Source organism: Akebia trifoliata, chromosome 3, assembly GCF_017979445.1.
Source record: "Akebia trifoliata isolate Shusen 1 chromosome 3, ASM1797944v1, whole genome shotgun sequence".
Classification (NCBI taxonomy): domain Eukaryota; kingdom Viridiplantae; phylum Streptophyta; class Magnoliopsida; order Ranunculales; family Lardizabalaceae; genus Akebia; species Akebia trifoliata.
This window is the reverse complement of record NC_141377.1, coordinates 56,354,568-56,415,515: the sequence shown is the minus strand read 5'-3', so window position 1 is coordinate 56,415,515 and position 60,948 is coordinate 56,354,568. Positions and strand designations below refer to the sequence as shown.

The 60,948-nt window shown below is 34.0% G+C and overlaps 6 protein-coding genes across 18 annotated transcripts; 3 read left to right on the top strand and 3 right to left on the bottom strand.

The window, feature by feature from the left end:
* Nucleotides 1-4,717: 4,717 nt before the first annotated feature.
* Nucleotides 4,718-7,927, top strand: LOC147408213 (Ribosomal L18p/L5e family protein). Its single transcript, XM_086437113.1, is given in 3 exon segments — nucleotides 4,718-4,943; nucleotides 4,945-5,020; nucleotides 7,141-7,927. Coding segments are annotated over 3 exon segments (558 nt in total). The 5' UTR covers nucleotides 4,718-4,857; the 3' UTR covers nucleotides 7,537-7,927.
* A 742-nt stretch (nucleotides 7,928-8,669) lies between these two features.
* LOC147408212 (UMP-CMP kinase 3-like) lies at nucleotides 8,670-16,659 on the bottom strand. Of its 3 annotated transcripts, XM_086437111.1 has the most exons (11): nucleotides 16,504-16,648; nucleotides 16,069-16,130; nucleotides 15,306-15,355; nucleotides 13,679-13,733; nucleotides 11,900-12,017; nucleotides 10,728-10,884; nucleotides 10,471-10,551; nucleotides 10,225-10,332; nucleotides 10,070-10,140; nucleotides 9,545-9,605; nucleotides 8,670-8,856 (listed from the first exon to the last, which is right to left on the bottom strand). In XM_086437111.1, the coding sequence occupies exons 3-10, from the start codon at nucleotides 15,333-15,335 to the stop codon at nucleotides 9,590-9,592; spliced, it is 636 nt and encodes a 211-aa protein (XP_086293237.1). In that variant the 5' UTR covers nucleotides 15,336-15,355; nucleotides 16,069-16,130; nucleotides 16,504-16,648; the 3' UTR covers nucleotides 8,670-8,856; nucleotides 9,545-9,589. The 3 variants fall into 3 exon arrangements, with proteins under 3 accessions (XP_086293237.1, XP_086293238.1, XP_086293236.1); XM_086437112.1 differs by lacking the exon at nucleotides 16,069-16,130 and having other exon boundaries at nucleotides 9,545-9,598; nucleotides 10,069-10,140; nucleotides 16,504-16,659; XM_086437110.1 differs by lacking the exon at nucleotides 16,069-16,130 and having other exon boundaries at nucleotides 16,504-16,659.
* A 6,196-nt stretch (nucleotides 16,660-22,855) lies between these two features.
* Nucleotides 22,856-28,235, top strand: LOC147408211 (Phosphatidylinositol N-acetylglucosaminyltransferase, GPI19/PIG-P subunit). 10 transcript variants are annotated; one of them, XM_086437100.1, is made up of 7 exons: nucleotides 22,857-23,040; nucleotides 24,210-24,239; nucleotides 24,544-24,676; nucleotides 25,391-25,642; nucleotides 26,632-26,704; nucleotides 27,298-27,416; nucleotides 27,834-28,231. In XM_086437100.1, exons 4-7 carry the CDS (start codon nucleotides 25,459-25,461, stop codon nucleotides 27,950-27,952), a joined length of 495 nt encoding a protein of 164 aa, XP_086293226.1. In that variant the 5' UTR covers nucleotides 22,857-23,040; nucleotides 24,210-24,239; nucleotides 24,544-24,676; nucleotides 25,391-25,458; the 3' UTR covers nucleotides 27,953-28,231. The 10 variants fall into 10 exon arrangements, with proteins under 10 accessions (XP_086293230.1, XP_086293226.1, XP_086293225.1 ...); XM_086437101.1 differs by lacking the exon at nucleotides 22,857-23,040 and adding an exon at nucleotides 23,047-23,210; XM_086437099.1 differs by lacking the exon at nucleotides 24,210-24,239.
* A 1,598-nt stretch (nucleotides 28,236-29,833) lies between these two features.
* Nucleotides 29,834-32,664, bottom strand: LOC147408210 (mitochondrial pyruvate carrier 1). Of its 2 annotated transcripts, XM_086437107.1 has the most exons (5): nucleotides 32,512-32,663; nucleotides 31,588-31,705; nucleotides 31,344-31,398; nucleotides 31,137-31,272; nucleotides 29,834-30,038 (listed from the first exon to the last, which is right to left on the bottom strand). In XM_086437107.1, exons 2-5 carry the CDS (start codon nucleotides 31,678-31,680, stop codon nucleotides 29,999-30,001), a joined length of 324 nt encoding a protein of 107 aa, XP_086293233.1. In that variant the 5' UTR covers nucleotides 31,681-31,705; nucleotides 32,512-32,663; the 3' UTR covers nucleotides 29,834-29,998. The 2 variants fall into 2 exon arrangements, with proteins under 2 accessions (XP_086293233.1, XP_086293235.1); XM_086437109.1 differs by lacking the exon at nucleotides 29,834-30,038 and having other exon boundaries at nucleotides 31,133-31,272; nucleotides 32,512-32,664.
* A 6,676-nt stretch (nucleotides 32,665-39,340) lies between these two features.
* On the top strand, nucleotides 39,341-42,142 carry LOC147408209 (haloacid dehalogenase-like hydrolase domain-containing protein Sgpp). Its single transcript, XM_086437095.1, has 5 exons — nucleotides 39,341-39,582; nucleotides 40,673-40,787; nucleotides 40,877-41,031; nucleotides 41,366-41,627; nucleotides 41,745-42,142. The coding sequence occupies exons 1-5, from the start codon at nucleotides 39,548-39,550 to the stop codon at nucleotides 41,916-41,918; spliced, it is 741 nt and encodes a 246-aa protein (XP_086293221.1). The 5' UTR covers nucleotides 39,341-39,547; the 3' UTR covers nucleotides 41,919-42,142.
* Nucleotides 42,143-44,708: 2,566 nt separating this feature from the next.
* On the bottom strand, nucleotides 44,709-53,998 carry LOC147408208 (phragmoplastin DRP1E-like). Its single transcript, XM_086437094.1, has 15 exons — nucleotides 53,679-53,998; nucleotides 53,507-53,570; nucleotides 53,302-53,409; nucleotides 51,512-51,613; nucleotides 50,079-50,129; nucleotides 49,893-49,954; nucleotides 48,652-48,742; nucleotides 48,459-48,523; nucleotides 47,712-47,906; nucleotides 47,491-47,610; nucleotides 47,330-47,400; nucleotides 46,182-46,407; nucleotides 45,600-45,650; nucleotides 45,160-45,528; nucleotides 44,709-45,032 (listed from the first exon to the last, which is right to left on the bottom strand). Exons 1-15 carry the CDS (start codon nucleotides 53,814-53,816, stop codon nucleotides 44,904-44,906), a joined length of 1,842 nt encoding a protein of 613 aa, XP_086293220.1. The 5' UTR covers nucleotides 53,817-53,998; the 3' UTR covers nucleotides 44,709-44,903.
* Nucleotides 53,999-60,948: the final 6,950 nt, after the last annotated feature.

The window sequence follows — 60,948 nt, the reverse complement described above, 5'->3', positions numbered from 1 at the left end:
ATGTGACCCAATGACCCTTAATAAGATTTGAAATTTTACTAAATTAACAAGGAAAATGTTTTTCTTTTCGTTTTGAGGTAGGTAGTTTGAGGCAATGTTACTTGGGTGGCTAGGAAATTACAATCCTTATTGCATTACTAACACTTTTATCTACACTCCTTTAACACTGTTGGTCCCGAGCTTTGCATGGTATCCACCATGTCAAGCGCCCCCTATTCATTGGCACTCTTGATAACTTGAGTTGTGGTTAGTGCTCGTTATTGTGGAGACCATTTTTGTCACGTAACACGATAATAACAAGTGCCATAAAAAAAATGAGAGAGGGCCTCACTTAGAGTTATGACGCAATTTTTAATCAAGTAACAAAACAAGAAGGCACTGAGCTTTACACCCTGAGTCCAGTGCATTACAGTAAGAAGAAAAGGAGTACTTTGTATCCCTACCATAAAGAGTATGAAGCTCGATATCAGCCGAGCACTAAAAGCTTAGACATCCTGTAAAAAGTATCAAAAAGCTAATGCTCTTATACCAAGGTATTGAAATTGGAGCCATTAGGCAATTACATATCGAGGTGAGAGATTGAAGGTACACGATTCAACACCTTAACAAGGCCAAGGAATAAACAAGGAAGGAATCAAACCTAAAATCGCGTAAGTAGAGTGTAAGTTCGATACAAATTGAGATCATTCAAAAACAGAACATGGTCACCCTAAGCTAATGAATGTAGGACGACAAACTATGAGTAGCTTGAAGGAAATCAATCAATTTGGTTAGACCTCAACTCGAACTTAGAATGTGTAGCCTAACAAGACTAATCTAGAGGAAATAAAAGTTCTCTCGTATGACGAGTCCCCTCATTCATAACAAGAGACATAGAATTTATCAAAATGAGAAAGTGACATATCTTGACACGTCCACCCATTCGGTGCAAAACTAATTTTACAAAAGTGCATAGCCCAAACTCTTGGACTCATTTAAAAACATATACTAACGCAATTCACATCTGAGCGATATCACATATTCGACCTAAGTTTGAGCTCGTATTTGATCCCCAACCCATTTCTGATCTAAACCTGAGATCATATTTACTTTAATTCATTCCTCATATGACCCCTTAACTCATATCCAACAAAATCCATAGCACATAAATGACCACAAGCAAGTATCTAAGTTTGAGCACGTCTTCTTACATGGATAAATATAAAATAAAATTTTGTCATATTGATAAGACACGACATGTTATAATCCTAAATTTCTCTACTTCATATTGATGACCTGCAACAATTACACATCAGATTCAAATCTTACTAATTAGTAATAAATCCATATTCCAAAACACTCAAGTGCATTCCAACTGAATAACTCATCTAACACCTAGACCAACTGTGTGATGACACCTGTTTCTGGATTTTGTTTATAAAAACCAACCTACCAAACTAAAAAAGGGGTTGGCTAGAACTTGACAAGTAAAAAAATTATTCTGTAAGTCTATTGTTTATCTTCTTCTTCATTTATTTTATTTACTTAAGTACTAACTAAATCATAGGAGGATCGAACACCTCAGTAGGGCCTCAATCTTTCTTCTTTTTGCTTCATATCGTTCAAAGCCAAAGATGAGTTGAAGTGAAGTCTTCTGGTTAAGATCTTCATTTCCATTATCAACATCAAGCTTCATTTCGAGAAGTAAAATGCCTAAAAACCCTCCATAGTTACATTGACTAGTAACTATGTAGACTTCATGGCCTTGCCACCTCGAATCCCCTTTGGACAATTCTCCTTGATCTTAACTGACAATATAACTACTACTTTTTTGTAGATATCATTTATAAAATTTTATTTTATACAAATCAATGTGACATGCTATTGGTAGTGATGACTGGTTTAGGGAAGACAAATCAAGGAATTTTAGGTTATTTTTCTTTGATCTATACAGAAGACCAAGGTCACTGTTTTGAGAATATAACGAGGTGTTGTAAATATTCACTAAATGCAAATGCCAAAACAATTATAACTATTAATTATTGTACACCATTAGAATGTTCTAAAAGTAGGGTATATTCTAAAATTTTAAATAGTTCTAAGACAATTCTAATTAGTTTTCAAGCTTTTGTGTCAAGATTTTATACACCACTATACTTATTTTAGGGTTAAACTATAATGTGAATTTTGAATTTGGATTGTTTATCACATCAAGATAGATTTCACTTGTGTGAGACAAACCACCTACGCATTAAATCCACGAAAATATAGTTACAAAAGAAAAGAGTCGCAATAAACTGACTTGAAAAAAGCTACTTGCTCGATGTGGCATGTGCACAAAATCATAGATTTTTTTGCTATGGTTTTATGCACATGCCTCATCAAGCCAACGAAAAGCGAGTGGCTCTTTTTTCAAGTCAGTTGATCATTAGTCAAAGAAAAAATGTTGAAGCTAATCTGAATTTTTATTCTCCATTTGTTCAATTGATAAATAAAGTCGAATATGGTTTTCAGAGTATTGTGGTGCATACTATTAGCTTTAAATCCGACATCTAGGGTGTGATCTATAGCAGTGAGTTGTCAAAATTCAGTGGAACTTAAGGTTGGTTACCTATTCATAGTCTTATTTTATAAAAATTAATTATAATTATAATTAGATAGAAATAATTCTTAAAGTAGGCTTATAAAAAAATTGATATGATTCGTTAAGACTTGGACCTATAGCTTAATTGGTTGACATATTGCAATGCAATTCCGAGGTTCTGTTATTTTTGTGATGTAAGATTATCGTAAAAATACTATCTTAATGTTGAAATGAACGAAGTTTGTATTGGACATAATAGCCTTAAGACAGATTTCACCTTGTGATGTGCTAACAGTTTTTGGGTGTCTGTCTCCCAAGATATAATGCTACACACGTGTACAAAGCAGTACTTCTAATGTACATGTATAAATGAACTTGTACTGTGCAAGTAATAACTCGAAAATTGAATCAATGCAAAAGAGAATTTATAGAATTAGAAGTGTCTCTCTAGACAATCACAAAGAATTAGAGTTTGGATTATGATTGTTCGAACATACACATATGTCTGAAGATTTGCACCCCTCTACGCACGCATCGTATTAAGGTTTTTCGGATCAATGGGTCCAAATCCCTTTTAGAACCCATGGGCCATCACATGCATGCAGACTTTACCCATATCTTTTTCACACTTCCTATACTATGTGAGAACTTTTATATAAGAATTACACTCTTTAGTTGTTTTTATTCGATGTGTGATTAAAGATTTACACCACAACTTACAAACAAACCACTTAACTCTTACTTTCATTTTTTTTACTTTAACTTTAACTTTTGCTTTTACTTTTACTTTTACTGTTATTCAAATATTAGGACAAATCCCACATTAATCCAACAGGTTTAAGTCTAGTTAACACAAAAATTGATTTTTATAATGTAAGTATAAACATTTATTATTTATAATTTATTCAAAGTATTTAAATGTTGAAAATAAAATAATATAGAGTCCAATATAAAAAAGAAAAATTGATATAAAAAGATTGAAGATGTAAACACAACACCAATGTTTAAACCATCAAATGTTGGGCGTAGTGGCCAGCGCCTCCTTTTAAAAAGAAAAGATCTTGAGTTCAAGTCATCTCATTGGCCACCTACAATGATTTATCCCGACTTATCTAGTATGTGTGATTTTTAGGGTATTGTATATATCGAACGAATTTGGATGAGATATGATGTTTTAAGAGGCCAGTTGTCTCACTCTTGTTAGTCAGACTTGCGGGTTTGAACACCCCATAAAAAAAGTTATAAAACTTATGAAAAAATGATCTATAACCCAATGACTATAAATCACCCTCAAGTTGACTTTGATGTGTAGCAAGGAATAGGCTAAACATTTATGCATCAAGGTACTAGGAAGAGTGTGCCATGTGATATTTTGAGCTTAAAATGAGTTGGGTTCAAGTTGGATTTGAGTATATCCATATTTAGATCTGAAATTTATACCCAGATTCGATCCTATTAGTTAAAACCATATTCGAATTATTTTGCTACACTAAACCCATATATGACTCGACCAAATTACTTGATTTGGGTGGGTCGGTCGGGGCGAATAATTCTGGACCGTTCAACATTTTTTGTTATATTTCTTTTTTAATTATTATATTATTCTACTAGAGTTCATTCATGCTTATTGTGTGAACATCCTCTTTGGGATTAAGGGGATAAAAGTAGAAAAAGAAAAAGTTAGGAGTATTATTAAATATTTTTGAGATTAAAGAGTAAAAGATGAAAAACAATAAAATGAGTTAAAAATGAAATATAATAAAATTAGAGAAGGTGCATAGGAAAGACAATAATAATTGGATTCCGCAAAAAAAAATTGTTGAATGAGATATTTATCCTAACTCGAAATGGAAGTCCCCCCCTCCCAAAAAAAAAAAAAAAAGGTGATTTTTATAATTGTACTTTATTGTTATAATTTTTAAAATTTTAAATATATTAAAGGAATAGAAAAAATATTTTAAAAATACTAAAAATATAATTTTTAAAATAATATATTTGAAATCCAGGCGGACATAAGGATGGATTTGGGTCGATGGACATCAATCCATATTTTTATTCGGGTCTACTCAGTAAGTTTAAAGTCCAAACCCGCTAAATTCAATTCGAATCACCAGAATATCAGATAAAATCCGACCCATCTCCTTTAAACATGCAGTGTTTCTGTTCCTACTTCTTAGGCTAACGTTTATCTCCTCTCTTTCCTTCAAAAACGTCTGAAAAACCCTTCTTTTTCACTTTATTAATCTGAATTTAAAGTTTATATTTCCTGATTTCTTAGGGGGAAATCGAAGAACATGACTTCTATCTCGTCATCTCCATCTCTTTTCCTTCTCTCCTCTGAGTTATGTCGAAATGTTGGAGAGAAACCCACTTCGCTTTCGTTTCGTTTCTTCATTTCCCCATATGAAGATCTCTATCAATTCAGTCAGAAACCCGTCTCCTCTTACACCTAACAAGGTTAGTAGTTCTAATCCTCAAAACCCTATTCTCAATTTGGTTTGGTTTATCAGATTTCTTTACTTGAAAAACCATAATTTCTGCTTGTTAAAAAATGTTACGAAATTATTTTTGTTTGCTTGTTGGGCACTTGAATAAACTGATTTTCAGTTAAAATTCAAGACTCAAGTTGGTAAATTTGGTAAGAATTATGAGTAAAACTTAATTCTTGGTTTGGTTTTGACCTGCATTATGGAGTGAAATCAACTTTGCATGACCTAGTTTTGATGAATTGTAGTAACCAAGATTAGCAATATGAACAAATTGACTAAACAATTGGCGTTGAAATCGTAATTCGACCATTTTTCTAAAATAAAATAAAAAATAAAGAAATGATGTGAGAGCCAACCAATACATCAAAAGCTCTTAGGTGTTAATCTTAGATATATTTGAATTTCAAATATATCTAAGAGTTAATGCTGCATAAAGTTAAGTCCTCGTCTCTTTGGGGTCGTAAGACACCACATACTACGTAGCCAGCATTCTCAACGGCCCATTTTGTGGTGACTTTCACCTTGGTAACCTTCTTGGGTCCCAAAGTTACCCCTTTGATTGACACTTTTGGTGCCCACTCTGTGACAGCTTTCACTTTTGTACCCTTCTTTTTGTACCCCTTTTTCTAGGTCTTTTCTTTCAAGATTTGAAGGAAAGATATGGTTTTGGCTCTGATACCAAATGATAGAACTCAACCAATGTACCAAATGCACCTAAGTGTTAATAGCTTGCTAAAAGTTAGACCCCTCATATCTATGGGAACATAACATAAATAGAGAAGAAAATCAATCTCTTCGGGGGATTGGGATGCCCATGAACACCTCAAAAGTGATCAATTACCTAAACCAAAACCAAAACCAAATTCTATAGTCCCTAGTAAACAATTCCTTAAAATCCATAGTTATAAAGTCCAAAATAAACCCTAAACAAACCTCAAGGACTTCTTCCAACTCCAAGAGACCCAACTCCCAAACAATTAGGGTAAATTCTCTCAATGGACACAAAAAATGCCCTGAACCCCATAAATTTCACGAATTATCCTATTTTGTAACCTACCTAATATTAATTAAATAATAGCTTTTAAAATAAATAAAAAGAACTAGGACGACATCATGAATTCAATGTAACATTACCCAACTTGAAGATTCAAGTTCCTTCATTAAATTCTAGTTAAAACCATGTCTTATGTTTGTGACTATGTTCATATCTGTTTCAACTACCTTTGCCCATGTTCTTTATTAGAGGAAATAGATGAGGGTACGATATCCGAAAGCAGGTTTAGATATTCTGTTTTCGGTGGGTGATTAGCGATTTAGACCATAACCTCAATGTCCTAGGCACTTTGCTAATGTTAAATTCTCTTATGTCTGCAATATTCCATAAAGACAGTCTACCAGTCAGTTGCATGTACATTTGTATTGGGCGCGCTGATAAATGGTTGTCTCCTGTCAAGCATGCCATTCGTAGACTGTTTGTGACTACACTTCATCTACCTTTGGGGTTTGTGCTATTTTGCAGGAAAATGATTTTCTTGTGCAAATGTGATTTGCTGGAAATCATTTCCATGAGAAAATGCTATTCCCATTTTGGCGAGAAACTATTTTCCAACCTTAGCCCACAGGGAAATGATTTGCTCATCAGGGTGGGGAGATCCAGATGTTGTTCTCTTGTGGTTACCTCCACCCTCCAATTTTATTTTATTTTTTATAAAAAAAAAATGTATTTTTGGACATTTTCCTTGGTGCTACAAAAGATTGGTAAATATTTTCCGAGAACATCTATTTTCTGAAGACTAAATGTTTTCTCTGCAATCATACATATCCTAGATATCTTAGTTGGTTATCGGATGCTCACCTACAATTTTTTTTTGATAAGTATAACGATTTTATAAATATCAAAAAGGACAAAACAAAGGAGGCTGAAATAGCCCCCAAGGAAAAACAAAAAAAAAAAAAAAAAAACAGAGAAAAACGAAGGAAAAAAGGAAAAATGAATCAATTGCTCACTTTGACCCCTGAATCAATTAAAAAGGAAAAATGAAAAAATAAAATTATAGATTACTTTAATTGCTCACATACTTATGGCAGAGCTTGGTGGTTCAAGCTGCTTGGACCCGGAGGTCTCGAGGTGAAGCTGTGAAGAAACCCAATCGGAAATCCTGGAAACAAAGAACTGATATGTATATGAGGCCTTTCTTATTGAACGTTTACTTCTCGAAGAGATTCATACATGCAAAAGTGATGCATAGGGGAACCAGCAAAGTAATTTCGGTTGCAAGCACCAATGCCAAGGATCTGAGAAACACTTTGCCTTCCCTTATCGATCAAAATGCATGTAGGACCATTGGAAGGTTGATTGCAGAAAGATCCATGGATGCTGATGTTTTCGCGATGTCTTATGAGCCAAAGAAAGGTGAGAGGATTGAAGGTAAGCTTGGTATTGTACTTGATACCATAAAAGAGAATGGGATCATTTTTGTTTAAAACAGAGCTTCTGCTTGGGTGCAAATCGTCTTGCCGTCTGTTGTAGGGATGTTTTGGTTTCCTTGCTGTCATGATGAATGCAAGCCGAAGGAAGAAGAGAAGTTATGATTAATTTGACCGAATTCTCACTCTGTTCATTTACTTAGTTATTGATCATCTCTTGTTTAGAACTCCATGTTTTATGCCAATCAGCTGTTATGCTGTTCTACTGCAACGCCAATGGTCTGCTTCAGGAATGTGGGTTTGAAATGATTTTCTTCTGCCTTGGAGATTTTGGTGTATATTTGACATTTTGTTTTTAAATGATGTACCCATATTCCAACCTACCATCTTTTAGAAACAAACAGGAGTAAAATCCTCTCTCTCTCTCTCTCAGCAACTTCTCTTTTTGAAGTACGTGTTGTCGGATTAGACCATGAATTACAATTCTCTGAAACAATTGTATTATTATTTGACTAGGTAGCATGCATCGATGTAACGAAAATAGAAGGGTCACACTAATACTGATTTTGAGAGTAATTAATCAATTGAGGATGAAATGACCAAGATATAAAACTGATTTTGCCTTTGGTATCCGAAAATTCAATTGGATACATTCTTCTCTATTTTTTTTCTAATGGAAAAAATAGTGAATTTACTTAGGAATAGTTGAGCAAAAAAAAAGAGGTGGATTATTGAATTTGAGAAATTCAAAATGAAGGGTTTCTAGAAAATATTTTGACGAGGTTGGAAGTTATTTTTGCCTATTTTTATTATGCTTTCATATTGGTGGTATGGGTATAATTGCGGAGAAGAGAAGGGATTTGATCTCACAACCTTGACCGAGTCCGATCATTGTTCCAACACTCAAAATCCAGACTAGATTACACAACCCACATAATTCCATGCCAAACTTCATCTCTATTCAATCATTGATTGGATGGTTATTTCCGACTTATTTCTTAAAAAGTAGTTAAGGTAATGACGAATCCATGCAAGGGTATGTGTGTGTGTTGTGGGTGGGTGAGAGGGAACAACCTATGAACACTTCCAGCACAATCTCTACACACTTTGTAATGAGCAAGAGAAAAACAAAAGCTGCTTTTGCTGTATTTTGAAGCTATGTTCGAATTGATGTAAAAAAAGAGAAAATGTATAGTACCATCTCAAACTGTAGATTACTATTATTATTATTAATATTAATATTATGAATTTTATTAAGCGTAGTCAGTCACAATGTAATGATAATAATATAAAAGCATAAACACCTCTTCTTATCACAACAACTACAACTTTCTATGATCAAGTAGATATGCTGCAAAATAAGTAACCCACCACCACCTGCAAAATACACATAAAAACCATATCGATGGGTTTAAAAGCTAATTAATGAAGATTCAAATCAAAATTCTTAACATCTTGTTTTCTGTCAAGACAAGCAGCAACAGTTGATGAAGGAACCAAAATATGTGCATCCAGCTCCGCAGAATGCATTAGTTTTCCAAAAAATTATGATGTTTTGTTCAAGTCTTTTTCAACAATTCCCCCCGCCTCCTACATAATTTTTAAATGCACAGAGCACGCTCTCTATCCACAACAATTTGAAGATTTTGATTATAAAAAAAAAAAACTGTCACTTGAGAATTGTTCTTTAGTCAACCGTGCAAAATTTCTTTGCTCCGTTAATAATCAACAAATTATAACAGACCAAAATGTGAAGATTTTGGTACATTTCAAGGGGAAAAGGGTGAGATACTGACATTTTATAATAACAGAATAGTAATGCCCTGAAATGTGACGGAAGTCAGTTGGACCCTCTAAATATCTTTTCCAAAATCCAAGTTAATACATTTTTTTATAAAAAAAATTACAAAACCATCCTCGAATATATCCATAATGTTTTTTAAATTATCAGTAAAATAAAATAAAATAAAATAGTATTTTCAAAAGATTAAAATTCTTTTGATAAAAAGCAAAATATGCCTTCTCAAGTACAATGAATTCTCAAAGTTCTCAATGAATGTGTTACCTGATTCGGAATTATGCTTGCATCACGTGTTAAGTTGTAAAAAATTTAGGCAGCCTGAAACATCAATAGTAAGAAAAATGCATCAAGTCACAACTGTGAATGTGGCAAGTATATAATGGATTGATAACCATTGGAAAAAAAAAGGTGCATAATGGATTGGTGGGTCAAGTCAAGGTCGTCTTACAAACTTGCCATGAGGATGATAAAATCAAGGCTTTCTTGTGATAAGCTCATGATTTTGTTCTTCTTTCTTTTCCTTATTATTATTTTTATTTTGTGGCAGAATAAAACTGAGATGCTATACATTTCAAAAAGATGACATACTCTCCTTGAACTCACAATCTCAAGGTTTCATTTGTCTGTGGGCTCACCACCATGAATTGCAGAATACATGATGTTGGTACCCACTAGCTACCTCAGTGATGAGTCCACCAAATACCATTGTGTAGATATTCTACATATGAAAATACCTAATTTTTTCATGAGTTGATTAATAGTCAGTGTCTTACAAGAAAATGCTTTACCGTTTCATTAGATGGGGAGAAAATAGTTTTGACAGCCTCAAACACCTCTTCGATAGGCTTTCCTGCATCAATCTGAGCCCAAGAAAAAAAAACGCCAGTTGGCATCTGAAATCATTACAGAACATAGTGAGGTAGGAAATGTATACAAGAAATTACCCTGTGAACCTTCCCCTTTGAACCATAATGCTCTATCACAGGGAGACTGGATTCCACAAAAACCTTGAACCGCTTCCGTATTGTATCAATGTTATCATCTTCTCTTCCCTTCATTCCCAGAAATAAAATAAAATTGAATTAGGATATTTCAAAATTAGGAAAAATCATAAGGAAAAAAGAGAAGCAACTATCAAAAGATGCATAAGTAACTGAAAACTTGTAAAGACAAGACTTCATTTTCCTAACCTGGTTCCTACTCAAAAGGCGCCTTTCCATCTCCTCTTCCGAGCAATCAAAAAATAATACGAATTCAGGTATAATTCCTGTCTGTCAGATAAACCAAAATTATCAATAAACAAGGGATGGGAGCTATTGGGAGAATTAGCCTCATGAATGAATGTCAGTATAGGATCATCATCATCAAGGCATTTCTATTCTTTGAAATATGGAGCTATTGGAGCCCAAATTAGTTGTAAATTGCGAAATAAGAAAAGCAGACTTACAACGTTCTCAAATGCAGCACGGTTCTCTTCATTACGGGGGAATCCATCAATAAGGAATTTGTCATTATCACTTTCCTGCATTGCCCGTTGGAGAAGCTTAACTGTAACCTCTGAAGGGACAATCTTTCCTTCCTTTATCATGTTCTGGATCATGGTACTGCAGCAATAAATAAGACATTTACAGGCAATTGCATAGGTGATATCCTTGGGTGGGGGCTAGTCAAATGATGGGTATCAACCTAGCTACCCGTTACACATGATAGGTAGGTCACTCAGGAGGGCCATTAGATGTTCTTACTGAAATCTTCCTCTTAAAAAAGGTAATCATCATCCAACCACACACACCACACTAAAAAAATCCAATCATCAACAATAATCAGAAATCAGGTCAATGAGACGATGATAAACCCTAGGAAATATACAGAAACGGTGAGAAACATTTTAGAAAGTTATAAATTTATTGAATTAGGGGCGACTGGAACATTAAAAAGATAGTTTAGAGGTACCCTTCCGGTTTTGGTGAAATTTAGAGATACCTCCCTTTGTTTTCAAACTGATGACATGGTCCCTTGATTTCAGTCTTGCATGAGAGTCTAACGTAAAGTGACCATTAAAAATATTTCACTTCTGGTGTGATTTATAATAGGATGATGTGTACTCATAATATTAGAAGTTTTGGGGTTGTAGTCAAGAGATAACAATATGGTAATATCACAGTCCTTAAATTATTACCAGGAATTTAAGGTTTCTCACAGGAAGACAACAACAAGGTCAGCCTACCAATAGAAAACCAGTGGAAATAGTATGCCATGCATGGCAGAGTGGTGGAACTTGCCATCGGAGTCTTCTCACCTTAGAGTTTTTCTAGGCCATAAAACGACACCATAGGATGATATTAACTCTGCTGTGTTGCTTTTGTTGTGTCCAGAAAACATGGCATAAGAACTAGAGAGGAGAAACTAAAAAAGAAAAGGAAAAGGAAAAGAAGTTGATGGTTCAGATGGTTAGCACTATCTATCTGCATCAGTTTCAGCTTAGTCATCCAATATTGGACACCTCAAGTGAGGGGTCCTACACTTTGTACAGGTCAAACATTCTTATTTAAAATTTATACACTTAATTTCCCATCTTTCTAACTTGAGCTAAAAAAAAGTAATGCATTAACGTCGTACCCATTTTCAGAACCAGATTTAATCTCTGCTCGGAGAAGATCACCAGCACTGAGATGGGTGAACCCAAAGTGTTCAACAATGTTCGCACATTGGGTGCCCTTTCCACTGCCTGGACCACCTGTTCAATTATATAATGCCAACTAGGATCAGATCAAAAAGCTCTAATAATCAATTAAGGCAGGAAAAGCTGGACCCCCTCCAACAAAAAATCAACATGAAATAGGTCCCTAGCACAGAATATCAAAAAACAAGGACATGAAATAAATAGCCTCCTGGTAATAAAATAACCAAGGCACATCATCAATCAAAGCATGAAAATGAACACCGCATACTAGAAGCTAGAGAAATCAACCAAACTAGGTTTCAGGAGCAGAATACAGAAAAAAATAAGGACTGGAAATAAAATAGCCTCCCAAGTTACAAAAAACATCAAGGCATATGCACTAAATATATAGTTTTTGGGATCTTCCTCATCATTAAATCACTGTTACATTTCTTTTCCCTTGAGAAACTTAACTTGTGCATATTTGGTACATTTTGTCTCAACTCTACATACCATCTCAAGTTTTCAAAATCTTTTAAAATGGCCAAGTTCCTAAGTAACCGTCATTTTGATGGGTAGAGTGGGATTCTTGACACCTTCCCCACTCTTCAACTGAATCCCCTTGCCCAAATCTCTTTGGTTTGACCTTTAGGAGTCACTTTCTTTAAGAAAAATGTTTTCAAGAGAAATTTCTGTTTTGGGTGGCAATTCACACCCAAAAAAACTCATGAATTGTGGCGACTCCTGAACCCTAGTAGTTTGAATCTTCTTGAATGAAAATTCTATATCTATACATTTTGTTCTGGTAAAATAAAGGAACTAAACAAGAAAATGGAACTTTCAACAATTAGGTAGTTCAAATCCAATCAGGACTTATGTTCTAATTTTGACAGTAATGATTAGCAGCATAGATTATGCTTTCATTCCTTCTTTCTTTTCCATTGTTGTTTTGTATGTGCGAGTAACTATTACTTTTCTTTTGATAGATGTGTAACTATTACTTCATTCTCTATTAACACTTTTATGGGCCTAACCTTTTCTAACTAAAGTTTATGGCTTGTGCCCATGTCTGAATGACACCAAGTTGCAAACCACAAGCATAATACTTTTCTCCACTCACAATATGAACATCACTGATTTAAAAAAAATTTATAGACCCGGTGTAAGTTAATAGAAAACCACCGCACGGCTATCCCCGGTGATACCAGAACATGTGATCGATTTGTAATTGTACAAACTGGCATAAGGGACCAGGAGGACAACCATACAAATGGAAAACACTGAAAGAGAAAACCAGAGAAATCAGCTGTTGGGGACACCACAAGACAGTATAAGGCATCATTAGTCCCATAGCCAACAGCTGGTATTGGGTGGAATATGCTAACTTCCACTGAGTCTACAAAAAAGTTTCCGCTAGATCATAGATGTAGCAAGAAATGATGAAACTAGAGTTCATGAATCTAATTGCAACAAAGAAAATGAAATTCAGACTCTATTTTTCATTAAATTTTTAATCCACTGTAACAACAAACAAAAGTCTGTGAAGGTGTTTTGTTAATTAGAATGCCATCTACCAAAACAACCAGAGTTTCTAAAAAAGTTGATATAATAAGTTGAGTAACAGCAGAAACTCGGTTTGCGAGAAGATATGGGAACTTGTACATGCAGCAACTGAACTAAATATGATTAGTTGCAGTGTGAATTATAACTAAACTTTGAAACCCTTGAATGCTTACCAAGAACGAAAACAACTTTGATCTTTTTCTCATTTGACAAGCTTCCGTTAACATCCTGCAATAAAAAGTACACTTAACATATGGAAAATTCAAGATGCAGGTCTGACACAAAATATATCGGATAAAGGACAAAGCTCCTAGTAAGAGTGACATCACGTTTCCCTTTATACCATTCTTATTATTCTTGTAGAGCCATAAGCTACATTTTGTTGGGCTATCCATCAACATATTTTCACAGTAGAAGTTCTCATTGTACCTAGATTTGGGAAATTCGGTTGCTTGAAACTTATGTTTACAAAGGTATTATACCTTTAACTAAGAGACACGGATTTTAACAACATGAATTCATTATAGTCTAGTATAGAAATGGTGCTAGTCCAAGTGGCTGCATAGATTGAAGTGATCACCTGGTTTTTACATTTCTCACTGAAATGGGAATTACATTTTCTTCATGGTAAATAGAAGTATAGCACTATAGCCTCTTTCTTGGTTTTAGAATGAAAAGACCATCGCAATAAGGGCCAAAAATATGTTCTAGATTTCAATGACCAGCACAGTACTAGTTCCTTGTCATTCTGCACCAATTTAAGGTGTTTGACTATGCCTTTAGTGGTGGATATTAGTTATGCTTATTTTACCAATTATGAAACGGTAACAAACACTCAGAATATAAGACGAAAGATGTAAATAGCAAAGCATTAGATCCATGCATGAAATTTCATTACAAAAATCTAGCATAGAATAAGTTGACAGAAGATATTCTTTAATAATTTGTCGAGATAAACAAAAACAGCTTTTTATAACTTAAAGACCAGAATCTCTTCTAACCAAGGTTTAAAATGTTGTCTCTGTTTCAGTCAGGAGAAAACCTGAGACAATATTGACCAAAATACTCCAAGACAAATTGAAACATTTAATGTTTCTTTCTGGACTTGACTGTAACTAGAGAAATGAAAAGAAATGTAACTTTGAACCATGCTTATGATAATGAGAACACTAGTCTGGTTGTTGTACATGTCAAATCCAGTCTGATTGGTGATACAATAGAAAACATTAGCATCAAATTCTTGAAGGCCTCTCTAAATTTTTCTCTGCCTTCCAGGAAAATGGATGTAAATATGTTTGAATTTTAGTCACTACCAAGAGGAAAGCATGAAAAAAGTTCTCTAAGTCACTTAGTTTGGCTTGTAAACCCTTGTTCATCAACTATAAATTGTAAAGACATAGATATTCCACTTTCATCTTCACCATTTAGGTACAGAGATTAATATACAAACACTTGAGTGCCTGACAGATTCGATACACAAATATCACAGTAAAATATTCTACTAAAATTTTGATTATGTACATATGAGTCCAGACAGACATTTAGGCATATCAAGGTGTTAAGGGTGGCACATCAAACATGTCGCAATTTTCATAACACCAATATATATGCGCATTGCCAAAGTTATGAACTTGATTACTGTTACCAGTTCAAGCTAGCTCTCCATATCAGAACAAATACATAGGCAAAGATTTATTGGTCAACTGTATTTTCTAAGAGGAATGAGAGTATTTCACAAATATCTATTATATAGATTTCAGAGTATGCAACAATGAACAATATTTGAACTCAAGAAGATACCATGTTTGCAGCATCGATGACAGTGCCCATGAGTGCCAACTAAAATGTTTCTGCATAAAATAAAAAATACTAATATAAATTAAATCTGTTGAAAAAGAAAATATTGTAACAAGTAATTCAACTTCAACAAAATACAATACTTCAGATCGATCACTCTTAAAGTTTTCTACTGGTCCCCTTTCATAAATTTTATAATGGATTAAATAAATAGAAAATGCTTCTCTTTCAGGAAAAAAAGTTCTAGTTTTAAGATCCTGTCTAAATTATAAATTTTGTGCCCCCTAAAAATTCTGCATGAAAAGACTTTCCAGGATATCTTTTGAGGGCGCAAATGCTGATCCAAATAGGACTTTAAATTCTAATTTGACCAACAGGAATTATAGTTCTATTCAATACAAATCAATTCATTGACTCCAATCTTCACCGATCTAGGTGTTTCCATCGAAAATGCTTCTCTTTCAGAAAAAGAAAAAAAAAGTTATAGTTTTAAGAACCTATTTAAATTATCATTTTTGTGCCACAAAAAAAGGCAGTATGAAAAGGCTTTCTAACATATCTTTTTATGGCACAAAATGCTGATCCAAACAGGAGTTCATATTCTAATTAGATAGATTGGAATTGTAGTTCTATTCAATCAAATCTACAAATTCATATTTATAAAACTAAAAACAGTGAGTCCGATCTTCACCGATCAACGTGTTCCAATCAGATCCCTAAATTCTGTTAAAGAAAAAAAGAGGTAGATCACACTAGATCTAATTACATTTACTGAATAAAATTCGAATCACTTGATCTACAGCATTACTAGCTCAAAACACACCAGATCTGAAAAACAGAAACCACAGGCATCAAATTGAATTGAGATTAATCTCCGAAACGGATGGATCGATGTAAAAACTTGCAAAAATAGAGAAACGCAAGGTTGTAATTTGAAATAAAACTCATCAAAACACCTGAAGATGTGAAAGCTTAACAGAGATTAGTCCAAAAGGAGAGCATTCAAATTGATTAAAAATTAATCTCCAAAACGGATAGATCAACGTAAAAACTTGCAAAAACAGAGAAATGCAAGGTTGTAATTAAAATTAAAATCCATCCAACACACCTCAAGCTGTGAAATCTTAACAGAGATAGACCCAAAAAGAGAAAAAAGCTGTCTCAGATCGAAACAAACGTATTTCAAGGTCAAATCCATTACCTGATCAACAAAAAAGCTGGAGAGACGAAGCTTTGAAACGTAGAGAAAGAGAGGGAAACGGAGACTCTCTATAGAGAATGACCAAATACAAATAACTGTTTTTTAGGGCGTTATATAGTTATATATGGAGGCGTTCAAATGGCATCCTACCTGCCGATCTCCCATAGATGGTTTTTTAATTATTTTTATTTTTCTAAAAGAAAAAGCTTGCGTAATCCTAACGGCTGACGAGTCAGATCTTGACTCGCTCGTTCGGCTCGAAGCGGAAGCCGATACGCTAAAACGTACAGTACAGGAAAATTATTTATTGGATTCTTTCTAAATACACCCAATTTTTTTAGGAATATTTACGAAAAAATTATCAACTTTTGATGAATTTACGATTCGGGCTCACTGCTCATTTTAATTATCAAAATGTGAACGATAACGAATTTGAAGATTTTTAAAACGACTGTTTCGCAAGCTTAAAATGACTAATTGTAAATAGAGACACTTTAAACTTGTCGAAGTGCCACTTTAAAACTGCCGAATTCATTATCATTCTGAATTTTTTATAGAAAAATGTGATCATTCACATTTTAATAATTAAAATGAACAATTAGCCAAGATCATAAATAACTCATTTTCAACTCACGAAATGATAATTCACCCATTTTTTTTATGCTTCAAAGGCACCAACCCAGATAACTCACATATCAAAGTGTATGTACTCCATATTTTCAAGGCATGGAACTGGACGTTTCAAGAGTTGAGCTCACACTTAATACTTTTTTTAATATAAATTTCTACAAAAAAATCTAAAATACATATATACTAATAGCAAAAGAGACACTCAGATGAAGAGTTGCAACAGAATCTTTTAAGATATGAGTATATTGTTCTCCATTTGTTATTCATTATCACAAATTATTAGATTAGCTAAAAAATTTACATTTAAATCTTAGAAATAATAAGTAACTCATTATCCATTTGTCATTTTCCATCACAAATTGTCGTATGTATCCTACTCAATATTGAAAAAAAAAATCAGATAAATTTACAAGAGTTGAGGCCATGGTTTTAAATCTTATCTAAGATTGAGATGAGTCATCCACTACATCATGGTATAATCTACCAACAAGACAGATAAACAAGTCAAATGTATCGGACGAGATTTAAAATCACGGTTTATTTTACTCATTGTTAAATAGGACGACTCAAACGTATCGAAAAACTCGTTCGAGAAGAGATGTCAAAACGAGTTTTAAAACCATGAGGCATCATTTAGAAAGAAAAAACTTTACGAATTAGGTTATTTAATTACCTTGCAAAAGTTATGAGACATTTACAAAGAACAACTTAAATGAAGGCTTATTAAGTAATTTTTCATTTTTATTTAAACATGGAGGGCTTACCTTAAGACTGAAAATTCTGTTCTTGTTTTTGGTGTTTGATTTTGACCAAAATATTTAATTTTTTTGACAAATAATTTGTTAAAAACAAGTAAAGAAGATACAAAACAGTTTCCCTATTGTTTCTTGGGCAAAATTGTTTCCCACAATTGTATATATAAAATTTTGAGGAAAATTACTTGAAAATTTTCTCACATTTATTTTATGAAAATATACACCTCATAAATGCATCAACCACTTCCAAATTGAATCCACTAAGTGGGAATGGTCCTAATAGGTTCAATACGTAAAACCCATGCGTGGCTCCAGAGGTGGAGTCAGGATTTTCTTGTAGTGGGGGCAAACTATGATTAGTTGTATAATGAAGATGAATGATTTTAAAGAGAAATTAAGAGATTTTTAATTAGAAATTAAAGAAAATGATATTTAAATCATGTCCAATTAATATTTGAGAAGTCCCAATCAAGAGACAATATCATTAACAAAAAATTGAAGAGTTGAGGGAGTGGGGACAAATGAGGCTTGTAATTAGTTAAAAATATAGGAGTGTCTCAAAATTCTGTAGGGACAAAAATTTAAAGGAGGTGAGAGTGTGGAGGCAAATGGGGAGAGAGGTGAGGGAATGGGGACAAATGGGACATGTTGAGAAATATAGGACTGTCTCAAAGTTTTGTGGGGTAATTACCCCCACCAGTTCCTTACTAGTTTTGCCCCTACGTGGCTCACAAATTTTCCTTTAAAATAGATTTTTTTTTTCTTGGAATGATTTTTCAGAAAATTGTTTTTCTTACAATTAAACTTGCCCCTTAAAAAGGTTCCTTGTCCACAAGTTGCTTCCAATGAAATGAAAGCGCAAACGAGTTATTGCCACACAGTGCAGTGCTAGTGGACAAAACTTGAATCTCTCGAAGAATTCTCCTATCTCAATCGCTAGCCTCAAACCATGTTTGAAACTAATGTTTCCTTTTGAAGTGCCACCTCAACTGTTACAAACTCTTGTCTTTCTTGAGAAGGTTCTTAATTTCAACTCTAGGAAATCTGTCCGCGTGAGTCGAGATTAATAAATAAAATAAATTGTAAATAGGAAAAAAGTTTATTATAATTAAAGTAAGAATCTTTGGACCCCACATATTTCATCGACTGTCGTTATGATTTGGACAAGTAAGAAACCTAACAACCCGTGACGTGTCCTCTAGTTACGTTCTTTAACAGTAAGAATCATGCCGTTAAGAACGCGTTGGAATCCGATCCCAACGTTTTTGTCGGCAAGTATCCTTATTCGATCGAATCTCACGTGAACTGTTCCCCACGAGGCCATTTGTCAACAAAATTATAACTATACATCAAGGGAAATGATTTCTTTTTAAAAAATAAAAAATAAAATAATAAAAAGCTAATTAGGCAATGACTAATTTAACCCTATAAATTAAGAAGTATGATAATCCGACTCACCTACGTGGCATATTCAAAATACTCTCCTGACATAACATGTGCAAGAACCATAGGTTTTATGCCTGGACCTGCATATGTTTATAAATATGTGTAATTGTGTATCTCGAGAAAAATAATCTATAATTCTAGCACATGTCACATTATGAGAATAATTTGAGTGTGTCATGTGAGGTGTTCGAAAATCATTACTCATAAATTAAATATAAATTTTGATAAACATGTCCAACTTATGATAAAATTGTCGTTTTGGAACACTTCACTTTAATTTCTAAAACATCTTTTCTATTGAGATCATCACTTTTATAATTGATGATTTCGCTGATAAATTATCAATGAGATTGCACATAATTTTAAAGTCAAATACACATGATATTTTTAACAACAAGATATTTAATAATTTATTAACGAGATCGTTGATTATAAAAATGATGAATGCGTTGAAAAATAAGTTTTGAGAATTAAAATGAGCAATGTACTAGAATTGGAATTTACAACCCTAAAGTATCAGATCATGTTTTAGAGAATTAAAATGATAATTTATCCTAAATTAAGTTAAATGGTTAGGATTATCATGGGTCCAAAGATATTATGGTTGGATTCCAAGGAATGTGCATCGATGAGGAGATGCTTGATTACATTCTTCTTTTCTTAATTTCCCAACTTGTATGATCGAACATTTATCCCTTCTTTTTGCTTGGCAAGTCATGTAAGATTGAGAAATTTTGGAATCAAATACCACTCACATCATTCTCACTATTGACCAAAGTCTTCATAAAAATGTAGGAGGAAAGAAAAAATCACATACATTTGAATTATAACGCCCTAATATCTTAGCAGAATATTCTTGACTTGAACTTAGGAAACTTGGAATCAATGCTTACTGAATATGAGACGTTCTTACTTTATCCACAACGATGAAAAATTGTAAAAATATGGTCAGATGGACCTGATACTAAGTAGCGTAAGCATCATCTTGATATGGGGTGGTTGACTTCCCAAACATGCATCTTGTAAATATTAACATAGGGCCACATCATCTTAGTATGGGGTGGATGGAGTTGGTATAAGCTTATTTGAAAATAAATGTATGCAATTTTTTCCATTTGATAAAGTATTCTATCTGAATTATTGCCTAGACCATTTGAGTACAATCACAAGTCTTGCTATTGAAACAAAAAACAATCAACCCAAATCAAATCGAAGAAGGAAAGTTCTAGGGATTGTGACATGGCAAATATGTTGGACTAACAAAAAGATTTGACTAATGGAATAGAGCCAAGAATCATTATATTACAATTTAATTTTGATCGATTGAACATTATTATAAGATGATACTTAGTGGGTGATCAATTTGATAATAAAATCTTCTACCTGGGCATCTACTAATCCACCCTTGCGATAGAAATTTACTAATTACTATTTAAGTACAAATATAAATTTATAAAAGAAAAAAAATTAAACAAATATATGTAGTCAACTTGTTTTCGAAGAAAATGTAGGGTTCGAAAACCATGAAATTAAAACCAAATTATTTGTACTTTCAATTCTAAAACTTTGTCGATCACATATAATACAAAGAGTCATGTTGGATTGACCTCATTTTGTACTTTCCTAATGCGGAGGTGTGGACAAAACCATAGATGCTTTTCACTCGATGAAAAATGTCTATTATTTCTACACACTTTCACGTCAGAAAAGTGCAAAATGAGGTAAGAGATCACTTCAGCATTATTATAATATAAATTTCTGATTCAACAACCAAGATGCAATATCTTAGTTGACAAGATATATATATATATATATATATATATATATATATATATATATATATATATATATATATATATATATATATATAAATAAAGGTAGACTCGATTTAAAACTCTAGAAAGATTGAATTACCAAATCAACTTGGAATTCCATATTCCCATCTGGTCCAAATGTCCAATTAAACTCATTGTCAAGTAATATGTACCCTTTTTACTCCTCATCTTTTGAAAATTATATATTAATAATTTAGGTTGTACAAAAAATCTGAACAATCGTCCATGCCTTGGTATTTATCCTAATAATTGCAATTTAGTGGAATACATCAAAATGAATCATGAACCTAAGAGAAAGAGAAAGAATAAAAATAATGTTGAAGTGACCTCAGGTTTTAACTTCATATTGCACTTCTTGACGTGAAGGTGTATGGGAACTATAAATGATTTTCATTGAGATACGAGTGAAAAAGCATCTATGGTTCCTATCCACTTTCACGTCAAGAAGTGCAATATGACGTTCCAGCTTGAGGTCATTCTAGTACGATTCAAAGAATAAACCATTTTTTTACTGTTCATTGCTCAAATTATCGACTATACACCTAGACTCTTAAAGTCATTTCCGGAGAGTATATTTTTGTTACAAATTACATGTTGGATTCCCACAACCTTTTATCCAAGAAACTCTTAAATAGTAAATATAATTTAGTGAAGTAGATGAAATATTGAATCAAAACATATTTTACGATAATAAATACTTGTGAATGATCAAATCGGTCAAAACAAATCATGTCTCATTCTTTGATTGATTGGATGTCGTAACTCGACGCATAATATTTCATGAAAAATCATAATGTCTTATACATTAGCATTCAAGATGTATCATTGCTCTGAGTGTGAGAAGGGTTTTTTAAACTTATTTCAGATTCTATTTGAGCAATCTTCAAATTCCGGATCGTATAATATGTCAACTGAGGATTGGATGCCCACGTATTCGAGTCCATTAATCCTTGATTGAAGCATGAGTTACCTAATTTTACAAATTTTGGTTATCTAGATAATTGGGTCGATCCACTCCAGATCTCCCAATACTACAAAAAAGCTAAATTACATTATTATTGGAATTAACTTATATGACTACGCACCCCCATGTTCGAGTTTTGACCGACTTCTTTCTAAATCTCCTAATAGTAACCCTTTTTTTTTTTTTTAAATCTTCTAAATGCCCCCTCTCACCTTAAGACAACTGTATAAATACCAAAAATACCCATTTTCTCATCTCTTTCAACTTACTGAGCTAATAAATGATTATTTCAACTTACTGAGCTAATAAATGATTATTTTTGGGAGGGAAAAAAAATCAGATTCGAGAATAAAAATGAGGAGTTTATTTTAATTTTATAGAAGTTGAAGATGAGGGCATTTTAATCAATTAAATTACCATTTAAAGAAATCCCAAGTTGTTGGAAGTTGTGGCTGTTATGGGAGTGCGATTTTGGAGACCCACGTTTTAGAGATCCCACAATGTCCACTTGTCACGTTCTTGAGTAAATTGGAATCGTAGATCTTTCCGCCTTGGGCTACACGATTGCACCACCCCATAAAAACGTGTATCCCGAGGTGAAAAGATGTAGGGTTTCCAAACTTATCCATATCAGTGAGTCGATTGAGTATGCCACCTGTGGAGTCCTGTTATCAAGACTCTAAAAATAACAATAAATAGATTACGTATCGTCCCTCTTATTTTTAAAGTTTCTCTCCATACCCTTCCATACTTGTGAATATCTAAGTTACCCTTATGGAGTGCATGCGTGAGCCGAGCGTAACTTCGCATCCTTAATTTTCTCCTCCACAAACTCTGGAAGATGATCCCATCATATTCAAGACTTCCAACATTAGATCTTCTCTTCTTCGACAATGAAAGCTGAAAAGTAAGATAAGATATTTTTATTTTTAAAGTAAAAAAGAGACGGATTGAACTTGAAGACGAGGTTTAATTTAATTAATTAATTAATTTTCCTTCCATAACCGATTTTCGGGAAAAAAATCAATTATTTTAAGCAAGAGATTGAATTGGGCTCGCGTTTCCCTACTCTTCAAGGTATATGCAAATTCTCTCTCTCTGGCTCAAAATTCGCGTTTGTTCAGGGGTTGCGAGTATATATTACAAATTTTGCTCACCACGTGTTTGTAAAAATGCTTCTTAGAGCATTTATTTCTTTATTTTGTTTGCTCTATGTTCTCAGTAGCTGAAAAAGGGTAAATTTATTAACCTGGCTGGATGAACAATGCAGGCTTCTTCTTTGCATCTACAGAAGCTATGTCCAAGAGATTTTCTTTTTAAATTTATAAATATTAATATTTTTTTATTTTTCTATGAAAGCTATCATAGTTTTGAAAATAACTCAATAGTTTTTGTTGTCACCCAATCCAAGAAGTTGCACTAACACTTGAACTGTTTAGATTTATTTCACATTTGAGGAATGCCCATAGTTCTAGAGAAGGATTGTGGTCTGTGAGTTTAGGAAACCAAGCTTCTTTACCCATTCAATGTTTAGAGAGTTTCTTATCTTTGAGTTCTTTACCCAAGAAGGGTATACTTATACAAAGATAATTATTTCTTTGTTGCATGGGTTGATGTTATGTAGAGGATGGTATAGGGGCACTTCTACAAAATGGTCAATTTTACAAAGGCTCCATTTTTGTTATATGTAGCAGAGATTGATATCCATCCGCTCTTTTTAACGCTTTTAGCATATGTTAAGATTTTCAATTGTAACTCTGTCAATCTAAAAGAACACCTTTATCTTTTTTTACTGTGATCACATTGTTCTATGGTGTGGATTGCTGATTATTTTACTAGGGGTCTATATGTCTGCACAAGAAAATTGGAGAGAAAATGGTTTTCCTTACAAGCATTTTTGCAGGAAGATCACTTTTTTGCTAGGAAAATTCTCTAGTCTTGGTGGGAAAATAATTTTCTCCCCAATCCCCCAAGAAAATAATTTTGTGGTCAGGATGGGAAAATCCTAATGTTGTTCTCTCACAGTTACACCCATCCCTAAGACTGAACACCGGCTCTTTTTTGCCATTTTCCTAGGTGCAAGCAAACACTAACAACTTTTTTAAGGTAATCCATTTTGTCAAAGACCATTTTCTCAAGTTTCTTTTTTTGAGAAGTTGTTTTCTTTATAATCACATGCACCCTAAGCTTACATTAGGCCTGTCAATGGATAGACGAAATCCGAAAAATTGTATATCGGGCTTGAATTCGGATTTTTTTTAATATTCAATAACATTTTGGATATGAATTCAGACATCGGTATATCCAATTTGTTAGATAAAATTAATACATATAAACCACATTTTTTTCCTTCTCCAATATTCCAGAGACTTATTTTCTCATTAGGAGTCTCTGTCTTTATCTTCCTTAGGGTTATGAAATAGGTGAGCATCCGACAACAATCTGCTCCGACGAAAGTGAATAACTAATAGTGAATGTCAATACCTTAGACAATGTTTGAAGTTCCTGGCAGACAAGAATTACATGGAGAAGCTTCTCGATTTGTACGTCTTTCTTTTAGTCTGCAACTCTTTCTCTCTCTCACACACATCTTCAACCTCAAGCCAAAACCCCCTTGATTCTCAGGTTCTCACATCTTCAATCTCAAGCCAAAAACCCTTGAGTTTTCTACTTTAAACAGAGGTTGAAGATGAATGATTTTAAGGGAAAAAAAGGTTTTATTTATTTATTTATAACATGGATTATAGATAAATGGGTTTGAAAAAAAAGGATTTTGTTTTAGGTTGAAGATGAGGGATTTTGAAGTCGTTTCCATTGGTTTAAGAAAAGAAATCAGGAGGTGTAATCCAAATCGGATATCTAAAAGGCCAATCGGATTCGAATTCGGAATTCCATTCTGAATATTCTTCGGATTCGGATATTGGTAATTTTTTTCGGATTCGAATTCAGATATATCTATATCGGATTGGATAGATATCCGTTGTCAGCACTAGCCTACATGCACCGTAAATATACATTCCATTTATTTTTACTTTTAAGGGGAACTCAACGTTCTTGAAGAATTCCATATCACCATGAGCCCATGCCTTAGTAGAAGTCTAGAAGATACTTCTCTATATAGAATTGAATGCGAAAAAGAATTCACATTTCCACCCCAAGTAGATGGGATAGGCGTTGTGAATGGTAATGATGATGTATGCCACTAACATGTGCCTTTGGTTTGTCCATTTTATAACTCTGCAATGGTTACTGTGCAGGCAATTGTGATTGGGTTTCCACTATCATACACTTTGTGTGAGCGAGAGTTGTGAAAAGAAAACAAGCAATGACAGACCCTTCTTCTCTCAACAGTCCGAGAAGAATCCTCAGTCTATCAAAGGAGAGGGCGACTGTGTCCTTTTCGGATCCAGATGAAAAGGTTTCTGGATTTGCTGTATCTGAAGAACACGGCCCGAAACCTTCAGAAGTTTATGGCTTTGTAGGGTCGATTTCAACTGTTGTTGCCACAGGTCTACTCTACGTTCTTAAGATTTCCTTTGATTGATCTCAATATATGACCTTGTACATATATCACTTGATTACAACTGTTATTTCAACTGTTATTTTGCACATAACTTCATTCAGAAAACTACATGCTGTGAAGCAAAAAAAAAAGACCTTAATTTATATGTTACATTCCAGAAATAGAACCTATATCACTTGATTACATTACCACTTGCGTAGATTTGAGTGCATGTTAGTTCTATTTGTTTCCTTCTGCTAACGAAGTCCCTGTTGTTATGTTGGACTGTGCGAATTGCTCAGTTTCGGCCTGAAAATTCTCTATTATTTCTTCTATACATTTGAATAGATACATGTATACCTTATGGATTAGTTAGTGCTTAAGCAGCCTTTTGCATCTTCTTAATATAATTTAAGAAAATTTTAAATGTTTGGGAACATTTCTGATCATTATATGTGGAAATATACATAAAATTGGTGGAGTCTCATTCTGTAATTTTGTTTTTAATTGTTAATGTATGTGATAGCTTGTTTGTTTATTTTACTCGTTCACTCTTATCAAAATTATATGTTGTTTGTATCTTTTTTATTTGTTAATAAAGTTGCTTTACTGAATAACTCCACCTGTATGAAAGAGAGTAAAACAAAGTAAAAATGAAAAAAAAAACAGGAATTTTCTATACACAGCTGAATGGTGAAATAGGATTCATGTTACTAAGTCCAGATTTTGGGGTAAGGCATATATGACGACATTGATGATCAGAGAAAAATGTGATTGCTTGTTAAAAATCTTGTTAGGCTGGTTTCTAGCACAGATATATAAGTTGTGTCCTTGATCCTGTGTTGTATATATGGCCTTTCTATGCATCAATCAGGATTGTTTAATTATCTGTTAAAATTGGCATCTGATGAACCATGTTTTAACTCTCATGTTATAGTTCTGATATCTCTGTTTCTTTTGGGAATTGATAAATTTTGCACTATTCTCTGTATGCAGTTATGTTCTTGATATGGGCATACATTCCTGAGCCTTGGCTACATTCTATAGGAATCACTTACTATCCAAGCAGGTCGATGAGCTTGGTTTTCTTGTTCATTCTTTCTTATATTATTTGAGCAATGATATGCTGTTATACTTTCCTTGTTGAATCACTGTCTTTTATAAACTAAATAGAATACTTCATTGTTGGAAAATATCTCTGCAGTCGAGTGATGATCAATAAATATAGTTTTGGACCTTATAAGGGTCCATATCCCCTTGGTCAAAGCACACAAATCAACAAAAGCTCAAGTGTTCCCTCACTTTAATTGGGAGATCTTTCCCTTAGTAATATTTATTGTTCGTTTTAAAAGAAACATTTTTACTTATCAAAAAAAAATATTTATTAGTTATTCTGATATAAACATAATTCCTTCCTCACTCAAAGAGTGTCTGCTATGATACATAAAAGAAGAATTCAAGAGTATATAGTGGGTATATGGGGAGAGGTATCTTTGTACTTTATCCTATTAACAACTTCTTGGATCTTCAATCCTAGTAACATAATCAATTAATTATATTCATGCCAATAGTTGATTTTTGGCCCAAGAGTTACCCTTGTTGGTATTATTTTGTCAATCCTTGTGCTTGACTAAACTGTAGGATTGATATTTCCCATTTCAGGTATTGGGCATTGGCAGCTCCGACTTATGCTATGGTTACAATAGCTTTAGCAATGGGATTTTACCTCGGTTTGAACTTCATGGCTACCCCTCCTCCTACTTCCTTGAGCACAATCTTTGGTAAACCTTCTGCTTGTTTTTGTTCCAATTGAAGAATAGCTTTTGGAAAGATTTCATTTATGGTCATAATTTGTTAATTTGAGGGTTCAAGATTCTTAGTTCTAATCATAGCCATAGGAAAAATGGGGGTATCATGTGATGGTTAAAACTAGGAAACCTTCCCTGGTTATGAAGGAAATTGCAAGGTTTACTAATGCGGAACTCATCGTCCTGCATCATTTACACCAAATGATTTTTGTTTATTTTCCCTGAACCCCCTATTTGGATGCTTGCGTTGCTGACTTTTGTCCTAGGAGATCAATTTGTGTGGCATGGGTACGTAAAATGAGAAATCTTTTTTTTTTTCTCAAGGATACCCCAGGTTTCATCGTAATTGTTTTCTTCTTTAATTTTATTTAGCGTTGTTTTGTTCTGCAGATGAATACAGTAGAGAGCATTCAAGCTTTCCGACTTCAATGGAATGTGATGAACAACCCATTGAGCCCATATCAGATATTGGGATTGACCAAGTTAATGATCTCATGTTTAATTCTTGAAATTGATCGGACCCTCTTGGTATGGTTTTATACCCCATTTTCCTTAGACAACAAATAGTCTTCTATCGAGTTTGAATATGATTTACAGCTATATTTTGTGAGAATGGGTGGTTCGCGACAAATACGAATCTTCTGGATTTTTGTATCATATGAAGTACATGAATGACTGGCCTGTTCAGTTGGAAAACCTTCTTTGAATGATTATCATACTAAATTCACACAATTTTTGAATGTTTTCTGTAATGATCTCAAAGAGAGATGGGCTTAACTTTCAGCACAATCTAACACCTAGGCATTTTTGGTGTGCTGGTTTCATTTGATATCAGAGTCAGCATGATGTATCAGATTCAAACTTGGGAAAAGGCTACTTGTGCTCCTATCGGGATCACAAAAAGAAGGGTACCAAAGTGGAAACCTCCACAAAGTGGGCACCAGGGTCTTAATGTAAGGGGCAACCTGGGAAAAGGGTACTAGAGTGAAAGAGTGGGCTGTAGATCGCAAAGAGAGATGGGTTTAACTTTCGGCACCATTAATACCTAAAATAAAGTAAGCTTCAGCCATATACATGATCCTGCCACTAATTTAGGGTAATTACTTTAATTCCCCTCTTTTGCCAATCGAAGACAAATATCAGTGCATCCAAACAATCAATCTATGGATACATGAAAAAAGTAACAAAAAAGAGACATCAATGAAGAGGTTTGTAAAGAACAACACAACAGAACACAATTGGTGATTATCATTCGAAAAAAAAAAAAAAATGCAACTTTAATTTAGTGATTGAAAAGATAATGAGAAATGTGGATGAATTACAGTCATAGATACAGAGGACTTAAATTTGGAGCAAAAGACTCCTATTTGATCTCCTTCAACAAGACGCTGTATCAGGAAATTGGAGAGAGAGGGAGAAATAATAAATAGTCAAGCTATTATGGCACCATAAAAATATAAATATACGTAAACCCCATAAGTGACACTGTAAGTGAACAACCGGCAGAAAGATGAATTTGTGAAAGTTCCATGAAAAATCAAGAAAATTTTAAATGATTCTCTTCAACCTCCTTAAAAATCCTATCTTTGTTCTTGAGATTTGAATGTTTGAAGTTCGGTGGATGAAAAGTAAAAGAATAATGCTGAAGTGACCTCAGAGGCTGGAGTCTCATATCGCACTTCTTGAAGTGAAAGTGTATGGGAACCATAGATGCTTTTCATCGAGATAAGTCATAAGTATCTATGATTCCAATCCACTTTCCCGTTAGGAAGTGCAACATGAGGTTCCAGCTTGAGTTCGCTCCGGCACAACTAAAAGTAAAAATGTTACCATATTCAAAGATAAATCCGTTGAGCTGATCATTTTGATCAGATTCCTTGAAAGATTCATAAAATTTGGAGTCTTCGGATAAAATAAATTATAAATATAATGAGCCAGCCTCTAGTGCACATTGGAACGACGGAACAAATTTAATCCTCCAGTTTATTCTAACAAAAAATTAGTCCCGTAAAAGCTGGCTCAACTATAAAATTAGCGACAAGGATTTGCTCTCTCTTTGGTTAGCCTTAGTGCCCTTCAATTATATGTTGGTAAATTTCTATAGGGTCAAGGTGTGCAACCACGAGGACTACTCTGTGAGATCACTACCAAAAACTCTAAAAACCTATCGAAATCAAAGATTTCTATTAATTCTCAAGTGTTCACACTAGCATGTTATATTTTGATCTTCCTCTGGAACTTTCATAATCTTCTCCTTGTACATTGCTTCTAATTGGGGATATAAATCTGCATTCATTGAATAAGACCAAATCAAATCATCTGGATCAACTTCATTTTTCCAAATGTGTCCTAATTTCCTATTTTATTTTTCCCTATTTACAAGAGAGAACAGATAAATCATGATTATTGCAAAATGAATCTGTCCTGTATATCTGCAAAGCAAAGATAGTTCAACTAAGAAAGCAAATCCGGATAACAGTTCACATCAAAGAAAACAATAATGTTCTTTGTTTGCAGATGTTTGAGCTAAAGTAGAAGAAAACATCATCTACATGTCACTCTGGTTTAGCTTTCTCTTTCTTCTGCTCCAAGTACCTGCCATGAAGAAGTGGGCAAGCATTGAATCTCTTGTTCCAACCATAATTTTGTGTTTTAAGCATGGTTTTATATGTATCGATGAAATCTGAAACAGCAGTAATTGGAAGGATGGTTCAGATAATTTTTGAAGGGCTCTACACATCTTGATTCTGGTTTGTCTCCAAAAGTATAGGTCAACGACAGATCATCCAATCTATGAAAACTTTTGGCTAAAGCCCATTGTAAAAAGGCGTCCATCGATTGGAAAGACTATCGACTAACATAAGCACCAGTAAAAATATTGGTCATATGGATCCGTCCCTATAGATCCGAATGATATATTGCTTTGAAAATTATATTTTTATGTTTTTCAAAATATATATTTTTCTGCTACATTAATATAACATGAATTCTTATAGATAGCTGATATTGCCACACCAACTTTTACTAATGCCTCACCAATTCATCAATAATTCACCAGAGAATTGCACATGATTGGTGTGGCGTTAGTAAAAGTTGGTGTGGTAATAGTAACTCCTCATAAAATAAAAAAATTATAATTGTAAAATTGAATAGTATAGCAACCAGAAAAGAAATATAACAAAAAAAATGTTGAATGGTCCGGGATTATCCAATTCAGTAGGGTATGATCCAGATTTAGTGGAAACAAAATGATTTGGATATGGTTTTACTTAATAGGATCCAAGTCGGATTCGGAAACAAATCCAGATCCAAATATAAAACTCGGATCTAGATTTGGGTATACTCAGATCCTGCAAGAATCCAACCCATTTTAAGTCCTAGGTGAAAAAGCTCTTCGATGTATAAAAGAACTGGATGAGAATGAGAGAGTGATTGAGGAAGAAATTGAAGGTTGGCTAGATTGCTGCATATACTCCTTTCTTCTTCTTTTATTGTTATTATTATGATTATTATTATTATTTTCAGAACCTTCCTCCTTCTAGGGTGCCTATATCCTCATTTGGTGTGTTATGAAAAAAGTTGGAGTGAAAAACTCCCTTATTTTTTATTGTACGAGAATAGAATGCCAAAGCTGATCAAAGTTAAGAATGAAAGGAACGTAATTATACATCTAACACATTCTTAGTTCCTTACCCTTGGCCTTTTGCCCAACGTGAGAGCTGATACAGCTGAACTGTCTCATTTGAGACATGGCATGCTAGAAGCAGATAGTTGCGTGGCTGTACCATCCATGCGAACCGCATGAACAAACCCGAATAAACACACATTGCTGCAACACCAATCTTAGAGGTGAAATTCAGAAATAGGCCAGATTCATGGAAATTTAAAATTTAATTTAACCTGCTGTCATGTTGCCAGATATCATTTCCGGGGGTTTCTGCATGTCCACTAATCCCTGTAGAAGCCATCAGTTACAATTTTATGACTTGGTCAGGTCACATCTACCAAATTTTATGATATCATTTCAGGGGTTTTCAAAAGTTAAAAAAAAAAAATAACTTTTTTATGTGTATCCAAACAGGCTCTATATTAATGTCAAGAAAATAGTATATGTTAATGATCAAGAAAAAGTAACGAAACATACGGCAACAACAAAGCCCCAGTTGGCAACAGGGCCCCAAAAATGAGTTGTTTTGGGACCCACAGGACTGTTCAAGAAAGCTCGGAAGGCCCCCATTTACAACTGACTTCTTTTCTGGGACCTGTATCATGGATGAAGTTAGAAAATGTTGAAGATAAATGAGATCAATTCAATTCCAGAAGAAAAGCTTAATGATGATACGCAGTGTAGGGATTAACCACACACACACACACACACACAAATACAAATAGAACTATGGAAAGATCAATATGACAGACAGGAGGTAGTCCTGAAGAGTTTTCCGTATGGATTTCTTCCTGTATAATGAATTCGTGCTGTTGGCAGCACACAAAATGGGATTCTTTAATGACTTTTGAAATAAATCTATACAGAATACTTTTATCATTCTATTAGTGAAGAAATCCGGATCCATGAATACAGCACAAGTGTTTGGATATCTGAATAAGAAAAATTATTCATTTAAAGAAAAATATCCGGAAAAAGTGAATACTAGATGAACCAATCATACCCACCTATCATGGCACTCCATGAAACCAAGTTTCATTCAGGAATTATCTCAAATAGCTACCTTGCAGAAGGATTGAAATTTATCGGGTTTGGTATTGAGCATTTCTGAGAAAATTTTATATTAAGAGAATCCACTGTTGATCCTTGATTTCCACCAATCCCTTCATACCCATAACAACCCTTTGCTTTTACCATAAAAAACATCATCATTTATACAGATTTTGCGTTCAAACCCTAATTTTTCTAACTTTTTTTAAGAAGGATTAGATCCTAACATTCAGGACTCACTAAAATCATCCTCTCGAAACTTCAGAAAACTAAAAAATCAAACTCAAAAACGGATCAAACGATCTGTCACAGAGGGTTCAAAATCAAGAATAGAATTTTAAAAATCCATACCTGATAAGACGAGTTCGGATCCTGCGAGACGGCTCTCAAATCTAAATCCCCAACAATGGGAAATTAAAAAAGCATTTATAGGGTCAAGCAATTAAAGGGAGATTTATGCGTACACCCTCAGATTATGTGAGTATTTAAGATTTCCCCTATATTTTCTAACTGATCACATACTCTTGACCTCGGTCTTTCGACAGATCAGCAAAAAATAACCTAAATGCCCTCGCCCCGGAACTCCTGAAAAAAAAAAAAAAATACCAGATAGTAAAATCTTTATTTCTTAAATTCTAGCTGATCGAGGTAGGCCATATAACATAAAAAGTTGTACAGTAATGCCTTTTGCAGTTGCCCTTTCTCCTATTTTTCTGCCGCACCAATTTTTGCTAACACCAGCACAGGTCCACAATTCATATATAAATTACAAAAGAATTAACACATCTTGGGGTGGCATTAGCAAAACTTGGTCTGAAAATAAAAATTCCCATGAAATTACATCAACCTACTCTCACTACTTCATAGAATAATACTGAAGTGACCGAATAATGCTGAAGTGACCTCATGACGTGAAAGTATATGAGAATCATAGATGCTTTTCATTGAGATACAAGTTAAAAAGCTTCTATAATTCCTATCCCCTTTCACGTCAAGAAATGCGATATGAGGTTCCAGAACGACTCTACTACATCTTAGTGAGATTTCTGCTCTCTTTATTGATTATAAGATATAACTCAAATTGGGATCCTACTTTTTTGGGAATGGATCTTATTCGCTCCCATCAATTTGAGCTCTTCTTAACCCAATGCTTTATAACTCCCTAATCCAACGGCTGTCGGTCCATCACTTGTTGCTAATTAGTAATTTTTTTTTTCTGAACCCCCCCCTGCAAAGGGAAAATCAGTTCAATTCTATGATCCATCCCGTTTCGAAGAGAGACAAACAGGGAAATTATATTACTCATGTTGTGAACCCAAATGTACATATATAGTATTATGATGATGACACAGTCTAAGAAATAAAACCAAGAATCAATTGGCTTTCTTATCTATGATAGAAAAAAAAAAGACATTGCCCATAAGTTCGACCATTAATATTTGGGTCGCGTGGTTTTTGCTAAAAAAAAAAGATCAAAGAAAATTAAGATTCAATCATAAATTGAAAAAAAAAAAAAAAAGAGAGTTGTTGAATGAAAATTAAGATTCAATCAACCAATTTTTATATTTTCTTCTCTACTCGTCAACCACCAATTTCCCATAACTTGATCCTGTAGCGATAAAATTAAAGAGAATGTTACAGAAGTACTTAACACGTGAAAATTGCCTAAAATGATTTGGACTTTTGCCAAGAAGACCACTACCAATACAAAAAATCAATAATGATGATAAAGATGATGATGGAGGACTCTAGATCGAAGAGAAAGAGAAAGATCCAACATGATGAGTTGATGATGGAGATAGTAATTAGAAAAACATAAATGATACAATATGCTTTGATTAAAGATTTATACACTATTTATGGATTTAAAATGTGATACATTCTGGTGGTGTGTGCAGATAAATAAGAAAGTTAATAATATATATCATGATTCATGAGTACTTTACTTGAAATATAACCCCTCTAATTCCAAACTATTCTCCTTTATATGTGGAGATTAGAGAATATGAGATACTGTTTGTTAAGCTTAGATCTCAAATGCTTTTCATCTGACCAAGTTCCACCCATCAACCCTTTTGGAAGAGTGGGGGTCTCATCTTCATTAAATAACACAAACGTTAATAATAAAAAATGAGTAAATATATCTCAAATACGCTAATTTTCTTTTCTTTTCAAGATTGGTGTGTTGGTTTAACTAAGAATTTTAGATATGAGTTGATCTTTTAAGTTGAACCAATTATCAAACAACATGAATCACAGAAATAGTCACTTGGATTTTTCCTGATCTCGTGTTTGCGAACTGTTACTAATTTTATTTAATATTCGAATTAAGCTGATACAAGATAAGATATTATTTAGTAATTAATTTTTACCTTTTCATCTCAAAATTATACTTTACTTTTTTCAATAAATGAAATAATAGAGAACAGAGACAAAGTCAGGAGGTGAGATAACTGAATTTTGTGATTCTTGAGTAAAGGATGGTCAAATGCAGATTGTTTGTAGATGTCAACACAATCGACTATGTCTTTGAAAGCATCAAACAATTATTCAAGTTAGCCTATTGCCATCATTAACCAATATTATCCAACTTGAAAGTCAAATATATGATAAATTTGTGCTCATTTATGGGAGGTAGTGTTGTATGATTGGATCGGATCAGACCTGAAATCCGATAAGATAACTTTTGGTCTGGATCAATGTTTTCGATTCCAACAAGGATCCAATCTGATAATATTTCGATCCGATATCTTATTGGATTGGATTTGGATCAAACATGTCCTGATCCAATAATATTTTAGAATGTATATAAATTATATTATACATTTGTTGAGATATATAAAATTTACTTATATTTTATATATAAAATCAAATTTGGCCCAATCCGATTGTTAATAGATTGGATATGGATATTAATATTGAAATCCAATATATAAAAAAAAAAACCAATCTATTAAGGGTCTGATCCAATCCAATCCTTATTGTACTGGTACCAAATCAATCTTGATTTGATCCAGACCCGATCCATTGACAACCCCATGAAGAGGGCCTTAAAAGTATGCATAGGCACGATCTTGTGTGTAGACCCATTCCTAACAACTCATTGAATTCCTTTTTTCAAGATTTTAGTGTGACAAACATGATTCCAAGGACATTTTGGAGTGTGGACCTAATGACTCACTATCCATCGTCCTTGAAGTAAGGCTACAACAACCTTTAGCATGTAAACGTGACTAAATTGGCCTTTTTTTTTTTTAGGAAGATTAACTAGGTTAAGGCCAAACCCAAACTAGCTACAACCTTAGGAACCGCGAACCACTACGATCCTTGAAAAGGATCGACAAAAGCTCAATAGGAAAAGAGTTACAATTCAGCACATGGCAGCCAACAACGGGTTGCAACGACTCAAGGTAGTCAGCAGCCTTGTTAGTTTCTCTGTACACGTGGAAGAAAATCACTTCGTGAAATGTTGAAATTAACTTTGAGATAGCCAAGTAGAGATGATGAACATGCCAAAGTGGCTTCCACACATTGTTTAGGATGCTAACAGCAACAAAGGAATCAGATTGAACTTCAATACGAGTGCACTGATGAGCGGTAGCTAAACAGATCCCTTCGAGGATTCCTTGCAGCTCATGATGTAAGACTGATTTAGGAGAGTCCATTCCAGCAAGAGCACCTATCATACTGCTCTCATTGTCTCTGATAATGGTTCCATAACCACCTCTCATGGGAGAGAGAGCTCCATCTGCATTTAGAGCCCACCAACCAATCTGAGGCTTTTTCCAAGAGCAATATGTTCCTCTTTTGTGGGTGAAGGAAGCTTGTAAGTCCCAAGCATGCATGAATGCCCTATTTTGATCCGAGTCCTTAACATTGTCAATTCCACCTTTGAATTTGATCCAAATATCCTCCAAGATGTTATGGAGTATCAAGGACGGACTTCTAAATTTGTTTTGATAGATACGATTGCACCTCTCTCGCTAAATGTGGTAGATGAAGGCGCAAAAAGCAACCTGTTTAATCCTATGGATAACAGAATTCTCTTTGAAGTCGTCAGCAACCCAAACCACTTCCTCTTCCCAAGTCCTCTGGGCTCTATTCAACAGACATCTCTTAAGAATGTCTGCTCAAATACATCTCGCAAAGGGACACTCATTAAAGAGATGAGCATTGTCTTCCACGTGGTCTCCACAAAGTCTGCAGGTAACGTCCACCCTAAGCCCCCACTCATTTAGCTTCCTCAAGGTTTTAAGCCTACCTCTCATGGCCAATCATGCAATGAAACTATGCATCGGTATTCTAAATTTGTTCCACACCAAGGAGGTCCAACTTGGTCTAGGATTATCAGAGTGGTTCGATTGAATAGTAGAAGCAACTGAGAATTTGCCATTGGTAGTTCTTTTCCAAACCACACTATCAGCAACTCCACAGTGGATTGGAATTTTGTTAAGTTGATGCGTGATCTCAAGAAGGGAGCCTTCTTTTCCCTCCGGAATACTCCACTGACCATCCCTGATCAAGGCCGAGACTTTGGCCCTTGGACCAATTCTAGAGTCGTAGGTAAGACTCTCGTTGAACATAAGACTCAGGATTCCCAGGAGATGCCATGGATCATCCCAAAGCTTAGTGTAGCATCCATTGCCTATGAAATGAGTAATGTTAATGAGGGCATTGTCTCTAGCTTTGAGGATTTTTCTCCAGCTCCAGGAGGCCTCCTTAGGAATCTTCAGAGCAGAGTGGAAGAAGAGAGGAGATTCTATAACAAGCAAAAAAATCAATTGACTTGGAAAGAGTTGAATGAGGAGTTGTATGAAGTAAAATCTCATGTACATTTTGTAGAGTGACAATAAAAGTGACTTATTTGTCAACTTTTCCACTATCAGTCTACCACCCTAAAAAATCCAATGTCTTTATTGGACCTATTAAAGCCATGCTTTGAAGTTCCTTTATTTTCTTTTCTTCTGTTTGGATGATACAATCATGTAATTGATCTTCATTTACATAAAGCACGCTAAATGATACAGTTTTTTAATAAATATAACTTTAATTGTAGTCTTGTTTTTATTAGCAAAGAAAATTAAAGTTAAAGCTTGTTGGTCTTTTTTTTTTTTTTTAATAAGGAAGGATTAAGCGATCAAGTTACTACATATTGGCAAATGTTAATGTTATCCTCCACGGCTTTTTTTAAATGGGCAAACCAAACGTGCTTTTTCAATTTTTTGTACTTTTTTTTTTTTAAGTTAAAAGTCACAAAAGCACTTTTTATGAACTTTACCAAACATAGCATTAATCTTTAACCATTATTTCAGAAAGCTACTATTGGCACCCCAACTTTTACTTGTTATACCCCAATTTCTCAAATTATTTTCCGCACCCCAATTAAAGATTAAAATACACTCTTCAAATATTACAAGGCTCAAATTATAATCTCAACAATATAACACTCATTTATACCATTTTAATATTTGTTTACAATTATGACTAGGCTCATATAAAATCCTAAACCTCAACAAAAGAAAAAAAAAAATCTAAGCAACAAAAAAAAAAACTTATGTTGGCACCCTGACTTTTACTCAGTCTCAACCATTCTCTTATTTTCTTTATTTTTAATTGGGGTGTACTAAGTAAAAGTAAGATGCCAATGGCAACTCTTATTTCATCTCATCTCTTCTCCTCTCCAATTTCCACCATTGTTTCATCATAGTGAAAAGTAGATTTTATTCAAATTTTGATTGAATAATTTAAATTGTGAAATATACTTCAAAAAAAAAAAAAATTTCAAAATTTACTTTTAATTCATTAAAAAGGAACATTGAGTGAAGGCCAGAAACATAATCTTGTACTTCACGTAGTAAACTTAAATTAAAAAAGAAAAGAAAAGAGATTTCTAATAAGAAAAATATTTTTCTTATTATCATAATAAGATTTTTAGCCTTACTAAAGGTTGTTTTCCTCAAATGGATTATCACATTAGCAATCCAATATCATAATCCTCTAGATTTCATATTAAAAAAAAGGTTAGATCCATTTTTTTAAAACCGTTAATCAAACGTTTTGAAAATGAATAGTTAACGAATTTTCACCTAACTCCCAAGTTTAAAATTAAAATTCAACAGTGAAAAATAACTTATTTTTTTATTTTATTTTTTCAGAGTGCATAGAATTTTTTCCTCTACAACCCTGTAGCATCGGATCATGTTTTTAGATGCCACGTGTTAAAATCTAACTAAGTTAGTAAGGAGCTAGTGGGGGCAATTGCTCTCACAGAACTTTGAGACACCCCTATATTTTCAACTAATTACATGTCCCATTTGTCTCCACTCCCTCACCTCTCTCCCTATTTGCCCCCACACCCTTATCTCCCTCCAATTTTTACCCCCACACCCTTACTTCCCTCCAATCGTATTTTTCAGCACAACTAATTTTCCCACCATTCAAGTTCAACTATACAACTAATCATAGTTTGCCCCCACTACAAGAAAATCCTGGCTTCGTCCCTAGCTATTCGCACTCATGATTTTTTTTTTTGTAGGGATTGATTAGTTGCACACCACCAATCGTTGGTTGTATACTAATTTTATTTTTAATTTTTTTATAACCACTTTTTTAACCTACTAATTGCACTTTAATACCTTAGGGTTTAAAGTTTATTTATCTTCCAGCAACTTTGTAGTCTCTACTCATGTTTTATTTTTCTTATAATTGAGTTTGCTTATGTTTTTTTTGGAATCAAAGTATTTATTTCAAAATGATTTTAAGATGTGTAATTTTATAAACATGATTTAGAAACGATTAAGTATTACTTGTAAAAATTAGTGAATGAATAATAATTTCTATGAGTATGGTCGAGGAAGAAAAAAAAAATGGAGAAGCAAAGAGTAAAATTTGCGAGTGATGGAGTGCAATTGGTAATAGGTGGTTTGCAACTAGTCATGCACGTTTTATTGGAATCTTAAGGTGATATTCCTAGGCCGTACGTTGGACAGTGCAACTTCGATGGAATCTCAGAACTTTTCAGAAGCGTGACGTGGCATGTGCATGAATCACATATTTCTTTTCTCGGGTACAAAACTGTACATATTTATGGAGATGTGCAATTGTGTATCCCGGTGAAAAAATCTATGGTAATAGAAAACCAAAACAGCTAATCACTGGGAGTTTCTCTCTCCTCTCTTCTTTGAACAATTTTCCGAGAGATTCGGATTTTTTTTGTTTTTTGTTTTTCTGCAATAGTATAATAATACTGTCACCTAATTTTCTCGATCTTCATCACCATTGCCTTCTCCCTCGGATCTCCTCTGAAGGACCCATCACCAAACACCAGAAAAAGTTTTACTTGCAGAGAGAGTTTCTGTAGATTCTTCACTATATATTCCTTTCAAATATGTCGATTTCCTCGAATTCTCACTCTTTAGAGAGGTATTGTTGCTCTCCATTGATATTTAAACTACAGATCAAATCATCCAATATGGTCTCTCTCTCTCGTTAATGTAGAAATGGAGATTTTGGTTGTTGATGTTAAACTAGAGTTAATTTATGGAGTCCGAATGAATCTTGTTTGACCAACACATTTGGTCTCTGGTCGGAAAAATTGGTTATTTATTTATTTTTTTCTGAAAATTGTTTATGTTTATGGTCATACCCATTAATTGAGAAATGGAGATTTTGGTTGTTAATGCTGAATTAGAACTAATTGATGTAGCTTTATTGGATGAACCCATTTGAGTTTTGATCAGAAAAATTTTGGGCTTCTTCAGAAGTTTATATTCTTACCCATTGATGGAAAAATGGAGATTTTGATTCTTAATTTTGAATTGGAGCTAATTGATATTAGCTAGAATCTATAAAATAAAATAAATAAAGAAGAAGAAGAAGAAATATATTGGCTAGACTTAGATCTTGTTTGACAAATCATTTGAGATGTGATAAGGAAAAATGGATTTTTTTTCTCAGTATTGTTTGTACTTCTTTTCATATCTATTAATGGAGAAATGGAGATCTTGGTTTCCTAATAATGAACTGAATCTAATTGATGTAGGCCGATTGGATTAAGTTCTGATTTGAAAAAAAAAAAATATAGTTTTTTTTTTTTTTCTCCCTTTCTTCATAAAAATTATGGAGAAATGGAGATTTTGGCTTTTAATGCAGAATTGGAGTTTAGTGATGTCCATCTTGTTTTACAAACCCATTTAAGTTCCAAGTAGAAGTATTTAATTTTTCTGAAAATTGTTTATACATCTGTTCATTACCATTATGGAGAAGTGGAGATTTTGTTTTCGCTGCTGAACTGGATCTAATAGATGTCACTTGATCGGATTTAGTTCGACAAACCCATTTAAATTTTAATTAGAAAAGTCCCGATTTTTTAAAATTGTTAATGTTTTTGTTCATAACCGTTATGTAGACATGGTTATTTTGGTTTTAAATGCTGAACTAAATCTATTCAATGGCACAATGTTCCTTTCTTGCCAATTCAAGCTAACTTGCTTGCTTCATTTGGTTGGAACAGAAGAGGTTCTCTTGCTAGTCTCGCTCCTCTTGAAGCCATACTATTCGATGTAGATGGAACGCTTTGTGATTCAGATCCTCTTCACTATGCCGCTTTTCGTGAATTGCTTCAAGGGGTATATTACATGTTTTTGCATGAAACCTACAATCGTTTCCTGTATTTTGTTACTCGTTGGATCAATTGATGTAAAGGGTGTTTTTACAGGTGGGTTTCAACGGTGGGGTCCCCATCACTGAGGAGTTCTTCGTCGAGAACATCGCTGGAAAGCATAACGAGGATATCTGTCATGTCCTCTTCCCTGATTGGGATATCCAGAAAGGCATGAAATTCATGGATGATAAGGAAGCTATGTTTCGCAGGTATCCTCAAATAACTATCTACTTATTGATTTCTCCCTCTCCTACTCATAATATTTGGCTGCGTTTAAGAGCCCTACCGTAGTAATAGGGGCACCCACGAACTATTGAAAACTTAAGTTTTACCATTATTAGAGCACCTCTCCTATTTCGACATGTTGACATGCCTCCAGAAGGTTTTTTTTCCCTTTGTCGACATAAAGAAATAAAAAAAGTGTGGTCCTGAAATCTATCGAGGTGCTCAAATCGTAGAAATAAGTTAAAAGGATACCCTTACCAAGAACTGGGGAGCCTTCAAATACTTACACCAATTTGTTCTTAATTCATGGCTACACAGATTGGCATCCGAACAATTGAAGCCCGTGGATGGTCTAAACAAATTGCGGAAATGGATTGAAGATCGTGGCTTGAAACGGGGTGCTGTAACTAATGCTCCAAGACCAAACGCCGAGCTCCTGATCTCAAGCCTAGGCCTGTCTGATTTCTTTGAGGTGGTTGTGCTCGGATGTGACTGTGACCGAGCGAAACCATTCCCCGATCCTTACTTGAAGGGTCTTGAAGCCCTCAAGGCATCCCCCAATCACACTTTCGTATTTGAGGTAAGCTCTCCCCCCACCATAACTACCACTCAAAAAACCCAAAAAGAAGAAGTGTCCTTCAATGAAATTTTAAGTTTTGTTGGTGTGGTTAACAAAGTTTGGTTTTCGCTTGTTAAGGATTCTGTATCGGGGATAAAAGCAGGGGTGGCAGCTGGGATGCCAGTTGTGGGTATAACCACGGGGAATCCTGCCCACTCACTGATGGCAGCGGGCGCCACCTTCCTTATTAAGGACTACAATGACCCGAAATTGTGGGCGGCATTGGAAGAGCTGGAGAGAAAAGCTGCATGAACAACAGTTACTGCTTAAATTGGTAATGATCCATATACATTTATTAGAAGATTTATTGGAATATTCAGAAGTTATAGTTAGAAAATTTAGTTGAAGAATGACTTATTGAGGATCAACAATAATATAATTCCTCATAGGTAGTATAATTAATATGAACTATTTTAAGGTATATTTAATCAAGATTTTGTAGTCAACAATTTAATGCATATGGATTTAAAGCTGAACAGGATTCTTTTAGCAGACCTTTAAGAACTTAGTGAGATGAGTATTATGTCCTGATTACTGAACCTTAACTAAGAATGTGTTTGAGACTCAAAACATACTTTTACTTAAGATTAGTTTCTTCTTCACTATATATACTCCCACCTGTGGAGCTCATGTGGATTAAATTTTAGGCAATCCAACCATATTGTCAATGCCATGAGGACCATCCTCACAAAATTTCAATCTGTGTGAGAATTAGGATAGAGAAACTCCATGTTGGTAACATTTGGAATCCAATTGTACAATGAACTTTTCATTTGCCATACTAAAGGCATCTTAAATACCAAGATTCCCTTGTGTTTTTCTTTACAGCCATGTTTTTTTGTTTTTGATAGACAAAGCAAAGAAGTGGGAACACAAATAAAAGGCCCAAAAAATTGACCCTTTTTTTAGTCCCACTTTGAAGCGGACAGCCCCCCCGCTTCAAATTTTGAAGGAACTCTCCTTGTTACAAGACACATGGCATTTTGAATTTATTTCACGCACCTAAATTTCTGCCAAATTTTGAAACACCTTCTTAGATGCCACGTGTAATCCAATGGACAGGTTCTGTCAAAATTTTGAAGCGGGGCTTCAAAGTTTTTTCCAGTTTTTTTTTACTTGCTTGTTTCATCTTCTAATTTAATTGAAAAAAAAAAAGAGAGAAATACTTTTCTTACTAAGTAAGATTTCAAACTGGCAAATCCAACACCATAGCCCCCTTGCTTTCATGGAAAAACTCAGATCCAAAAAAAAAAAATTTACTTAGATTCAAGGTTTTGGGAATAAACGACTATCAAACTCCTAAATTTAACAGTGAAAAATAACTTTTTAAAGGTATTTTTGTGCCTTATTTAAGTTTTCTTTTTAAAGTTCATAGAATTTTGTCTAGCATCCCTTGGACATTGGATCATGTTTTTGGAAGCTACAAGGTCTTGTAAGATTTGAAATCTTACCAAGTTAATAAGGCTAGACTTACTCAAATAAAATCTAAACCAAAAAAAAACCTATACACCCAAGCCTGACAAATGATTTGCTAGGGGGAAATATTTTCCTTGAAACATGCCCTAAACATTTTGAGTGTCTTTCAACTTCGATTGTTATTTTAAAAGAGTAGTTTTGCCATTTTCTTAAATAAACCACAAAATATCCGGATATTGGGATAAGGATTAAGGATAATGTTTAAAATGAAGGCCTTATCAACGATATTTATTTTTAAATGGGGGAAATATTTTTTAAAAAAATGAATTCCCCGTATTTGCAAATGGGGGACTTATCAACAATTTTTTTTTTTTAAATTGGTCTACAATTCTACATGGTCATTTTCCCTACGTTTTTTTTTTTTCCCTTCTTAGTTATCTCAAATAATCACCAAAAGCCCTACATCTCCCCTTGACACCCCCACCCACCCAATCGTCTAAGAATTTCAGTCCCTAAATCGCTTGAGTCAGATGAGTACTTCATGCCTTCAGAAAGAGATCTAACATCTTCGTAAAGTAATCAGACAAGCTTTACTTTAATGATTGATTTTCCCTCTAGAATCCTCCTGTTTCTTTAGAAAACTTAAATTTATTAGTCATACTAATGAAGGTACATGTACATTTCCAAGTGAACATATTTTTCTGCCTGTTCTCCATATGCAATCAAACAAATCCTGTGTTTTTCTACGCATCTCCCCCAAGTACAAACGAGAATTTAAAATATTGTTCGAGTAAGAAAAGTCCTTTTAAAATAAAGGCACTAAATTCTGGAGCTGAGAAATTAAACCTTGTTAAAACAAGAGCCTCTTCAAATACTTCACACAATACTAAAATTGTAATTTGAAGGTATGATTTAATAGTAATATTTGAGAATTGCAATTATGAAATCAAATCAAGCAATTCAACATGATTGGACTAGCCCTTTGGCTCGTATCATAATTTAAAATGGGGAGGAAGGGAAGAGTTACCACAAAAACAAAAACAAAAAAATTGCAATGAATCATCTTATTAGTGGGTTGGTCGTATGGTGAAATACCAATTTTGCCACTTGTTAATTATTTATTGTTTTAAAAAATAAACAATTACCACAATAGTTAAAAAAATGTGATTGCCAGAATTGGTTGGTGGGGGGAGCGGGGAATTGTAGTTGATGGTAGGTTTAAGAGCTTGAAGATGAGTGGTTTTGGGAAGAAAATTAAAGGGTTTTTGGCTAGAGGTTGAAGAAAAAGGCATTCAAAGCGTTTCTCTCAAGTCTGAGAAAATACCCAAATCCAGGAAGCAATGCCATCAATTTAGGAAAAAAAAAAATTGAGGTTCTCAAATATTCACACATCACCTGTATAGGCTGCTCCAAGATTCATCAAATGAGATTTTTTTGACAGTTTTGTTCCAATGATTCAACAAATGCATTTGCCCAAGAGCCCAAGTGGTGATTAATTTCAAGATATCACCGTACCCACACTGACCGACACCAAGGGCCAATCCACAACCTAATGATCAAACAAATTGAGATCCTTTCGTCCACGAGGGCACTAGCACAGATCAAATCAAGGTAAGGCCATCCGAGTAAAGAACAAATGCTTTTTTCATTAGGGAGTCCAATGTATTTCAAAAAAAATATGCAAAAATGCAGGGGAGGAACATCATATATATAAACTAATACAACAAAGAATCTGAATCGTCACAAACCAACAAAATCGGTGGGATGTAGCAGGCCAATCATCACTCTTATCTAGATAGCAACTCTATACTTCGATTGATCTCATCGGGCCCACGACACTGAATCAATCTCATCCCTTGCTGACTTGTATAGTTCAAGCCTCTTCGCACATTGCAGCCTCCGCTCCATCAATGCTGGGTCTTCATCCAACAACTGTCCAAGCTGCTTCCCCTGCCAGATAACATTCCAAAAATAATCACCAAATTAATTATTATTCAGAACCTATATTGCCAATTAACATTTTTTTAACACACCAATTGATGAAATTATATTCAGTGCCATTGGTTAGTGAGTGTACCTCTTTCTTTCCAATTTGTATATAAAAGTGATCAAGTAAAGACCGCTTTGCCTCACGAACTTGACAATGAACCACCGATTTTGGAATATTGTTCTTAAGAGTCTCAGACACCATACCCACATAAGAAGAAACAGTTGAAGCAATCCTCCTGAAGTGACCTTCTGCGTATCGGTCAATGGTGGGAGTAGCTGGATTGCCCCCCTTCTCTACTTCCTGAGGAAGTTTCCGGAAGAAATCCACAGTCAAATATGAAGATTCCATCTCCACCAGTCGTAACGCTGTCTTGCGACTGTCTTCACGAAACCTCTCCAAGGCTTCATAGCCAGCAGCTGCTATTTCAGCCTGAAGTGTTGGGAATCGCTTCAACTCCTGTCCCATACAGAAATATCAGTCTATATTCCTTTACTTCCAGATGTAATTTGAGTTCCTAGATATCTCACCTGAGTCTCTCCAATTGACTTCCTCACTAATTCCTTCAGTACAAAGTGGACCTGCAAAAGGGTTTTATTGGTTTAGTAGAAATTCAATCACTTTTAGTCCACCATTAGAAATTTTGCTCCTAAGGTAGTGAGCTCAGAACAAATTTGTCACCCTGAAGCCACAACATTTAAGCTACTCCATAAGAGAAAACAGTATTGACCGTTGGCAATTTTAGCTTCATTGTTTCTGTGGAGCAAGTTATTTAAAGAGTTTACGGGTCGTTTCTTTGAGGATTTTCTTGTAAGGCAGGATAGGGCTTGTAGTTTAGCCATGGAGTAGTCCTTGTGGCTTGGGATTTTCCTGTTTTTTCCCCCCCAATTAGGATTGGTTGTCTCTTTGTACTTTCCTGGTTGGTCATCTTGACCTCTGTTTTTCTAATGAAATTATCTTTTCCTATAAAATAAAATAAAAAAAAGAAAACAGTCTTGCCCCATGAAAAGGGGTCAGACTAAATACCACAAGTAATGTTATTTTCTCATTCGGGTATAAACCACTCGTAATAATCTTTATAATGAGAAGAAATTGAATAAAAGAATAATTACTGCATCCACTGAAGCTTCAGCTGGGCCTCTGAAATAACCAAGGGCTCCCTCAATGAGACGCCGATAACCTTGCTCAGGAGCAATCAAATGGGGTTGGTAACCGTCAGCCTCAGAAATCACTTTCTTTACATTATGTATAGAGAGATGTCGATCAATTGGAAGCTTCCTCAAAGCAGCGGGGAGTTGGTTGTCAAAAACTCCATATATTCGATCACCACCAGGTCGCCTGCACTCAGGAAGAGATCATTTGAAATTGAAGCATAGTTTGAAACTGTAGATACATGAACCAGGATAGTCCAAATTGTGCAATTCTTCTTGCAAATGCTAATATATATGGATGAGAGCAAGTAAGACCAGAATCCACCAACTCTAATGGAATTTAAGTAAATGAACCAAGCATTCCATAAGGTAATATTAAGATATAGATTGGTATTTCAGATCAAAAGAGAACCAGGGTGCAAATTGCTGGATCTTTAGGGCTCATACATCAAAGAAACAATCAATCTAGAAGACCAATGGTGCTCATCCATGCCTTCCCTATCCAAATTATTTTTAGTCAGGAGAATGAATCCTCTTTCTGAGTCCTGACAACACCCATATCTAAAGCTATATGTCCAGTCAATACACGTGTATGACCCGTGTATTGACCCGAACATTGAATATATGTGTTCCAAATGTCTGACAGTTATCTGTGTAATGGACATTGACCCATACCGATGCTCCAAAATTACATGTGTTGACTGACGTATACTCCAAAACAACTTTAGTTCATGTCCAAAAATAAAAATAAAAAGAAGAGAGAAAGAAAGAGTGAAAGAAATGTTTTTAGATAAGCCGATATAAATAAAAATCATATAAACAACATATACACACCAGCAGACAACAAATTCTTTAAATAAATTAAGATCTTTCTGAAAAAGTTGTTGGCATGCGTCTAACATGTGACATAAATTTCATATGAAGGTACTGGAAAATGGAGTCTCCTTATATGAATGTATATAGGTGCACCTATTGGCTGGGTGTATGCATGTAAATGATAGATGGATGGATGGATGCAATTTTGGTTTTTACACATGCAATTGATAAAAAAAAGCTTTATAGAAAGAAAATTGGGAGAGGGGAACAAAAGAAGGCAACAAAGTCTTTACCCTCCATCCAGATGCTCCTTGAAAATCCGATCAAATGCCCGGCAAAGTTCTAAGATTGTGTACAACTGAGCCTGAAAGGTACAAATATAACAAACTACATTATGAGCATAAACAATAGTATATCCCACCTAGAAGTAAATAAGAGATGTACAAGATCTCACCCCTGCATCAATAGCAACAGGCCTACCAATGTGGTCCATCTCAGATTCAAGGTCATCAATGGTTTTGTTAATCAAGGATGTGATACTTGGTATACGAGCCCTAATCACTGACTCCAAGTGCTGAAACCATAGTCACCCATTAGAAGACCAACATCCTCAAAAAATAAAATAATAAAAATGATCAAAAACCTAAATTTAAAATAAGATAATATAGATTTTACCTTAGAAAGAAGTTTTGCAAGATATTCTGAACCCATTTTACTTGCTAAGTGTCCATAATCAGGACTAGATGCAAAATACTCACGCTCTCTACGCCGTGCAACAATCATGTCGACGTTTTTATTGATATCCGCTTGGGAACGGTTCACAATTCCAACCCAAGGATGTTGCAATCGATAAGATCGTCCTTCAAGAACCTTTCAGCAATAGAAAAGACAATTCAGATTAAACCAAACAAGAAAATTGATTCAGGGAAATCATGAGCCATCATTGATGATTGCTCATTTACTCATCCTCAAAGATGTTGCTCTTTTTATATGAGAGAGTACCTTTGCCAACCCAACATATGACAAAACAAACTCTCAGAAGAATTGAATCCACAATTTTCTAGCCAAAGCTTTAACACATTTCAAAGCTAAGAAATCTCTACTAAAGACAAGTGATGAATGGGAAAATGATCTCCTCAAACCACTGACATTCAAAGTCAAGTGTTGATTTTTTTACGAGGATGTTAAAAACCATCCATTGACTCATCTCCATGAGGCTCTATCAGGGCGTGTGAATTTGGACTTCAAATTTCCAGACTTCTGTGGATCCGATGCATGCACACATGCATGGGAAACACGTAAAAGATATTTATGAAAGACTTAGCCTATAATGATTTTTTTTTGCGGGCAATAATAAATTTTTATATTCCAGTTTTGTTTAGTTCATCATGAGCACAGTAAGAAAGTAGCATGAATACTTACATCAAGCGCATTTGTTCCCTTATCCATCAAATCTAGCTTTGTCAACACGCCAAATGTCCTTTCACCTATGACAAACAGAAAACTTCGATCAATTACACGGTTACAGAAAGACTACAATGATGTAATAATAAAGAGGTAAATAAATGAATACTTACCCCTAATTTAGTAATGAGAAACTATTAACAGAAAGTACCTGCTGGATCAACTTCTCTGGCGAGTTTGATAGCATCAGATGTAGCGATATCTTGATTGGCTGGAGATATCGCTAGTATGATGGAGTTAGGCTACAAAAATTTTATAATAAAAATTAGAATGACAAAATGAAGTGAAGACTTCAAAAAGAAAAGTAGCCAAAGGCACGTACAGTAATGAAGTAGAGGATAGTTCTTAAAGCAAAGAAAAAAATATCATTGGAGCAAATATTATTGAAATAATAAAAAAGAAAAAGAACCTCACGAATGTATCAACAGTTTATCAGATACTAGTTCAATCCAATATCCAACACACTCAAAGTGAAGAGCGTCAGAAAACAACAGACAAGTTTGTCGCCTTCCTTAAATACAATGAGAAGAAAATTACTCTTTTGAGATCTTTGGTACCAACAGGGAGCAGGGATATTTTAGAAAAACAAAAGACAAGCAGAACAGGTTGAGGAAAATGGTGATGAACAAGCAGAAGAAATTGAACTTGATGCAGGTGAAAGCCTGAGGTTCGGTAGCTGCAGAGATGAGTCTTTATTTTGTATAATAGAATTGCGGCACTTTATATGATAAAATGCTTCAACCATAAGACTACTGGATAAGCAAAGACAACAATTAATTCAAAGGGGAATGACAAGTTTCTATGCTAGGATAGAAGCCCATAATTTAAAATAATAATAATCACTCTACTAGAAAGAACTTTATACGATCAACCACTAAAATCTCAAATAACATTGTTCTCAAGCTCCTGTGATGGGGGCGTAGGGGAGCGTATGTATGTCAGAGGGGGGGCGTCAGAAAATCATTATTCTTTAAATTATACACACTGCAAGGATTGTGATTCCTTCTGCTTTTAATAAACTATAAGAGAAAATAATATAAACACAAACTATATCACACCTAAAAATTCATCCAGTAAGTTGATTAAAAAGAATGAATAAGCAATTGTTAACAAATAGTATATATAGTGTAAGTATGGTTCGCTCTTATTGCACAAAACTGTTCAATATGAACAATGTAATTAATAAACGATTCAATTTCCATTGAATCATATTTGAAAAATCAAGGCAGAGCAAGCATACATAAGTTTTCCAACAGTACACTAAAAAATGGTTGAAATTTATCAAAGGTCTCAATTTTGTACTATTAATAATTCCAACATTGAAATGCAATGGATCTTAGAGGAGTTAAAGACAGCACCAATCCTTGCTGTACATAGATATTTGGGCATTACCTTCTCAACGTAAGAGCGAACCATATTTTCGATGTCTTCAACAATACTTTCCTGTTGTCCCTCTTCACAAAAAAAAAAAAAAAAAAAAATGCCTTGTTTAATTTATAAATTACAACAAAAAATAATAATTAAAAAGAAACTACGAAAAAAATCCAACCAATAGAAATAGCAAGTTGAGGTAGTTACCAATAGCAACCTTTGTCAGACCAGGCAGATCTATCAATGTTAAGTTGACAACTGCCAAATGAAGTAACAAACCAATAAATAGACTCAAACAAAAGCACATTAGATTGGTATCATTATTGAGCAAAGAAGAAATCTAGGTCAAAAATTGGCAAATCAAATAAGCTTTGTACTATACAGAGCAGAAGCAATGATACAAAACAAAAGGAGCAAGCAAATTAAAGAAACAGGTTAGACAAAACTAAGGGTGAAGGACCACCAAACTGATTGTGAACCATGAAGTCATTCCAACAAAAAATCATTGCAAGTATTAATTGAGTAATAAAAAATAACTTCATATTCTGTGGATTTTCCAGAAAAAGCATTCCTACGACATAAAGCTGCAAGCTTTTATTTAAATAGTTCATGTAGTAAAAATGATTTAGATGCTGATGATTTCCCATAAGAAGAATATTATGACCACCATTAAACTCAGAATCTAGGACCTGATACCCTAGGTGCCACAATATTCTTATAATTGGTTGCTTAGAAAATGATCTCAAATTATCATGTGTAACATCAAAGAAACAGAAATGAAGATAAAAACCTCAACTTCAGCAATGATAGGACATCATAGGCCTACATGGCCAGACTGTTTAAATTTAGGCTAGATTCTATTTTTTTATCTTTTATAGACAGACTAGATTCTAATTTTCTGTTTATTTAATGCGTGGGCCCATGGACCAGTTTTATTGGAGTTTTATGTGTTTTCTATTTTATTTTTTGTTTTTATAGGCCTTTGATTAGTGTGCATGCCAGATTTATTAGAGTTTTTACTTTAATGTGTGTCCCATGTTTTAAGTAGGGGTACTTAGGGTAGTTCACATTTTTAATAGGGTTTTTAGGAGAAATTTTAAATTTTGGCCTTTGATTTTGATGATTGAGATTAGATTTAGGGTCAAGGGAGTTTTATAAATACTGCTTTTGAGTTAATTATTGAGCAGCCATTGAATGAAGTTCACAACCCCTCTATGAGAGGAACCCACTCAAGAAAACAACATTTATTAGATAACTCTTACTTGTGCCCTATGGCTTCAACTTGAAGCCAACAACGTCAAAACCAAGGTTTAAAATCTCTTTCCAAGGCAATATGTTGGTCAAGAGAAAAACCGACACAATATATCAATTGCAAATTCTGACAAAATCCGAAACATTGCATGTTTCATTCCAGTCTCAGCAAAAACTGGAAAATTCTACCAAAGCATTTAGAAATAGAAACAAAATATTGAGCCATGATCATCACCACATGTTGAATTGATCACAAAAAACAATGATGATAATGAATTCCCAAACAAAACATGGATGCCCACAAGGTGGTAAACAAGTCACTGTATGAGATAAAAACTGCATCGTAGGCATAAAAAATATCAAGACAGAAGGTTTGATAATATACAAACCATTTGGAGAGTAAATGCTGAGATGAATAGGAATTGTAGAAATCTGTTTTGACCTCCCTGTCATTCTATCAGTTTCATCCTGAATTTCCTTGCGTACCATGGCTACACATACAAATGAGACAATCATTTAGTCTAATGCAATTACTGCATTTCCCTTTGAAATAAAGGAAAATGAGTCCAATGCAATGACTGTACATTGCCAGAACTAATAAAGACATAAATTGATATCAAATAGTCATTATAAAAAACATGCAGGATTATAACTCGATAAATTGAGAGTGAACATTATACTATATAGGAAAAAGAGGATTATTTTTTTTATTATAAGTGAAGAATATATCAGAGTGGAATTGTACTATAGTTTAGTGGGTATAGCAGACCTGCTTAAAGACTAATGCCAAGGGCCTAATAAATTAACTATTTACCATTTTCCTTTGCAATAGTTTTTTTTAATCTAAATACAAAATCATAAAATAAAGTAAAAAAGCCTTAATAGCATTTCCAATCTGGTCCGAGGAGCGATGGAATAGTTCTACCATAGAAGAAACAATATCAACAACTATAAGGAAGAGAGTGGTAAGAAGATAACTATGTAAATCATGGAAGAAAGAGCGATAGAACTTTTGAAGAATCAATCAACTCCCCGCATGCTTGGTAGAATAAACTAATACTACTAAAAAGAGAAGATGAAGTTGCTCAAACCCAGGAAGAGCTTCAAAACTTCAAAAATGATTTCTATATTATCAAATTTTATATGGATTCTCAATTCTCAATACTACAATTTTAATTATAGATTTTACATCCACCAAACAAGTTCCATCTAGTACTCTCAACTTTCAATAATTCTTTTTATCATTCACATTTGGAAATGAGCACCTAATGATACGTCTCAATTACTAAACAGGAACCCCACAAAAATTTTAACTCCAAACTTCCAATGCGAGCTTGGATCCCTCAAAGCCCTCTTTCCTTGTCAAATTAAAGGTAGTGCATCCAGTGTAAGAATTTTTTTTTTTGTACAATGCTATGCATGTACGTGTTGCAACTAGAAAGTGTGCTACTTCTACTACATACACCAACAAGTATAGCGCTAGTAAGATAGACTCTTACGGTATAGAGTATCATAAATGGAGTTTTTTGGTCCGTTGCCAAGTTTGAACTAACCCAGATTTAAAGGTTAAACAAAATCATTATGGAGTCCTAGTAGACCCAGGTATATATGCCCAATTTGTAACCTAGCCTTAAAAAGCCCACTTAGTTTTTCTTTGCATCTATGTAACATTGAATTTTCAAAGGAAAAGGGAAAGGGCAAGCTAGGTCCCAATATCTCGGTCCATTGAGAAATTCCTTTATTCAGGGTCCAATCCTCCTATTGATCATGGTTTTTTCAATTGACTCATGGCATCCACCGAGACCGATATGACTTGGATGAGCCAAATTTTTACAGAATGATTTAAATGTTCTTTCTAAACTAAACCCGATCTATAGCAGTCTGATTTGGCCAGGTTTTCAAAAAATTGGCCAAGAGCTTTAAAATCTCGGACAAGAATATTCAGATCTTGAATGATTCATTAGGATGACCAAATCAGAATGGAGATCTAAATGGGATGCCCCGGACACCAACATGACTCAACCCATGTGGCCGATTCACATTTTTTAGCTTTAGCAGATACTAAACAATTCATGAATTTCAGAACAGAGACAAAGTGGAATACCTCAAATCATCAATAGAAATATCATAGACAAATAAAACAACCAAGATGAAATTTTTTGAACCGAAACCGACGTACCAAAGTCAGTAAATCTCCTCTTCGGCAAATGAAGAAACTCTGCGTACTCCTGCTGCCCCTCATCCGTCTTATGAAGCTGCAACACCAAAGGCCGCCTCGTAACAATTCCTGCAAAATTCAAATAGCAAATTAAATAAAAAAATCATAAAAAGATCAAAAAAAAAATTTTAAAAATTAAAGAGAAATTAAAACTTGATATCCAAACCAGATCCTCTAGGAAGAAAATCGCGCCCAACAATACTCTCCAAAACCGAAGATTTCCCAGAACTCTGCTCTCACATAGCAAAAATTCAGTCAAAATTCAAATTCGACGAAGAAGATACAGAGATCAGTGATCACAAACGAATAGATCAAATAAAAAAGAGAGATCGAACGACCTGTCCTCCAACAACGGCAACTGAAGGAAGAGCTTCCCATAGAGTCGGCAACGCGTTATCACCGCCATGGTCACCAAGAACCGTACAAGCTCTCTGGATTCTGTTAACTAGACCGATCAAACTCTCCATGGTCGTCATCTCTTCGAAACCCTTACCCTAGCTTCTGGTCTGTAAATCCGATCGAGATCGAGATCGAGAGATGAAAGTTTCCTTTGCAGTTGGAAGGTTCGCTTTTCTTTAATTCTGACGTTTTGTTTCTGTAGATTTTTGGATGCCTATAAGGTGCCACGTGTGCGCTTTCGATTGTGTCAATTTTTGAAACTTTGAAACTTGAACGCGGCTGGCGGACTTTCCCTATATTTCTTGCGGAGCTTCTCCGTTTCTCCACACGAGTTCAAATTTGATGCGGAATCCTCTCATCAAAGCTATACGAAAGTTGCCAGAGAATGACACGTTTAAGAAATCTAATTTGCTATTTTATTAAAATATCATCTAAAATGCCTTAAAAGAGTGCTACTTTGGGCCACTAAACATACAGGAGGATCTCCACAGAACCATTAACTTGATTGGTAACTATATTTGTAATTTTTCTTGGTTGATTCTAGAATATTGGTATTCTAAGATTTGTTTTTTTCCTTTACAAATTTAATATGAGATGATGTTAGGGGACCCAATGGGGTGCCATGATGAATTTTTAGATGCACATCAAACTTTTCATGTTATTAAGGAAATAACAAGAAATAATTAGTAGAAAGTTATGTACTGTTTTAATTCAAATAAGTTACCATGATTTTCATTGGAAATACAATTTATAGAGGTGTGATTCCTAGCCAAAAAAGTAATCTAATTCAAATAGAGTTAATTTTATTAAAAATGTCAAAAATATACCTCTTAAAAATAATGAAACTTCACATGGCAACCATGAAAAATATATGACAAAAAAGAACAAGTACATAACCATGTACCATAACTAGAATCGTGAAAAATTAATCTTCCACCTAATTCCTTATCAGAAAATTATTTTCTTGCTAGTACATGAAAAAAATTCTCAAGTTATTATCTCACAATCATCCTATTCCAAGCAAGAGAGAGAGAGTTAGTCTTCCACCTAATTCCTTATAAGAAATTTATTTTGTTGCTAGTACAGAACAATCTTCAAATTATTATCCCACAACACCTTATTCATATCAGGAAAGACTAGGGTTTAAAATGGGTCGGATTTTATTTGAATTTAGTGGATTTGGGTTCTTCGAGAATAAAAAATGTGTTGGTGTCCCTTTACCCAAGTTAGATCCGGGTTGGATGTGGATTCATCCCTATATCCACCTAGTTCTGAATGATTTATTATTTTGTAAGTTATATTTTACAAGAGATCTTTCTTTAACCGACAAGTGTTTGGCACAATGTCAAAACCTCCCTCCAAAGATGAAGAGGTATTGAATTCAAGTCACATTTAACAATTTACTTAAAACTAACTATGAATGGTTTAAAATTATTCTACAAGACCAATCGGAATCAACTACTTAAGTCAGGTTTGATCCAGATACGATTTAGTGAAAGTAAAATGATTTGGATTCTACCTTGCCGAATTACTTGATTCAGGTCAGTTGGGTTAGATAATTTCAGACCGTTCCACATTTTTTGTTATGTTTCTTTTTCTTATTGTTATATTATTATAATTCATTTATTTTACAAGAATTCATTTTATGTTATATTAAAGTAGTAGGAAAAGGATATTTTGACAAGGATATAAATATAATTTGAAAGCAGTATATCAATTAGATCTAGGCAAATATATGGATTGATCTATATCTAACTTGGATCCGACTTGGATCAAGGGACATCAACGCATATTTGACTCATTTTGTATTTGGATCTCCTCTAAGGTCTAAACCACTAAATTCGAATCATTCGGATTTCAAATAAAATCCAACCCATTTTATGCCTTATATATCCGTACCTGACTTGTACCCAAATTTCAAGTGGATTTCCGAGTCAATATATATACCCCATTGTGAAGACGATGGAATTACCTTAATTTTAGGTTATACATATATTTTATCGTGAATCTACTGTATTAAACTTGAATAAATGGATATTCACGTCGAATAGGACGCATATCCATATACGACCTTAAAAGAATTCAAATAAAATAATTGTCGATAATTTTACCGGAATTCTTTTGGAGAAAAAAAAATTGTACACATACTCATATAACATGGGTTGGACAAGTCGGGTAAATGGATATCGTCCAACCCATTGCCAACCCTGGTTTGAACTTTGAAGGCCTTACTGAATACTGAAATCCACAAAATGTCTCTAGCGAATGAATACAGTGCTTTGGAATCCAACCGGTCCATAATGAAGGTTGGTTTGATCCAATTCTCAAGAGTCCGGCTAGACTTACTAAGCTAGTAAGGATTTCACCCTTACTAAGGGTCCTTGGGCTGAAATTGTAGCATCCAAAACCATGATTTGATTCTTCAGGGTTGTAAAGGACAATATTTTATGAATTTAAAAATATAAATAAAATAAGTTAATTTTTACCATTTAATTTTAATTTTAAATTTGGGAGCCCAAAAGAAGAAAAAAACAATCATTTTTTTAAATTTTAATTTTTCATGAAATCTAAAGGGTTTTGGACCTGTGGTGTTGGGTTCCAATTAGCCTTACTAAGTTAGTAAGGATTTTACCCTCACTAAGGGTCCTTGGACCCACCTTACACGATCCGATGATTTAGGATTGTAGAGGACAAAATTCTATAAACTTTGAAAAAAAAAGTTAATTTTTCACGTTGAATTTTAATTTTGAAATTTGGAGTTATGTGGAAGTTCGGATGCCGTCTATTTTCAAAACATTGGACCAAGCCCAATTATTATAATTTTTTTTATGAGTTTATTTATTTATTTATGAAATCTAGAAAGATGTGTTGGATTGCTAATGTAGTCATCCATATTAGCAAAACTTACTAAGTAAGAAAAGTATTAGTAAATTTTCTACCCATATTTTATACAGTAGTTTGCTAGTAAGTACTAAGTAGTACCGATCGTCAAAAAAGCGAGTATCAACCTTTTAGTAAGGAAGGGTATTGCCAACTATTAGCCAAATAGGTTATTGCCCATATGTCGTTGTGACTCGAGGGTTCAATAACCAGTATGACCATTAATTCCTCAGGAGCCACCCACGAGGGCACACCCTCACTTACCTAGTGCGTGTGATGTGCGGGCCATGTGTCCCGGGACTAGTGCTTGGACAAGACCATGGTCTATGGATTGGGCAAAGCCCAGATATAAGCCCGATCCGCTGTTTGGCAATCAAACAACTAGTCGATAAACAAGTATTCTCCCCTTTGGTAGCTATAGGAAATCTCTTCCTCTTTAACATAGAGCAGTACTACTATTATATAGTTAGAGAACTAGGAATAATGTAACAATAAAATAGAGAAAGATATAAAAATTGATTAAAGAATATAAGTTTGGTTTTTTCATATATAGATATATATATTTGTTACAAATCATCAAAATAGATAGAAAAATGCATATAAGTATTTAAAAATTGATTTTGAGTTCTCACTTTTGAAAGAAAACATAATATTCGGGTTTGATTTGGGCCGGGCATGTTAGGATTCTTAAAGGATGGGCTTTCAAGGATAAAACACAAGCCTAGACCTACTCGGCTTGAGCCAGGCTTAGAGTTGGACCATGTCCCATTGGGCCCAAAATTTTGGCCATGTTTTAGGCCCATGAGGTTGTTTACATCCCAAGGCCTAACTGAATCTAAATTTTGGATCCGGGTTTCGTTCAATTTTAAATTTGATCCTGATTCAGGGTTGAACATTCAAACCCACTAGAATATGAATATCTACTTTATCCCTAGAGTTAGACAATCACTAAACGAGAGTTCCCTGAAACAAACACAAATTCCCGCAAAAATTATATACAAATTAAGTAACAACAATGTCACTTTTTGATTTTTTTTAATTTATTATTTTATTATGATATTATAATTATGAAATATATATATATAATATGAGAATTTATAGGATCAACATACGATATTCGAACTAATTGTCATGTTGACAGATTTCCTTTTGACGCTCAAGTTTTCATTTATAATTTAGAAGATTATAGAGTGAGGATTTTTAAGTCATGTTAGTAGCCATTTCTTGGTAAACAACTCTCTTGGATAAAATTTGGGAGCCATACATAAGTTCTAATAGTCAAGCTCGAGAACAATGTTATATATGATAGAGAACTTCTCAGTCACATATCGGAATCATGCTTTAGTAGAATTATAGGGATTCAATCAAATTTTATCCATGCGAGGTATTATGATTTTAGGATTTGATGTGATTCTACAGTATTTGAAATTGGAGGTCACACTACTAGTTAGAGATTCCACCAATCATATCATGGTTTTAAATCTCCTCAGAGACCAAGACGACTCCCTCGAGTCATCTTGGTATTGTTCACTAATGATGCGAGTTATCAATGTCTCTCAAGCTGTACACAACATCTCATTTGACAAATGAGATGACCCGAGCGATAATTTTAAAATCTTTGTCGAGTCAACTAAGATAATATATATATTATTAAAATGATTAATTTATATAATTTAATATTTATGGTGTATTTTACGATACGAGACGTCAAATTGGGATTTGAAACCATGAATCTTATGCATTAATAGGATATTGTTGGATACAACTTCCACCCCAAGTGTAGAGTCTAACATTTTGGTTTTAGAAGATAGGTAATGTGGAGGGTATTTTTCAGAAAAGTAACACATGGCAATCTCGAGACAATTTAGTCGAACGTCCAAATTACAAGACAACTTAACTAAACGTCTGAATCAGTAGAAAAGGAAGAAAGACCAATTTTTACCTTCAATCGAGCTCTAAGAATCTGTAATTGAAGTTTGGGAGTTTCAAATTCCTTAAAATAAGGAGCTTAATTGTATTCACGGGAATCAAGGAAAGTTCTTAATTGAATGAAATCGCTCAAACAGAAATCAAGGAGAGAATTTAGAAAGAAGCCCATACAAATACGTAGGTGCAAAGTATGAAATGATATGAGTTTTCCCCCTCTAAATTTTACAATATTTTTATACTAAAATTCTGATATGGACGTCGAAGAGGTGGTGTTGTAAGCACATCCAAGGTCACAAAGAAAGGGGATCGCAAAGCATTATCACAGATTTCAAGGTAGTGCAAGTTTTTACATCTACAGATAACATCTTACAACGATAAAAAACAAAATTAACTATAAAGAAGATGGAAAATCTAATTGATATTGATCAATTTATTATTATAATAGTCACCATAGACTTATAATAATCTAAATTATTGATATTTATCATATCTCAATCAATAATACTTTATTAATTTAGATACATTCGACGGCCACAATGTCGCCAACCCATTGTTTCGTCATGACTTTTGGCTTCATCCATGTGCAGTAGATGATAATAAAATATTTAAAACATTTAATATTAATTATTTCCATTAACGACTTTTCAAGAGTCTCTAGTTCTCCTAACTGATTTCCATAACTATTATCACTAGGGGCCGCACACAACGGATTCAAGTGTGACCATATCAATGATTAGGACTTTAACAAATCAATTACAAGAGGATGTATTTTTGTAATTAGGGGTAGGCTAAGGGTCCATTGGATCTAGATCCTGACCCATAATCTACTTTTATAACATTCAAAACTCATCTGAGTCGACTCAAATTTCGAGGTAACATAGCTCCAAAAATCAAGGGAAGCAATCATTAAGTGAACTAATTAATTTGGTCGAGTTAACTAAAAATACACTGAATCACTAAAAAACTTGATCGATCTATTCAGTTATATATAAGATTTTTCTGGATAACAAAAAATATATTTTTAATTATTTTAAAATATTAAGAATTATTTTTAAAATATTTAGAATTTTAATATATTTTTATTTAACTTGATCAAGTGGGCTCATAATTTTTTTTTGACTTGACCATATTTTGGGACATTCGAGTCAGCTCGAGTTTTAGAGCTACTATTAATATAAATCACTTTTTTGGCAATCATATATTGGTTTTGACCATGATATTTTTATTGTTGTGATCCATCTTAGAGTGTTTGTTAACTTTTAGATTAATAATAAATCGACAGGGCAAGACATACACAGTCTGTACTCAACTGATGTGGCAAGGGCATTAAACTGTTGATATTTGTTCCTTGTGTATCCCGAAGAAAAATATCTATGATTCTTTGCCCTCGCCATATTAATCGTGTACAAATCATGTATGTTTTGCCACATCGATTTATCATGACTCTAACTTTTATTATATGTGCAAAAAATTGTATTTATTGATATAAATAAGAGATGTACGTGTAATCTAGAGATGTGTGCATTATACTCTATTTTTTTACTTACACTTAAAAATCTCTCGAGATCTAGAAATTCTAATATCACAATCGACAAGGAAGAAAATTAAAATTTTACTTTATTTTGAGGTGGCCCCACTACAGAAATTTGATTAAAAAATTTTGAACTTCAATCATGATATTAAAACCCTTTCTTCACATTTGCACATACCGAGTTGACTCATTTAAGTCATCTTATTTGAGATGAATCAAATCACTTAAATTGGATTAATGCTATTTATTATTATGTATATAAATTTAAATAGTTATAATTTTTTTTTATTTCTATACAATAAGACAGAAAGATAAGTTTTCATAAATTTGACATAAATTTCAGATGAGTCACCTCGCAATGAATCAATGTGAGGGTTAATTCAGGTTGCTCTATCTCCTAATTTGAATTAATTTGATCAAAGCTGCCCCGCCAGAAATGTGGATCATAAAGTTTGGGTTGGAATGGATTGGGTTACCTTTAACTCGAACCGAATGAATTTGTCTATTATACCTATTTTAGGTTGACCCGCTGAAAGAGGTGACCAAAGTGCTGCAAAGTCCCAATTTATGAATTGGTCGTTTGATATATTCGGTTGCCGGTCGCCTAAGGTTTAGTTACTTAAAAGAGAAAAAAAGATGGCGGGCCCCAAAAACCTGAATTTTGAACTTTCATTAGCCCACCTACCGTACCGGGCCTATTAAAAAATTATTAAAAGTCCAGCTAGGGCTGGCCCTATAATAAATCCTTGGTAGCTAAAATTAGAGTACTGCTATTGGCACCCCAAATTTTACTTATTACAATCCCACTTCTGAAATTATTTATAACACCCCCAAATTAAAGATTAAAACACAGTAATCGAACATAAGAA

Coding starts and splice junctions, on each gene's coding strand:
- LOC147408212 (XM_086437110.1), bottom strand. CDS start 15,335: ATGGGCACTGTCATCGATGCTGCAAACATG. Junction 13,734..15,305: donor TCATCGATGCTGCAAACATG/GTATCTTCTTGA, acceptor TTTTTATTGCAG/GATGTTAACGGAAGCTTGTC. Junction 10,141..10,224: donor CAAAGGGGAAGGTTCACAGG/GTAATTTCTTGT, acceptor TCTTGGGCTCAG/ATTGATGCAGGAAAGCCTAT.
- LOC147408211 (XM_086437106.1), top strand. CDS start 25,459: ATGACAGACCCTTCTTCTCTCAACAGTCCGAGAAGAATCCTCAGTCTA. Junction 25,643..26,631: donor TTCAACTGTTGTTGCCACAG/GTCTACTCTACG, acceptor CTCTGTATGCAG/TTATGTTCTTGATATGGGCA. Junction 27,417..27,833: donor TTCCTTGAGCACAATCTTTG/GTAAACCTTCTG, acceptor TTTGTTCTGCAG/ATGAATACAGTAGAGAGCAT.
- LOC147408210 (XM_086437107.1), bottom strand. CDS start 31,680: ATGGGGGCCTTCCGAGCTTTCTTGAACAGTCCTGTGGGTCCCAAAACA. Junction 31,273..31,343: donor ATCTGGCAACATGACAGCAG/GTTAAATTAAAT, acceptor TTGGTGTTGCAG/CAATGTGTGTTTATTCGGGT. Junction 30,039..31,136: donor CGTTGGGCAAAAGGCCAAGG/GTAAGGAACTAA, acceptor TCTTCATGGCAG/GTACTTGGAGCAGAAGAAAG.
- LOC147408209 (XM_086437095.1), top strand. CDS start 39,548: ATGTCGATTTCCTCGAATTCTCACTCTTTAGAGAG. Junction 39,583..40,672: donor AATTCTCACTCTTTAGAGAG/GTATTGTTGCTC, acceptor TGGTTGGAACAG/AAGAGGTTCTCTTGCTAGTC. Junction 40,788..40,876: donor TTCGTGAATTGCTTCAAGGG/GTATATTACATG, acceptor GTGTTTTTACAG/GTGGGTTTCAACGGTGGGGT.
- LOC147408208 (XM_086437094.1), bottom strand. CDS start 53,816: ATGACGACCATGGAGAGTTTGATCGGTCTAGTTAACAGAATCCAGAGA. Junction 47,907..48,458: donor AGGGAACAAATGCGCTTGAT/GTAAGTATTCAT, acceptor TATTGCTGAAAG/GTTCTTGAAGGACGATCTTA. Junction 47,611..47,711: donor TTGCAAAACTTCTTTCTAAG/GTAAAATCTATA, acceptor CTATGGTTTCAG/CACTTGGAGTCAGTGATTAG.